Consider the following 69,372-nt stretch of genomic DNA (forward strand, 5'->3'; position numbering starts at 1 on the left):
TTTTTACACATAATCCAAAAATAAATTACATCATTACATTCATCATCACACACAAATTTCAATATTCTACACCTAATTTTACCTAATTTTCAACATTCAAATATTCAACATTCAATATTCAAATATTCAATATTAATTTTCAACACTCCCCCTTGTTATGATGATCATAATGATTGTCTTCATTACGTGTTTTTATACTGCCTCGTTAAAAACCTTACTAGGAAAAATCTATCGGGATAAAAACCATAGTAAGTGAAAAAGAGTGCAGTCACGTAAACTCCCCCTCATGTTGACACAAAAAATTTTTCACATATTTCGTAGATTGCGCATCCCAATATTATATATGTGCTTTCTGAATATTGTCGTAGGAAGTGCCTTTGTGAAGAGATTTGATGAGTTTTTACTTGATTGAATGTGACGAACATCAATATATTTATTCTTCTCAAGCTCCTTGGTGAATGCGAAGAACTTAGGAGAAATATGTTTAGTTCTGTCGCTTTTTATGTATCCTTCTTTCATTTGAGCAACACATGCAGCATTATCTTCATATAGTATCACAGGTTTCTCGTCGAATGATAATCCGCATGAGATTTGTATATGTTGGGTCATTGATTTTAACCACACACATTCACGGCTTGCTTCATGTAGTGCGATAATCTCGGCATGATTTGATGAAGTTGTTACGAGCGTTTGTTTCTGTGAACGCCAAGAAATTGCAGTGCCTCCACGAGTAAATACATATCCAGTTTGGGAACGTGCCTTCTGTGGATCAGATAAGTATCCAGCATCGGCATAACCAATTATAATTGGATTAGCATCTTTTGAATACAAAAGTCCCAAGTCTGTCGTTCCTCGTAGATAACGGAATATATGTTTAATTCCGTTCCAGTGTCTCTTTGTTGGAGATGTGCTAAATTTTGCCAATAAATTTACGGCAAAATATATATCAGGCCTTGTACAATTTGTAAGATACATAAGGGCACCAATAGCACTTAAATATGGTACTTCTGGACCAAGAATATCTTCATCATCTTCACATAGACGGAATAGATCCTTTTCTATGTTTAATGATCTAACAATCATTGGAGTACTTAAAGGATTTTATTTATCCATATTAAAACGTTTAAGGATCTTTTCTGTATAATTTTTCTGGTGAACAAATATTCCACATTCTTCTTGTTCTAGTTGTAAACCCAGACAATACTTGGTTTTTCCAATATTCTTCATTTCAAATTCTTCCTTCAAGTATGAAACAACTTTTTGAATTTCCTTATTCGTTCCAATGATGTTTAAATCATCAACATATACAGCAATAATTACGCATCCGGATGTTGTTTTCTTAATGAAAACACAAGGGCATATGGAATTATTTACATATCCCTTTTTCATCAAGTGATCACTTAGCTGATTATACCACATTCGACCGGATTGCTTTAACCCATATAATGATCTTTGTAATTTCACAGAATAACATTCTATGGGTTTTGAACTTTGTGCTTCAGGCATCTTAAATCCTTCATGGATTTTAATATATATATATTACTATCAAGTGATCCATATACGTAAGCTGTAACAACATCCATAAGACGCATTTCAAAATTTTCAGATACTGCCAGGCTAATCAAATACCGAAACGTAATTCCATCCATCACGAGAGAATACGTTTCTTCATAATCAATTCCAGGCATTTGAGAAAAACCTTGTGCAACAAGTCGAGCTTTATATCTTACGATTTCATTTTTCTCATTTCGCTTTCGAATAAAAACTCATTTGTATCCAACAGGTTTTACACCTTCAGGTGTAAGGACTATAGGTCCAAAAACATTACGTTTATTTAGCGAATCTAATTCAACTTGGATGGCATCTTTCCATTTTATCCAATCCTGCCGATTTTTACATTCACCAAAAGATTTTGGTTCATGATCTTCATTATCATTTATGATGTCGATTGACACATTATAAGAAAATATATCATCAATTTCTTCTATATCTTTTCGGTTCCATATTTTTCTAGATTAATATAATTGATAGAGATTTCATGATTCTCGTCAGTTTGTGGTTCTGACAGAATATTTTCATCATCATGTGTTTCTTCAGGAACAACATTCTCTATTTTGTGATCATCATGTGTTTCTTCAGGAACATCATTCTCTATTTTGTGATCATTGTGTTTCTCTATGAATTTTTTTTTTCGAGGATTTTTATCCTTGGAACCGACTGGCTTCCACGCTTCAGGCTTTTTACGACATCATGACTTTGTTCAATTTGTTTCTTTGGAATTTCAATTCGAGCAGGAGCATTTACAGCATGTATATATGATTTAGTTACCCTTTTTGCATCTGTAAATGCATCTGTTATTTGATTTGCTATTCTTTGTAAGTGCACAATTTGATGTACATCTTTTTCACATTGTTGTGTTCTTGGATCCAGATGTAACAATGATGATGCATACCATGTAATTTTTTTTTCGGTATGTTTCTTGTCTCCCTCTAACATTGGGAAGATTTCCTCATTAAAATGACAATCAGCAAAACGTGCTGTGAACACGTTGCCTGTCTGAGGTTCAAGATATCGAATGATTGATGGACTATCATAACCGATATAAATTCCAATCTTTCTTTGAGGTCCCATTTTCTTTCGTTGTGGTGGTGCAACAGGCACATACACCATACAGCCAAAAATTCTCAGATGAGAAATGTATGGTTCTTTATAGAGCTTGCAAAGGTGCTCGGGGCTCGACAAATACGAGACTAATGTCCTGGAGTGCCGCATCTGAAACAAGAACTTTCAAATCTTTTCGAGTGATTTTCATTAACACTCATGTTCTCTTGATGCCTTTTCAGTGGGTGATTCGTGACGCCCTTTTGAGATGAGTTATAAAAATAACTATCTCGATTGTTTTCAAAACCACAGCCTCGACCACGACCATGACCAATTCCACGTCCACGTCCACGACCACGACCACGACCACGACCACGACCTCGACCTCGACCAAAACCTTGTCTTTGAATTTGATTTTGGTTTACAGGTTTAAATTCATTTTTACTTACAGCATTTACTTATGGAAAAGCTGTTGATCCAGTGGGTCGGGACTGATGATTTTTCATTAATAGCTCATTGTTCTTTTCCGCCATAAGAAGACAGGCGATGAGTTCAGAATATCTCGCAAATCCACGCACTCTATATTGTTGCTGTAGAGTTATATTTGATGCGTGAAACGTGGAAAATGTTTTTTCAAGCATTTCTGATTCTGTAACCTCATGTTCACAAAATTTTAATTGCGAGATTATTCGATACATAGCCGAATTGTAATCACTTACTTTCTTAAAATCTTGGAATCTCAACATATTTCATTCATCACGGGCGGTCGAAAGTATAACTTCCCTTATATGTTCAAATCTTTCTTTTAATCCTTTCCACAGAGCCATGTGATCTTTTTCGATGAGATATTCATATTTCAAACCTTCATTAAGATGTCGGCGCAAAAATATTATAGCTTTTGTTTTTTCTTGTGATGAAGATATACAATTTTCTTTAATAGTCTCGCTTAGACCCAATGACTCAAGATGCATTTCTACATCGAGAGTCCATGTCATATAATTTTTCCCCGTAATGTCGAGTGCAATGAATTCGAGCTTTGCCAAGTTAGCCATGGTGGTACTAAAAAGAATTATGATGCATTTTATTAGTTAATGAATATTGCAATACAAATTAATGGATAAACAACAAGTACAAGCATTCGTAAAAATAAAGAAAACACACGAGGAGGATATTCTCCGATAAATACAAGACTCGTGAGTATGATAANTATTATAATGAGGTGTCATAAGATATTTTGTTTAAAAACCTTATAGACTTTTATACTTGTCGTATCCCTTATCGGGAGTATGGGATGTCGTCTTAACATCCTCCCAGGATATATAACAAGTTTTTGAAAAATTTATTTTATTATAACATTATATTATATATTAAGTATATACACAATAAATAAATAAACAATAAAATAAATATTATTACTTTTGTTACCTTTTTCTTCTGTTTTGGAGCTTGGAAAAATATGGAGGACTTTTAGAGCTTCGTGCTGATAACGTGTTGTGAAAAAGTAAAAATTTACGGTAAAAAGTAAAAATCTCAAACTCTCAAAATTATCACACTACACACTTTATAATATTTTTCTCTCAACTCAATTGTGATTTTCTTCACAAATGAGAGATCTATTTATAGAAATTTTTTTACAAATAATCCAAAAATAAATTACATCATTACATTCATCATCACACACAAATTTCAAGATTTAACACCTAATTTTAACTAATTTTCAACATTCAAATATTCAACATTCAATATTCAAATATTCAATATTAATTTTCAACAGTTTTCTCATTATTTAGGCAATGAAAATATGTACACTTTTTTGTTTTTTATTTTTTTAATTTCAAGAAACACTTTTATTTTTATTTTTATTTCAACAATTTAAATAACACTTTAATCATTCGATAATTATAAAAAATATTATACACACACGCACGGGTGTGCATAGTAACTAGTTGTAAGAAAATTCGAAGGTGGAATTAAACCCAACAAATATCACTCTATAATTTTTCTCCCCTAAATATTACTCAATTGTCTCTGCCAAAAAAATAGAAGTTTAGAGCATTAATTGCTTTACCATTTTAGCCTATGTCTAACTAATATTAGCCAACGATCTAGTGATGCAGAGACATAATCTTCTTTTAGAGTAGGTTTTTTGTGAGACGGTCTCGCGAATCTTTATCTGTGAGACGGGTCAGTCCTACCAATATTCACAATAAAAAATAATATTATTAGAATAAAAATTAATAATTTTTCATGGATAACCTAAATAAGAGGTCTGTCTCACAAACTACGGTCTGTGAGACCGTCTCACACAAGTTTTTACCGTTACATAGGTCGGTTTTTTGTAATACGTTAAAACAAAAATCTAATGATGGAATCCTAAACACGACATAAAAAGTTCAAACTAAAACTATGTTAATCCAGTCATAGAATTTAATGAAAACGAGAATTGTTTTTTTGATATATATATAAAATAAATTTAGAAATAATTTGGCATGTAACAGAAACATGGAATAAAATGAGAAAAAAAAAATTAAGGAAAAGGGCAATTAACAAGAAATAATTTAGTATTAAAAGTAATAAAATTGGCTGTCCTGTATTATTGTGGAAACGTGTGCCCCACTAGATGTTCGTTCCTCTAACGAAATGTTCAGTTTACCAAGATCTGGTTCCCATCTTCAACACACTAACCAAAATTCGTATACTCAAAATGGGTCGTTAGACAAAGAATGGAAGAGTCCAATTTCTTATCTTTTGTAATTTTCTTGATTTTTTAAGTTCAGGTGTGAACTGAGACTTCAATCGACTGTATCTATTGGGAGGGTGAAGCAATTGTATGAGATCTGAGCAGATACAGTTTCGGGTGACTTTCTGCTTTTATTTTCTTGATATTTTGATAAAGCAAGGTTCTTGGTGTAAAATTTGCGAATCCCATGATTTTCCAAGAATTTTGAGCTTTTTTTTATCCTGGAAAATTCATCTTTCTGGCTTTGGGGCGTCGCATATTGAATGCTTGTTTGTTTATAAAGAACTGTCATTTGTTTGTTTTTTTGGTTATTTGGATTGCTTATCAAGGTGTTTGTGCTCTTGCATGTATAATCTTGACCCTTGGGAGAGATGAAATCTTGGAAATAAATTGGTTTCTTTGTGTACAGAAAAGACAGATTGAGGAATAATAAGTGAAGATGGGCAAGACAAATGGTTGGTTTTTGTCGGTGAAAAAGGCCCTCAGCTCAGATAGTGAGGAAAAGAAAGCTAAGGTGCGCAAAGCAGATTGGATTCAATGTATTGTGATAAAACTTTGATGATTGGTTGTTTTCATTAACTTCTGTTGTGCTTTCTGGATTTAGAGTGCAAATAAGTCAAAGCGAAAATGGTTCGGGAAAGAAAAGCCATTGGCATCTAGTTTTCCGATCCCCGAGACTGTTGAAGCATCTCATCCTCACCCTCTTCCGCCATTGGAAGATGAGAAGCCAACAAAGGCAGAGAATGAGTCAAACAATGCTTATACTGTCTCGGTTGATACAAATGTTGAAGATGTAGCAGCTGAAGAGGTTGTCCAGCCCCAAACAGTGACAAGGTTTGCAGGAAAATCCGAGGAGGAAGTGGCAGCTATCAAAGTTCAGACCGCATTCCGTGGTTATCTGGTATGGTAGCTTATGGGATATTGATGTGATACAAATATTTTCTAGAGAATAGTAAGTGAAGTTGAAGCCTTAAACATAAGGATCAAAAGTGGGTGGTGCCGGCAAGAAGGCTGAAACTGTTTCATTTTTATATAGAACTTGAGATTAATTTATCCCAAACCTGAAATACGAGCATTTAATATTTTTGTAGTTATATATATGTATATAAATTTTGTTAGTACATTTTAACGTGGCAAATTACTCAGCGATACTGACTTCATGTATTCAAGCATTCGCATGAATCATTTCATCATAGTCCTAGACGATTATTCTGATTGGCAAATAATATAATTGTGCAATCATCATTTATATTTCATTTCATTTTTTATTTTATCTTATCTTGAATTGTTGTTCATCAGAGTGTAACAAAGTTTGCTATGAAATTTTATTGGTCTTTTTATTTTTCAGGCGAGGAGGGCATTAAGAGCTCTAAGAGGGCTTGTAAGACTGAAATCACTTGTTGACGGACCGATTGTGAAACGCCAAACCGCAAACACTCTAAAATGCATGCAAAGTTTATCTCGTGTGCAATCTCAGATTCAAGCAAGGCGGCTCAGAATGTTAGAGGAGAATCGAGCACTTCAGAGACAGCTCTTACAGAAACGTGCTAAGGAACTGGATAGCTTGAGAGTGAGTTCTCTTACTAATGCTAGCATTTTCTTTATAAACAAGTCCGACACTGGTAATCTCAGGAAAAAACAAGTGTAGGAACTTGTACCTGCTACTGTAGCTTCTTTTTATGATTGGTATAATAGTTACAATCATGTGTTATTTCAAAATTTGCAAGTCGATGCAATTATTGGGAGGTGTCGTTGGGAAGTACGATTGTCCTGCTGTCAAACGTGGCACAATGTTCAAAACTTAGTATCTGGACTGCTGTATGCTGTAAAATACTTGAGGAGCACTATTATTAATCAACACACACTTCTCGGTCCTACAATAAGAATGAAGTTAAAGTTAGCTTTCTGTTATGGATTAATGTTTAGCAAGTTAACTCGTTGGTTATGGTTTTAATTCTTCTTTCTTGGGTCATGTTCGTAAATTGTTGGTTGTTTTCATCTAAACATACAATGCATAAGGTTATAAATTGAAAACAATGGGTCACTGCAAAATCCTGTACATTGAGTAGCTTTATTTATCCATCATTTGATTATCAACAGTTTTTAATTCGAGGCTTCATTTGTAGATGGGAGAGGAATGGGATGACAGTTTACAATCTAAAGAGCAAATCGAGGCGAGCTTGCTTCAGAAGTACGGAGCAACAATGAGGCGAGAAAGAGCACTAGCTTATTCATACTCTCATCAGGTAAAATTGAGTTGAGTCTTCGTTGGTATCCAGCGTTTACAAGAAAGCACAACAATGTACATACAAACTGTTTGAAAGTTTAAAATTATACCCTTCTCTTAATGTTTAATTGATCGTTTTCCATTATCTACATTTAAACTGAAAACAGCAAACTTGGAAGAAATCAGCGAGGTCTTCGAACTTACTTTTCATGGACCCAACTAATCCTCACTGGGGTTGGAGCTGGTTAGAACGATGGATGGCTGATCGGCCGTCGGAGACACAAACCTCGGTGGACAAAGATCTCAATACGGATAATATATCCATCAAAAGTGTTAATCTTGGAAGTGCTCCAGGAGGAGAAATTACGAAATCTTTTGCCCGTCATCAGCTAAATCCTGAAAATCCATCTTCACCATCCAACAAAAAAACACCTTCTAGCCGCCAGTCCCCTGCCACGCCCCCTTCCAAGACAATTAAGTCTTCAATATCTGCAAGAAAAGTAAAATCTGCAAGCCCAAAAGTGAGTGCAATAACTCAAGATGATGATTCAAGAAGTACTATAAGTGCACAATCTGAGCGAAACAGGAGGCATAGTATTGCTGGTTCAACGGTTAACGACGACGAGAGCTTGGCGAGTTCCATGTCGGTTCCGAGTTTCATGGCATCCACTAAGTCGGCAAAAGCTAAGTCGAAGCTCCCAAGCCCGTTAGGAATCAACAATGGCAACACACCTGAAAAGGGTTCAGCCGGAACCGCCATGAAACGGCTTTCTTATCCACCTTCGCCTGCCAGAACAGGGAGGCAGTCAGGGCCCTCGCAAATCGACACTAGCTCCATTGGTGGCAGTGATGTAGATGGAGTTATCAATTAATTCAACCACATCTTACGAGAATGCACCATTGAATAAAAGTAAGAGTAAAGAGGTCCATTTCACATGTGAAGTTCCATACAATTATTTATTTATTTCATTGCTTTGTGGGCTTGGTTTGGTGTTGATTTTATTCTTCAGTCTTGCTACACACATTTGTTACATATAAATTTTTTTTTTTTTATGAATCAAATCAGATTGAAGATCTATCTCACAAAATTAATCTGTGAGACTGTCTTACGTGACGTTTTACGTTAAAATTGATTCTTTCGGTTTATCAAATCTCGGGCCAGACATACGCAAACACAAATATCTATGTAACAACTACTCCATATTCATATTCGTCTTCCTTATTATTCATATTATCAAAATTATATTATTCTTAATTTATTCCTCGTTAATTATCATCATATTATAATTTATCTACTTCTATTTGTATAAATTAATAAGAGAATTTTTCGAAATTAAAGTTTTATATTAATAATTACAAAAACGTAAAGATTTTTAATAGATATGTAAAAATATTCTAGAAATTTTTTAAAAATAATTTTTAAAAGATTTTCCAAACAGCCGGAGCCGTCGACCCCGCTTTGTATAATTAATTGATTAATTAATGTTTCGATAATATATCCAATCACAGAAAGATCGTTCCTCCAGAGTTCGAAACCCTAATTTTTGTTTAAAGGGGGCCACACGGCAGCGTATCTGAACTCCGGGACAGGATATCACACAGCGTTGAACCTTTACTACTGAGTCGTCTTCAAGTAAAAATGGTGAGTTTGCCGTTGAAATTCTTTATTTCATCATAATTTACATCTAAAATTTGAGGAAAATCGATGTGATTGTGTCCATACATGCCATGCCGCCGCCCATTTTACTATTTTTTGGCTACTGAATCGATATATTTTTGTTTAAGGATTGTGAATGAAAGAACATGGTATTGAGAAGCATTCTGCGTTTTTCCGTTCTCCATTTCATGAATCAAGTGCTTGTTATGTTTTATTTTTCTAATTGCATACTTGATTTGTAGGTTTTTAGAAGTTACAAGTGGATACGTCTAAAAAATCCGTGTGCACCCATATTTGATGTAGAATCTTGGTTGGTTTTTGATTTGTGTTTGAGTGATGCATGCAACTTACTCCTATTGATGTTTGTTTGTTTGTAAATAAGACGTGTAAAAATGAGTATATGCATTATGAATCGATGATAATAAGTTATGCAATTATACTGACCATTTTCTATTGTCTGATACCATGGAATGAGGCTATTGATGCAATGCTTGTGGGAGTAAATTTTTTAATCTCTAAGAAATCTGGATGATGAGTAACTGCCTATTTATGATAGGATGAGAAAAGCCAGCCGTTAATAACGAAATCAGTCTCGGATTTTAATTTGGTTTCTCCATTTTAAATATGCAAGCACAGTCTTTCCACATCTTTACTTTCTTGAAATTTTAATTTCTTATTCTAATGAACTCCAGTTATCTTGTTTTCGCCTCACTCATTAGCATCAAAGTGGGCGAGTAATCCTCCATTAATTTGCTCATCATTCTTAGTCAGGATCACATCACTCTGTTTTACCTCCTGCATCATCAATGGCTTGACTTTATCACTTGTAAATACTAATAGATCGGTTATCTATAGCGATTACTTTTATTGGTGTTTGAAGTAATAATTACACACATTGTAAAAAATTGAAATCTGAAATTCGCAGCAGAGTTCACCCTTAATTGTAGGAATAGCCGTCGCTGCTACTGCTTATGCTGGTAGATATGGAATTCAAGCCTGGCAAGCATTCAAGGCAAGGCCGCCAACTGTTAGAATGCGAAAATTTTATGAAGGAGGTTTCCAGTCAAAAATGACTAGGAGGGAAGCCGCTCTTATTCTTGGAGTCAGGTAATTCAAAACCTTAATTGACATAGCGACTTAAATTTCATAAGTATGTTAAGTTTGGCAATTAACTATGACCCAATTAGATTTCTATTTTATATTCTTTTATGTTACTATATGCCTTATCTCAAGTTGGTTAATAATTGATGGGCTTTTTTTATTGTTGGTTTTAAAGCCTTTGATTCATCTTTGACCTTTTATTCGCACTGGGTTCAATGTAATATGAATATATCAACCACTGTCCAATATTAACACGATATTGTGTGATTTTTTTTCCATTTTTAACATCAGTTTAACTCGATTCAGGGAAAGCACTCCAGCGGATAAGGTTAAGGAAGCGCACAGACGGGTGATGGTAGCAAATCATCCCGATGCAGGTGGGAGCCATTATCTTGCTTCTAAAATTAACGAAGCTAAAGACGTTATTCTTGGAAAGAGCAGGAACAGCGATTCTGCTTTCTAAAATCAGCCAAGATTTTTTCCAATTTTTATGAGTTTTGAAAACGGGCATGAGCGACTAAAAAGCTAGTCACCCCCTATCGATGATCCAATAACATCTTCTCCAGCATGTAGTAGTGATACTTTACTTTCAAGGAGCATAGTGTACTGGATTTGTGTTATCGAAAACATGTGTACTGGTTTTGTGTTATCGAAAACATGTAAGAATCATATTGTTTTTTTAATTGGATTTCTTGAGGAGTAACTCCACATTAGTATTAGAAAATGGTTTTTACCACCCAAGTTGAGGGTCTCTATGAAGTATACAGGTAAGAATGTTCATTCACTGGTCGAAAAATGGGAGAAATTGCAATTTAAATAGATTGCAATGAAAATTGTTCAGTTATTAGAGCAGTACCCTACAATTGCCAAGCTAAACCTTCTTTTGATCATTTACTACTCCTACATTTCACCACTTTCTTTTTCTCAGTGACTTTGGCCAAACTTTGTTCTTGAGCTGGAGTATAATCGTTGGATGTATAATGATCAAAATTTCCTTCAAATTCTTCGTTTGTAAAGAGGGACATCTGGTCATAAATCTGCAATTAGCTCCAAAATTAGTATACGAGCACTTTAATAGAAGGATTATATAGTATCATAAACTATTGAAAATAAAGATTTGTTTCCTGCTAGTATCATAACTTACCGGACTTCAGTATCATTTATTAGCACTTCAACACATAATTTGTGCAATTGACACGCTATATAATGTAAGTAGTTATAGGAAGTTGAGTCTTTTACATACCTATTCTTACTAGTTATTAAGACGTAGATACACAAATACTACTCGCATATTCTTATTCCCTCTCGAGCATGAATTTTTTAGCAGCATTGAATCTGGAAATTTGAAATAATTTTTGTTTGAATGAGAGCTAGAATTCTAATGGGATTTGTTTGGTATGAACTTAATTATCATGTTTTATGATGTAGAAGCTTGAGGTTGTTAAGTTCTTTTTTAAATATTTTAATAAATGTGCGTGCACACACAAATTGAGATTGAGTTTGAAATTTTTGAATATAAGTCGAACAGTATTATGGTTGATTTGAAAAGTTCATGTGCCATTTAAATTCCTTTGCTCCTTCAAGTAAAGATGATTTAGTCTGTTACTTAGTGAGGAACTGAGGATTGGTAAATATAAAAACAAAAACCAAGAAACATGCTACAAACCTTGCAGAAACCATAATGAGATGAAGGATCCATCAAATCTTCAACATGACAACTGGGTAAAGTATCCATTAAATGATCTGTCATGCTTGCTGCTTTGCTCGAGTCAATGTTATCTCCCCAAGGATTTGATGATGATTCTGAGCAATCGGTCATCAGATTTTGCTGGAAATTAGTTTTACTTGTAATGGAATTCTTCATCTTTGTTTCTGATCCTGATTCGCTGGATGAGGCTTGCACATTAAATGAAGCAGCAGCTGCAGAAAGCTTAACCCCGGTAAGTAGAAATCTACTGTGCTTCTTTGTATGTTCATTGGCACTGTGTATTAAACTATCACACTCTTTGCAAAGCAATGCTCTGTCTTCTTGACAGAAGAATAGTGCTCTCTTTTCCTGTGAAAACCAATCAAGAAAATATGGGAAGATATTAACTAGCTTGTTTACTTTTGTGATATTTACATTTTACTCTCTAAAATTTGTCATTTAAGTATATTTGTCGTCCATGTTAATGGTTTATAGATTTGGTCCTCAACTTATAAAAGAAACTATATCTAGTTTTTTCATGGGTACTGTCTATTGTCATATGCTTCACATGTGCCACCTTATTTTCCCTGAAATTGAACCTTTGAGTTTTATTTTTGCCCCAAAACCATAACTGGACTGCTGTTGCCCAAGAACAGAGATATTCTCCCAAATTATTTCCAATTTCCTTAGTTTGTTTGTTGAACCAATACATACGTGATAGTAAGCAAATTCATGGGGCATATATTTCTGATTTGGGAGAATATCCTCTTTTTCTCTGGCAAATGTTTAGTGTGGGAATGATTCTCGATGAAAAATCATGCTATCAGATTAGTTGTGTTTTCAAAAGTCAAGAGACTGAAACAATTATTTGCTAAGCATGCTAACCAAAACCAGTTAATGGTAAACGTTAGAGTCTAACCATGTAATTATCGTTTATTTTCTCCAATGTTGAAACTTTTAGATGAAATGATGGACATTATTAAGTATGAAACATGTGCACGTTTGTTACCTGGCATATGTCACATAATGGCGAGTCTTGAAACTGAGAATGGAGAAGAGAGAACCGAGGGTGTTTTTCGGCTAGTTTATTGGCTCTGTGGACTCGAATATCACAGTTTTGACACATGGCAGCCTCATCTGCGGGGCAAAAAGCAGAGGCTTCTTCTTTCCAGCAAACATCACATAGAATCTTCATTGTTTTCCACTCTGTTTTTTGGTTTGTGAAGAATATCTTGGGTACATTGTGGTGTATTGTAAAGAGATATAAAGAGATGGTTGGTCGAACTTTTATGGGGGCATATGGGTTGGAAAAGCACAGCTAAGAGATATTAACACCACTGTTAATTGAATACAAGAAAGAAAGTTCTTGAAAAAGCTCATGCAAATTGGGTATATTTCCTACTTGGGTGGGTGTAGGAGTGGACCTGTCCAGAAGATACGGTCAGCTTCTCTGTTAATAACTACGATTCCAACAAAATCTTGAGTGATACCATTTGTTATGACATCATATAGAGTTTGCCACTTGAGTTCAATAAATAATTTTGATTTGGCCGACCATCCTAGATGTTTCCGTAGATATCAGGACCTTGTTTTCGATCAAAACGTGAGATGGGTTTTTAGCCGTATCATCAACATTTATAGGGTTAAAGACGGGCAAATGAATCAGCATCGATAGCAAATTATATTCATCTTCCATCCTGTGATAGTTTTGTAGGAAATAGATCAAGTGGGGTGATGTAGAATGTAGGGGGGAAGGCTACATATTTGATATTAAAGACAAAAGCCTTTCATTCTTAGTGTAGGTTTGTTTGGAAGTGGAATGGGATGGGAGGAGTGGCTGTACAGGATTGGATTTGGATGCCCTTCTTTTTTGTTCATTTATTGCATTGACTAACGTACATGCACCCTGTACATTGTATGTATGGGACTCGCAAATACTTTACTAGCTTGGTCGTGCCGGTGAAATTTAATTTGAGGTTCGCGATTCAATTAATTTATTTATAAGAACTTTAATTTAGAAAGCTATGCATGAAATCACTCTGTTATTAGTTCAGATATGAGTTTTTTTTTTTAATATTATCCGAGAATCTTTGATTGAGTGATAATTTCAAAATTTATTGTATTTATGTTTTCTTTTTCTAAAAATTTCTTCGACCCCTCCCCCAAAAAAAGACACTTGTAGTTTCAATTTTTACACATTAACAAGCCCAATGGTTTAAAGAGCCCAAATCAAGCATGGTCTTGTTTTTAAATACTTATAAAATGAATTAGCAGTGTATAGAAATAGAACATGAAGTATCATTTGATAAGTTTTGTTCATGATAGGATATCATATATCAAACTACTGTACCATACCATTAGTAGAAATTCGGCAATGTACTTCAGACATTATCCTAAGTAATATACATCTAATTATCTAAGTAGATGCACGTGAAGTAAAAATGTATTTTTTACTTTGCCTAAAACCCGAAGTCGTAAGCCATAAGAAACCAAAGTGTTGGACCGGTCCAACAAGTCAAAACTGGTTCAAAATTGGACATATTTTAAAGTAAAAAATGTTTTTTACTTCATCGATTTTGTAAATTATTGAATTGAAAGATTACATATTATTTCACATATAACATTGATCGACGAAGTAAATCCATCTTTTACCTCATCAGTTTCATAAATTATCGAAGCAAATAAATACATATTACTTCACAAGTAACATAGATTGCCGAAGTAAAATATATTTTTTTACTTCGTCCGTGATGTCAATTAACGATACAATTTATATCTATGACTTCATAGTTTAACTCAATTGTAGAAGTAGTGTAGTTGTACGACTTCGCAGTTTTGTTATTATGATGAAGTAAAATGTTGCATTTACTTCGAATTTTTTGTCAAATAGCAAAATAATTAATTGTATGTAACTTCAACAATGTTTATTTTACGAATTATATTTATTTTATTACTTCAAAACTTATTGTAATATAGAAGGAGTAGATAATATTTTACTTCAACTAAAATTTAAGTTAATGATATAATTGTTGATTACCACTTCATTTTAAATAAATTAGTTAATTAAAAAAGTATTTTTCACTTCACCAAAATGAACAAATATACAAATGAATTGTATTTATTAAATCATTCAACCAAGACATGATATAAGTACTAGTCATCCAAAAACATTCATAACAAAATATAGTATAGGTACATCCAAAATCAATCATATCAAATCAGTGAAATTTATCAACTACTAATTTATCTAAAGAATTTTTTGGCACCTGCAAATTTAACTTAAGTTTATCCGCAAGAACAACCCACAAAATTATCATGACGTACATTACCAACTAAGCATCTATGTAAGAGTAGACGAACTCGCTCCATTCACTTCTTACTTCATTATAACGAGTTTGATTGTAATATTGATTCTCCAAATTGAAATGTTTGCTTCCAAACCGATATATACAACAGCAATAAACCATTAAGCGTTAATTTCCAAACCCGTATATCAGCATATATAAATGCACACACAACATATGAGAGGACAAAATCCAAATCCATAAATCACTTAAACAAATAACTTTGGCTCGAATTCGAAAAGTTCGAACATGTTTGAGTTCGATAAATTTGAATACAAATCAAATATTTATCGAGCTGCCTCAGAAAATATGTGAACCAACTCGATTCGATTATATCCCAATATCGTCGCACTTTATACTAAAAAATCTCTTTAAAACATATAAACAAGAAGAAATTAAATAGTTCTCCCCCTAAGTTTGTATTAATTTCGAAGATTAGTTCAAGCTATCGTAATGATTCATATTTTATAATATGAAAACTATCAACATAAATATTATTAAGATATAAACAATTAGACACACGATTTTAATAATCGTTAACCTAATTGAAGGGAAAAAATGTTTCTGAATTTAAATTGATATATTCCTTGAGATTTAAATTATTTCCCTAATATTATTTTCCCTTATTGATTTAACTGAGTGTAATATTTAATGTGTTTTTGCCTTTATATGATAATGAGATAATTATTAAAATATATTTTAAATATGATATTTATTAGAATGATTTAATGAGATATGATATCAATGTTTAAAAAGAGTTTATTTCTAATAAAACTCTTACTTCCCTTGTATAATAGGTTTCCTTGTGGAGATAAAGTCTCATCCATAAATAAGAGGTCAAGGACATTGGTGAGAGGCGGCTTCAATATCGATAATACATACATACACATAGTGGAGATTTTCAGACCAAAAAAATTCTCGAAGCTGTTGCTGTTGAAGAGTGGTGATCGCGTGTTGTCTTGAATGTTGGGAACATTTGCAGACAACATCCGTAAAGAAGTTGGCTGAAGATCGTTTTTGTGGATTCTCTTTTGGCAACATTTTTTTGCTTTCTTGTTTAAATTTTTATTCTGGTTATTTGTTTTTTAGAACGTTTATTTTCTCAAAGTGTTGAAGAAATTAATTTTTGTCATAATCACTAGTGATAGGTTTTTGTAAACAAATTGGTTTTCTAGTGATTAATTTTTGTCATAAAGTACCGTACAAGTATTTATACTTGTGCATATCTAATATTGTCTATATATTTATATAAAACAAATTTGTGTTACAAACTTTAATATTCTGCCGCATGTTGTCCGAGATGCTGTAACATCTGGCACAACACTTAATTATGATAAAACACAAATTTATAATTTATACTACTAATTGATTTATTTACCCATAACGAACAACATAACTCTTACACTAATTTCGGGTATGAAGAATTGAAATTGCGTTCTTGATTTCTACAATAATTCAGTCAATCACGACAATATTTTTCTTGCTGAGAGGACAACTTGTTGCGTAAGCTACCTTCGCCACGTAAAACGAACCAATAAAATCATAATTCCACACGCGTGGCCAATAAGAGATCAATAACTGCCACGTAACTCAGATAAAGCCAATTTTCATTTTGCTTTGCTTCCGAGTTTAAATGGGTAAATCGACAATTTGCAGTTTGCACCATACAAGCTTTACACTATTCGAATCAAAATGTAATGTTTTTAATTTTAAATTATAAAACACATGAGACCTTTTTATATTCATGACTGATTGAAAAATATTTGAAAAAACAAAATTAACCCAACAATCTTATTACATTAAAATATATATACTTGTTTATTTTTACACATATTAAAGAAAATCAATGAAAAAACAAAATTTAAAAACAATTTTTTTATTTTATCATTATTTAATTCAATTAAAAAATGGTCGCATGTTCTTAAGACTAAGAGGTGCAAGAAAAATACTACTAAATATAGAAACTGAACTTCATATTTGAGAAAACTGAAAAATAAAAAGAAATTTATATAATTACCGTCGAAAAAGTATATATTTTTGTAGAAAAGATACACAAATTTTTGAAATGAGAGATGAGTTTATTATAATTAGATATTGAACCTCTATCTTAGGTCAAATTTGGGACATTTGTCTCCCGAACTTCACCAAATTCATATTATTATTTTATAAAAAAACCAAAATTAATTTAAATAGTAATTTGTCGGTGTAATGGTGCAAAGTGAAACATAAAGTATTTCAAGGGCTAAACGCGAATTCCCGTGTTTTTTTTTTCCATAAAGCAGCGTGACAGCTGAGGGAAAGGGGGAATCCGAGAAACCGCAACAAGTTCCCACTCCGGAGGAATCGAGAAATGTTGAGTATTTTGAGGAAATCCATGGCCAACAACGGAGGATACAGCTCCACCCACCGGCACGACGCCGTCGAGGACCTCACCGCCTGGGAGCTCGTCATCCCTTCTCTCTCGGACGACGAAGACATCTACTCCTTCGACAGCGATGACGCCATCAGCGATTGCGATGACTCCATCGGAGGCGAGAGTGAGGAGGATCACAAGGGAGAGGAAGACCTGCGTGATGTCTCACATGTGGACGACGTCATCTCCATGCAGTCGCTTTCAGTCTCACCTCAGCCCGTGGTGTGTTTTCCTGTTGAAGACGTGATAGGTATTCATGTGTATGATGATGATGATGATGATGATGCTGGTGATGAGGAGGAGGATGGTTGTATGGATGATGATGATGACGACGACGTGGATGACGAGTTGATTCCATGGAAACTGAAGGACAGATTTGGGAAGCAGAGGATAAGGAAGATGGGGAAGCGAGGTGGGCCAAAAGTCAGCAAATCGAAGAGGCTGCCATATTTCCACAACAGGCCTGGATGTTTGTATGGAAAGCATGGCCTCGGTGTGCAGCACTACTACATTTAATTGGGTGGAAAATCTGTATGTTAGATTTGGATTAGTGCTGATTGTGATTGGATATTGTTACTGCTTAATCTGTTTCCTCTATTAGTGGCTAACGTGCTTATGTATCTGAATATGGATATTTGACAATCTAATTCAGTGAAGATTTCTAATTCAGATATCTTCGACTTTTAAAGTGTGTAGATATGTTGTTAAGCAATAAATTTCATCATTCTTATGATTGGATTCAAATATGGATACGTTTTTACAAAGTTTTTTGTTCAGAGTTCTTGATACATCAAGTTGTTTGCTTGTTTTGTTTGGTTTGTTGAATGTATGGATATGTGAATGGAGATATCTGATTCTTGATGTGAATCGGCATGGCTATTTGGATCTTGACATGCCTTGGTTTTGATGCTGACTGGTGTACTAAGATCTCAGACAGGTTCCTACTTCTTTTTAATAAACTTTGAGAATCGGTTTCTCTAGGCAATGATTTTGGAATCACTAATAAATTTGAGAAACTTTTGCATCTAAAATCTTTATCTTTTGGCTTTTGTATCTCCTCTGATTTATGGGCTGATGATTTTCGTGTTATTTTTTTTGGGGATTTAATGTCGAATACGTTGGCAACTCGCAGAAGTTCTGTTTATCGATTTGCTTGATGCTTGGGCTATCATAGAATTATTTCAGGTTGTACATTTAACATTTCCTAGCTAATTACAGATCAGAAGCCATCTTTAATTTTCCATTTAGTTGATTATATATAGGTTCAAAATGTGTAAAGATCACCCATCTGATGAAAAATCAAATATTGGATGCTTCTTCTTCATACTCGGTTGAACAGATATAAGATAGAAGTTTTGTGCATGTAGATAACTAGGGTATAGGTATCCACAGCCCAAAAGTTTGTTTTATGGTCATGATTCCCTGAGATCTCCACCGCCCTCTCCGGTAATCGTATTCCCGGGGAAAACATCGGTTTATTAAGGTGGAATCTTCACTTATCGGCAGAGAGAGAGAGAGAGCAATTTTCAGTCGATGGTGAAGGGGTGTGGCTTGATGAAGACTCCTCCAAATCAAAAGTGAAGGATAAGACATGAGTTAATCTTGAGAAATGCCTCAAGTAGAGAAGAAACTTGGCAACCGTTGTTCGTGTGGACAACATTTATAGTTCTTTTGTGCCTTTTCCCTTCGAGGGGGGCTTCAAATTTATTGGTGAAGTCAAGGAGCATATACATTTTGTGCATGGATCTGCTCGTTGCTTATTGTCGGCACCATCATCTTCGTGTGATTGTTGGAGTTTATTGGCTGGAAAAATCGTTTGTCCTAATTTTCATACATAAATGATGTAAGTTACTCATGGAGTTCTTCTTTGGACCTGGCATAGACCAATTTCGCAGTGCATATGTGTTATAAATTGTTTGGTCTAATTATTATGACCTGAGTTGTTATTGCCACTAAATACGTTAAAATAAAAATCATACTATAATTGTAAATTCAAAATATATTGTATGAAGAAACTAAATAAGTTCTTACTGGAGAAATAGTACAGATTACAAATCGATCTTCTTCTTCTTCTGTTTTTTTAGGAGAGCAAAGATTAACATCTTGATTCAACAAGCAAACAAACATTGCATAAACATTGTAATTTATCTGTAAATCGACTTCTTACAAATTTGTTCTTCCAATAATATAATCCAATACAATCTCACCTCTATTTACAGGGTTGGTGTGAGACAATAGAGTAAATTAACTACAATAGATATGCTGCTGCTAGTGTGAGTAACTAGTACTTAACAGCCGCAACACTTGAGACCATTGAATCCACCCCACAAATATTGCGGCCACGACAGATTTTATAATACCCATTCTCGCCCCAATTTTCTCCCCAAGAATTCTTGATGATCCAATATTGTTTTTCCTTCATTCGAATGGGGGCGTAGCCAGATGAACCATAACCAACCAACAGAACACCATGATCCAATTGCTTTGAACATATGTATGGGCATGAAACTCCCCTCATGTATGTTTGCATGTATACCGCATTGAGAGCCACTGCATTAAAAGACCAAGGAGCAGTTGATGTCACATAATTCTATTTGAAATGCAATTCTATGGAGCCTATATAGTAAAATCAGGCGATATTTCGAACTTCTCTTTGTAGTTTAGTTATTCATGGGTTTTACATGTAGGCATTTAAATTTTGTCAGTGATTTTTGATGAGATGGTTGGTCGAAATACCAAGTGCTGAAATTGGAATTAGGGAATTCATTTAGATGGCTAATTGGTTTTTAATCTCCTGCTAGATGTAGCAATCTTGATTTTTTTTACTTCAAACAAAAATTTACCATGCTTGATTTTGACATGCCCCCGGTTCGATTCAAATGCAAAATCTAAGCGTTGGAAAATCTGGTTCTATCAATTTACTATTTGGTTGGTCACGTAATAGCAATCATGACTGGATTTCATATTGCGACTTGAACAAGAAAATGATGTAAAGGAGAGCAGATACATACCAGCGAGAGGACCATGCTTGACAAGATTGGCTGCGATCTGGTCTTCATCAAGGGACACTACACTAAAGTTAGCAACCTTTGCGGCAATCTTAGTCTTGTCAAATTTACAAGCTCCACGGTCCGTGCCGGTGTACGGGTAGTCTTTTTCAGGCATGAGTCCACCAGCTTTAAGCGTGTATTCAAAAGCGCTATTCATCAATCCACCATTGCAGCCTGAATCACACGAATCCTTGTCTTCGGGATCACACTAAAGAAAGTACACAACATTTGAAGGTCAGATATATATATATATTTTCCTTGAATATCAAAGAAAGTTGATTTTTTTAAAAAAAATAATTGAAAAAAGGAAGGTTGTTCGTTTTTGTCGCTCTGCCTTTGGAGGTACGGGTAAAATTGAAATATACAAACCTCATGGTCGCAATCCACAAGCTGTTGCTCACTAAGGCTCTCGAGTTTTCCAGTTGCAAGAAAATGGGCACCCTCTACTGCTCCGGTTGTGCTAAAAGACCAGCACGATCCACAAGAACCCTATCCAATCAATCACGCAGAAGTTATCAAATTAAGATAAATTCGAAACAATGTCTTTAAATCAATAACCCTCGTCCAAAAAAACTCGGCCACTGAACTAATTTGTTGAATGTCTTTGGAACAATCGAGCATGTGAAAAAAGCAAAAAAATGCAGAGTTTCCGCCTCAAATTATTCCAAAAAAGACAACAGTTCGACAGATCAGTCATTTCTATATATTAGGTCGCACCTGTTAGAATATGCCTCATCGCTGTAAAAAAAATCAAACAGAAAATGAAGCCAGTGGCTTCTTCTTATTCTTGATTATCTATTGTAGAGAAAACAGCTGAAGAAACTTAGCCGGTTTAAAATAATAATAAGACGATGCATGTGATCCTGCAAAACAGTTAAGTACTTAAGTCTGACGTTACGCTTAAATCAACCAATTATATGATGAATCGAGTCGTTCATTGAATCAACGTGCCCTGGTTTGATACTTTGCATATTGCAAAAACTAAATCGAACCGCCCAGATGATGATTAGGCCTGTTGTTGTCGGGTATGAAACGATTAAATATTGAGTCGAATCGACTCTAAATCAAACAGAATAAACGTAAAAATTATCCAAATAAAAAACTTTGAAAAAAAGAAACTAAATCTACGCGCACCTGATTCTTCACCGGCGAAACAGCACCATGATCTCTCCAATCAAAGTCCGTCGGCAGATCATTCGTCGGTAAAATATCCGCCTTGTGAGCGTCAGAAGGTAATCGTAACCTCCTGTTCACACCAAGAAACTGACTGCGGAACTCGCGCGACGTGAGATCAGAAAATTGCGTGACGCCATGAACGGCGGAAGGATCCAGCTTCTGATGTCTCCTGGCTCGGTGCAGATTATCCCTGAAAACCGAGAACCTGTAATCGTGCTCCTCCTGCGTACGATACGCTTTGTTAAACCTCCTCTTGAAGATCGCAAAGTGATGATCCGCATTCAGCAAGGAGTTTTCGTCCAATACGCCGTCCTCTCCGCCGTCCACCACCTGACGGATCAAGAGATCTTCGGCCGCTCCGACGCCATCGGTGATGCCATATTCAGCAAGGGCGGACCGAAACGACGTCGCGATGAGGAGGAAAGAGAGGAAAAAGGAAGCAAAATTTCCAGCCATAGCGCTTTAAGAGTTCATTTCTTTACCCTTTGTATATGGCGTATTTATAGGGAGGGAAAGGGGAAGTGGGGGGGCTGAAATAGGACACGTGCCGGAATATTATTGGTACATGGAATGGTTGTTGTAACTTTACTTCTTTAGTTTGTTAAAGCAAACAAATTTAAATAATTAGGTCATGCGAGTGATTACACTTTCTATGGATAATATCGGACTTTTGAATTAGTTTCATGAATTATTAATATTTTTTATTTAATAAATCAAATGTAAAATATTACTATTTTTTATTTAATAAATCAAATGTAAAATAATATAATAATGAATATCTTCCTATAATGTTTTATAATATAGTATAGATGTGAAGCATTATTATTGTAAAGAAAAAGTTGAGAATCACGATTTATCCCATTGTATATTTATTACTTGAAGAAATGATTAATTTTATATTAGCGAACGAAATATATACGAGGTATGTGTAAAATAATGATTATTATATATATTAATCATGATCACGGTAATTAATCGATGGAATTGATTTACAGAATTTTGTTATATTTTTAATTATTATTTGGATATGAATAATCCATTTATATTAAATATGTGATTTGTAGAGATACTATGTAAAATTTTGAATTTTTAAAATAGATTAGATATTATAGTTATGAGTAAATTATATGAAAAATATTTCTTATCTAAATTAATAGTGATACGAAGAAAGCACACACTTCGAGTTTGTGCCGACTCCTAAGGCAAACAACTTGTATAAGGTATTTTCGTGAAAAAGTAATTGGTGTCACAATAATATATTCTCATAAAAATTAATTATTATCACAAAATTGAACCACTAAAAACATTAACTTTTTATATATATAGTGTATATATTTTACGTTTGAAGAATTAAATAAAAATTTATATATTGATTTTGGGCTATATAAACTAGGGTGAGTAAAAGCATATTTCGAAATATAAAATAGTGTTACACATTCGGGGCATATGAAAGAATTATATTTAAAACATGGGGTGTTCAATAATGAGCTTAAAAATAAGATTAGATTTCTTGTGAGATGGTCTAATGAATTTTTATCTGTGAGACGAGTCAACCTTACCGATATTCTCAATAAAAAATAATACTTTTAGCATGAAAAGTAATTTTTTTTCATGGATGACCCAAATAAGAGATTCGTCTCACAAAATACGACCCGTGAGACCGTTTCACACAAGTTTTTGCTTAAAAATAAAACAATATAATAAGAATATACGATTTAGTTTGGACAAGTATTTTAAAAATATTTTTATTATTTTATAAGTAAAAAAATTTTACGTTTTGAATTTTTTTTAAAAAAATCTTCTCAAAGTATGATTTTCAAAGGACAATTGAGATGTGTGTTTTTTTAAGTGCTCAGAATTTAAAAAACAAGTGTTAAATGAGAATTGAAAGTTTATTATATAATAGTTGTCCAAACACTTTCTTGATATTTTTAACGATAAAACTGTTTTTTATTTAATAGTTCCAAACACATATTTATTATAAAAAAACTTTTAAAAAATTTTATAAATATTTTGTTAAAACACTTTTACAAAAATGTTTTATAATTACTCGTATGTACAAAACAAAAAAAAGTATCAACCGCTAAATTAAATAAGGGTATTCTTGTTGAACTTTGTTGAATGATTTGTTTTTTTTTTTAACATTACGAACCGGTAAATTTAGTTTCAAGAATAAAATTTTCCGGGATACAAATCATGTATTTTATCGATCATATTTAATTTTTAAGTAAGCATCATGTGAAACAACCATATATATTTGTATTCATGAAACGAATCAGTTCTTGTAATTTTTTTAGCTTTATCCCGGCATACTAGCTATATATTCCCACCTTGTAAGAAATCCAATAAATAATCATGATTTTTTTATAAGTACAGATTGTAAGTAATTCCTTTTTTATAAGAAAATCCTACGTATATATCAATATAGCATATGAAAATATTAGTACATGATAAATTATGAGCACGCTAGGAATCAACTAAGGGGTTGGTTTATGGTTTGCAAACACAAATTACAAAATTCTCTCAACAAAGTTAACAATGCAAGTAAAAAATAGTAGTAATGCGATTGTTCTACGAAAATTCTACGCATACAATACGGAGGCTGGAACGTTTATTTCTACAAGAAGTTGATCGAATTTTAAGCTTCGGATTTTCTTAAATCTTATGATTTTGAACATGGAGAGGTTAACTCCATATGAAGCATAATCTAGTTCGCGAGATGCGTTGTCTGTATGGACATGAGACCTTAAAATTTCCGCTTAAAATAGTGTTCAACGTCGGCCTTTTCGCCCAGGAAAAAAAAAGATAGATGTCCAACAGAAAGCAGCCTTTCCAATGAAAGATTGCATCTTTTTCTTCGAAATTTTGTCGCAACTCGAGAACCAAATTCCACGCTTCCCAAGGTCAGAAGCCCATTAAATGACTTCCCTTAATCGCCAAACATAGTCAAACGAAAAAAAATTCTTCACTCTTCGTCACACTAATTAATATCAATCTATCTACAATTTGTTTGAAAGTGGAAAACTAATATTCTTCAAAAACAAAAAAAAATACAGAAACTTTTTATTAATTCTTCGTACTCGTACCACCCGAATGCAGTTCACTTGAAGAAGAGCGGTGCTTGTGTTTCGGGTTTGCGCACAAGAAGAAGAAGAAGAAGATGGGTAGTCATGTGCCGAGAACAGGGATTCGTTGTTTGATTTCGGTGCTGATTGCTGCGGTTCTGAATGCAGCGGTGCCGTGCAACGGAGGCGATACAAGCAGTTTCGTGAGAAAAGTTGAGAAAAGTGGCGATATGCCGCTTGATAGCGATGTATTCGCGGTGCCTCCTGGCTATAACTCGCCTCAACAGGTTTCTGCGCACCCTGCTCACCTTTTTCTTGTTCTGCCTTTCCTATTTATCTGGTTTTTAGTGTTCCCATTTATTATTTTTATTTTGTTTCTTGGATCTAGGAATTATAGCGAAAAACATTGCGGTAAAGTTTTTACTTTATTAATTATTACTGCTTCACGAGAAAAAAAGTCTTGATTTTTATTCATAATTTAAGACTCTGTTGGTGTTGTTTTGTGGTAATATATATCAAGCATTCCCAGCTTGTTCATGTTTAATAGCAGAAAATAAATCACAATATTAAAAATTTTCAACTGCTAGATCATGAATTTCTGATACTTTATGGTAAAATCTTGATTTATAAAAATGCTTGCGAGGTGGACAAGTTTTCTTGTCACAATTGCTACTGGTATCGAATCCACCCACGAGCTTTTCGAAGCAGCTCGGATGTATGATTGAACGTGTGTATGACCTTATTTTGTTATTATTATAAGGTGCATATAACACAAGGAGATCATGAGGGTAAAGCAGTGATTATATCGTGGGTTACGGTGGATGAATCAGGTTCAAACACTGTTCATTATTGGGCTGAAAACAGAAAGCATAAGAAAAAAGCAAAGGGAATTGCAACAAGTTACAAGTTCTATAATTATACTTCAGGATACATCCATCATTGTGTCGTTAAGAATTTGAAGGTAAATTTTGTTTCGTACTCTCGTAAGCAATGTTCTCTAATTAGATTCAAAATTGTGGCAGAATTTGACATGAAGTTTTTACTTTCGATGGTTTTATGGCAGCATAACACCAAATATTACTATGTGGTTGGTATCGGGCACACATCACGAATGTTTTGGTTCACAACTCCTCCCAAAGTTGGCCCTGATGTTCCTTACACTTTTGGTCTGATAGGTATTGATGTTTTTTCAAGTCTTATTAGCAGAAAGATTCTTTACTTTTGCTGGAAAAAAAAAAAGCCAAGAGTTTTTCATTTGAGATAGGTGACTGCAGCAATCGCCTCCCTCCAAATACAAAGTCAGCATGAACATTTTGATCATGGCAATGCTCCGTATTTTGTTAGTTTATTCAACCTTTTACCTTGTTTTCGGTCTTGAATTAATTTTTTAAAGAAAATCTTGAAATGCACTCAAAGTTCTTGTTGACCAATTGAAATTGCATTTGTTTGGCTTCACTATTTGAATTATGTAGGTTATAATATAATCACTGGCTATAATTTTAAAACTTGGCCCTATGATTACACTACCTAAAATTACTTAAACTAGTCAACAATCACTGGCTTAAGCTATTGCACTATTTGAATTATGTAGGTTATAATATAATCACTGGCTATAATTTTAAAACTTGGCCCTATGATTACACTACCTAAAATTACTTAAACTAGTCAACAATCATAGTAATGAGGAAAACACTAGATGTGATCAAAATGTAAGTTTGCAAGTTGAAAAGACTGGTGTTTTGTGTTTGATTAAATGTTGATTTTAATGCACACAACTCAAATATATCAATTGAGCGTTTTGTTTGTTGTAGGCGACCTCGGCCAGACTTACGACTCCAACTTGACACTTACTCATTATGAGCAAAATCCAGCTAAGGGACAAACCGTGTTGTTTGTTGGAGACCTCTCTTATGCAGATGACTATCCTTATCATGACAACGTGAGATGGGATACATGGGGAAGATTTGTTGAAAGAAGTGTTGCCTATCAACCTTGGATTTGGACAGCCGGAAATCATGAACTTGACTTTGATCCGGAAATTGTGAGTACCATGAAAATTGGTTGTTTGATGAATGATATGAACTCCTTTAGATGACTACTTGTTTTTGCACTTCAAGACTCATATTCTACATTCTATTTTCAGAGTGTGTGTGTGTGTAGGTGGGTGAAGAACATGAGATGAAGTGGGATTTGTAACAGATTTATTTGATTTCCATTGTAAAATCGATGAAAGACGGTGGTTTTCTATTGCAGGGTGAAACAGAACCATTCAAACCTTATACCCATCGTTACCACGTTCCTCACAAAGCATCATATAGTACATCTCCATTTTGGTACTCTATCAAGAGAGCTTCAGCACATATCATAGTTTTGTCTTCATATTCAGCATATGGTAAGGAATTGTCATTCAGAGACCCAACGATGATGAACCTAGGCAGTATCCCCCATCAAATTTTTGGGTTCACCCCTAGCTCATCATCATTAAATATCATTCTCTCTCTCCATGATGGTCGTTCGCTTTACACGATTAGACCAAAAAACATTTAGAATTGTGTAAAATATACTATTTCTTTTTTAGGCAAATACACTCCTCAGTACATGTGGCTCGAGGCCGAGCTACCAAAAGTTAACAGAAGTGAAACACCGTGGCTGATTGTTCTTACACACTCTCCATGGTACAACAGCTACAACTATCACTTTATGGAAGGAGAAACGATGAGAGTTATGTATGAACCATGGTTTGTTCAATACAAAGCTGATGTCGTTTTTGCGGGTCATGTTCATGCATATGAACGCTCTGTACGTATACTCACCCTGTACTCTTGTCTTTCTCTATATACAAATGTTGATCATGCTAGTGAGTCTGCCGAGTTCCGAGTTCTACAATGTGCCATATATACAGAATCTTATAATTTGTCCTGTGATTTTATAAGAACTGGAAGAATTTTCAGCAAATAAGAGTGTTTGTAGCATGAGCTCTATCTATTATTTCTTCCTAATTTTATCATTGTTTTCATGACAGGAACGTGTGTCGAATATTGCATACGACATCGTGAATGGTTTATGTACCCCAGTGAATGACCAGTCTGCCCCTGTATACATAACCATTGGTGATGGAGGGAATATTGAAGGCCTAGCCAATAAGTAAGAAGACTATATCAATACGTACACCCTCTCAGGTTTAATCATACATGATTTGCAGAAGAATTTTCAATTACAGATGATATATTTGTCATTCTATTTTCAGCATGACTGAACCACAGCCTAAGTACTCGGCATTTAGAGAAGCAAGCTTTGGCCACGCGATATTTGATATAAAGAACAGAACCCATGCCCATTTCAGTTGGCATCGGAATCAGGATGGATATGCAGTACAAGCCGACGCCATGTGGTTTTACAACAGGTACTGGCGTAGGATTGATGATTCTACGAGCACCATGAAATCTTGATAGTTTTTGGGTTTTATGTAATATTTGCTTGATGAGGAACCTGTCGTGCATTCTTAGCGATGAGGATTGTGTGATGATACACATACAAGGCAAAAAAAAAGTTAAAGAAATTACCATATTTAAGCTTCTTATATTTTCCTAAATTGTCCCTCAATAAATCACCATAGTTTTCGATTTTTTTAAAAAAGTTTAAATTGTCTAATTAATAATATATCATCAGTTCTAATATAAAATTAATAAAATAAATTGATTGATATTATATATGTTTATATTATATTATTGAGGGAAAAAACAAGTTCTAAAAAGTGTGACAATGACGAATTGTTCACGTTCAACCTTCACGTTTTACAAATTTAAGCAGGTTTAATATGAAATTAAACGTGACAAAATGTTTGTAGTTTTTATTATAATTTTATTTATATAAAGTCAATTAATATTATTTATGATATTCTATAAAAGTAAATAAAAATTCATTAACTTCACAACAGTCCATTATTTAAAAAAATTATTAAAAATATTTAAAAATATAGAATGAATATACCCCTAGGTAAACATGAACCTGATGGGCAAAAAAAGAAACTAGCCCAATTACATACATGCACACCACATGACATTTGTATAATTGTTTTCGCATGTATACAACTATAAAGTATTGAGTAAGTCTCTTGTGAGACAGTCTCACGAATCTTTATCTGTGAGACGAGTCAATCATACCGATATTCACAATAAAAAGTAATATTTTTTCATGGATGATCAAAATAAAAGATTCGTCTTACAAAATACGACCAGTGAGATCGTCTCACACAAGTTTTTGCCTAAAGTATTTCGAAGATAACAATCAATACATGTTCAAATTTCCGAAAAATCAGGACGAGAATTAAATGAGAGTCGACTACAAATATATATAAACAATACGGCCTTCGGAATTTTTTTTTTAAAAAAACTACTATTTCTAACGTGAGGGCATGTAGTTTATTATTTGTGATGGTAGTTGGCGTTATGAGTAGTCATAGCTCAATAACATGTTGGAGTAGGTCTCATGTGAGACCGTCTCACGGATCTTAATCCATGAGACGGGTCAACCCTACCCATATTCACAATAAAAAGTAATACTCTTAGCATAAAAAGTAATACTTTTTCATAGATGACCTAAATAAGAGATCTGTCTCACAAATACGACCCGTGAGACCGTCTCACACAAAAGTTTTTGTCAACATGTTGGAGTTGAGTTGAAAACTGGAAATCTAGCCAAGAGATTATCTCGGTACGAATTTTAAAGCGCGCGGTGCAACCCCGGTCGAAGATCAAAGTCTGCAACCGAAGAACTGTCAAATCGCCAATTTTCTTCCCCGATTCTGCAATTGAATCTCCTCCATCATCAATCAAGCACACAATTCATAATCATAATCTCCATCAACTGATTGATGAAGAATAGTATTTGAGAACGAAGCTTCATTACAATGGCCGATCCAACGGTCACCAGAAACTCGCCGGAAGTGGTGGACCAGAGATCCGGAAACAATGAAAAGAGTAAAGAAAAAAGGATTTTGGATCCAGAATTGTTCAGTTGTTTGCTTCAACCATCTCCTCCTGACTCTGATCCCAATTACATCGGAATTCGCCGCTTACTCCTCCATCGAAAGGCTAAATCCGGCGTTTTCGGCCGCAAGGTATGCTTCTAATCTAGATTTTGTGTGTGTGTGTGTCTAAATAAGTATAAATACAAAAAAAATCGTGTATCTATTTGGAATTAGATGTTTTGATTGGATATCGTGAGAGATTGTCGTTGGAGCTGTGTTGACCAAAATGCGTTTCATTTTTCGCAAATTACAGCATAAATTGCTATCTTTAGCATATTGTTCCAATTAGATAAGAGTTTAAATTTGGACGTAGTTGTGTCTGATTCTTTTGAGTGTGGAAGAGAACAAGCGAAAAAGGTAAAAACTACGTTTCGAAAACATGCATACAGATCAGTTTGTTAAGATTCATAGTTGAATAAAGTGTATGCTGGAAACTGCTCCTCTAGGGGGCTAATAATTCAGGGTATTACCGATGCTCGGGGCTTCCTACTTGCTGTCTATCCAGCTTGATATTATAAACAGATCGTGTGAAAGCGCTCGTAATTTTCTAAATGGGATCAAGGCGATATTGTAATCTAGAATTCTAATAACCATGTTATAACTTACAGTATTGCTCATTGAGTGAATCTATTCTTTAAACTTATTTCAATGGAAGGAAATATAGAATAATTGAATATATTCATATTTTATATACAACTTTTTGTTTGTTGCTTTGTGCGTCTAAAAGTTATTTTTGTGAATAAATTCTTTACACCATGAGTAAATGCTGTAGTTGGTTGTTGTAGGACTGGAGATGTAATGGAAAAGGTTATGTCGCCTACCGTAATTTTATTAATAGGCCAAGAAATTGGGACAGCGTGCAGACACCAAGTCACCCGAGCACTCCAGGAGATAGGTATGAAAATCCGACTTGATTTAGGTACACACTAAGTTTTCACCGAATGCGTTTTAACTTGTGTTTGCTCGCCATTGTAAGTAACACGCAATGTCAGTATTTTTATGTTTGAACTTTTAGTTAAACGTTGTTAATAACTTTATGACCATGCTTCATTCTTCATGTATGGTTATTGTTTAAGTTTTTCTTCCATACGACTCTCACATCAGGTTAATTTACTGGTTGATGCATCAGCGGACGATGGATATCATCTCCCCCGTCTCTATCCCATGTGTTTGATGTGAGCAGCTGGAGTATTAGCAGGGTACGGGACATTCATCTATTGAGTCATTTCAGTCTTTCCTATGCGTATCTTCTGCACCAAAAATTTTAGTAAAATCAGTAATAGATCATTGGAAGTTAATTAGTCAACATGCAATTTTTTTAGTAATACAGTAATAGATCATTGGAAGTTCATCAGCCACCATGCTTCAGACGCTAAAAATCATGCCTGTGGCCAAGTATTAGACTAAATGAAGAGAAGTTAACTTAGTTGCTTATCAGTAGCCTCCTTTATTTGGTTCTATTTTATCAGCATTGTTATGTCAGTTTTACTGTCCATTATTTCCAGGATCTTCGAAGTTCTAGTCAAGCGTTGAGTCACAGCACAAGTTTTAGTTCTAATGCAAGTGATATAGAGCACCCAAGGAAAAAGGGTGAACCTGCATATTCATTTGTAGGGATGCACTGCATATTTGACCAATGCAAGGCCATGGGTAATAATTCTAAGAGAGCAAATATTCTATTTTCTAATGCTTATTTTCATAGCTGAAATGTCTTTAAGAACACAGTTTAAATTTCACAGTTACGGTCATAAAGTTCGGGCATATGAGTTCTGATCTGCTTGCTTATGGGGCATCAGATGGAAGCTTGACTGTATGCACTGTCTCGACGCCACCATCAGTTCTGCAGCAGTTAACAGGGCATACAAAAGATGTCACAGGTTGGATTAACTGGTACTGACTATATGATCTTGCTAGACTTCTGTGCTGTTTTTTTCCTTCTGGGTTTGTCACAAATGCTTCGGGTGCTTCTATTAAAATCACATACATTATATTTTACAATGTTAAACTTTAAGATAGAGGAAATAAAGAAAATCTGAAAATCAGCGTGCAATCAAATGTATTGTGCTAGGATACACGGATGTTGATCCTTTTACCTTGCTTCAACTGTTATAGAGAAAAGTGGCTGATTTATTTTATTTATCTATAAGTTAAATAAGAATTTGTGGTTTGAGTTGGCCTGGGCTAGATAAGTTGTATTGATACTTTTATCGTGGTGCAACTATGGTAGGCTGATTCTTGCCAGCTGAGTTAAGTTATTTACATATGATATTCTATCAACATTTCTACTTTAAGGTTGCCAAGTGTTCTCGCGTTATTTGGATCTAAAGTGTATACCTTGTTCAGATTTTGATTTCTCGGCAAACAATCAGTATATTACTTCTTCGTCAATTGATAAAACGGTACGAGTATGGGATACGTCGAAAGGGCTTTGCATGAGGGTGATTTATGGAATTTCTTCACAGCTTTGTATTCGCTTTCATCCTGTAAGTACACGATAATATTATCTATTTCAATGTTTTCACTACTAGCAGATTCAAAATATCCAACAATTATTACTATTTAATTCGTGCAGGTGAACAATAATTTCCTCTCTGTTGGCAACTCAAATAAAGAGATCACGGTAATGTTTTGTGTTAGTTTCACTATGTTTTTTCTTGTCTGTTTTTAGATTTCACATCCATGGTTGCAAAATTTTGGAAAAAGTTTAGGCCTCACAATGTTGGGAAGTAAAGTAGCACTTTTTGTTGCATTTTATTCCACCGGATAATTATATTTTTTGTATTACCACATTCTGGCATTCTAGGTGTTCAACTTTAGCACTGGCAGAATGATCAATAAATCAAATTTTGACAGTGAGGTTACCGCTATGGATCATGACCACACGGGTCAACTTATCTTCTGTGGTGATGCTCTGGTACGGTGATACACCATCAGCTAGGGTAATTTTATACTGCAGATAACCTTTTTTAATCTTCTTTTTTAAGACACGCCCCTCTTCAACTGACTCTACAGGGATGTGTTTACACGGTTACAATGAATTCGCGTACTGGTGTTCTATCCCGGTCTCACCGCTATCGAAGCAGTGGCAAGCAAAAGTCCCCAGTCACTACCGTTCAGTACCGAACGTTTTCTTTGCTCGCAAATGGTCCAGTATTACTGACTTTTTCTCGAGATGGAAGTTTATCTTTCTTCAGGTTAAAATATTTTCCAGATTTCACAATGTAATTTTAGAATCTCGTTTTTGCTTGAACAATTTTTTGTTTCTGCAGTGTGTCTTTGGAGATACAGGGATATTTGACCCTCCGCTGCGCGCTGAAATTGTCAGCTCGTTTGCATAGTATTCGCGCCTCTTTCTGCCCTTTGCTTTCCCTCGAAAAAGGAGAATATATAGGTACAAATGCATACATGCTTACACTTGATGTTACATTATCTTGACATAATTAAGTGTAATTGACGATTAATACCGAATTAACCTTTCTGATTCCTGAGATTGATCTGTACAACATTGTAGTTGCTGGAAGTGAGGATACTAATGTCTACTTCTACGATTTAACTCGACCAAGGCACGCATGTGTTAACAAATTACAGGTTTTTTTTACCATATTCTAGATTTTACGGTTTTTAAACCAACACGCATACACACATACATATATATTGATGATTAATTCAAAATTTCAGGGTCATGGTTACCCAGCTATAGGCGTTGCTTGGAATCACGGGGATAATTTATTAGCTTCTTCTGATTTTGGCGGCACTGTGATTGTATGGAAGAGAGCTAAGACAAGTTAAAAGGAAGTAATCGATTCTTTTTCTTTTGTAATCACGTCAATGTTGGCTAATATTTAAAAAATTATGTAGCAGAAAATCTCCTACCTCTATAGTCGAAAGTGGAATTAATGAAAGATTACGATATAGGGATGCAAATGAACCAAATCGTTTGCGAGGTATTCGGAGCTCGGTTCGATAAAAAAACCCGTTTGAGTTTGTTTGTTAATCATATCAAACCAAGCTCCGATAAATTAATCAAACCAAGTTAAAGCTTAAGGATATTCGGCTCGTGGGCTCACAAACATGTTCGATAATAGGCTCGCGAGCTCGAGTTCAAGCTCGGCTTGTTTAGGTGGCTCGTAAGCTCGAGCTCGACTCGTTTAGGTGGCTCGTAAGCTCGAACTTGGCTCATTTGTTGAGTTGACAAATAAAAATATTAGTACTAATGTCAATGGAAGGAATTGAAGTATTAAAAGAGTGAAATTATTGCAATGTTATTTATATGGTGATATCAGTATGTGATGAATATTTATTATCTGGATTTTGGGATGTTCAACAATATACTGAGTTTATGTTTTTTGTAGTTGTTATTTTTGTCGTTTTGGTTATTTATGAATGAATTTATATTTTATATCTTATTTAAAATTAGATCATAGATATATTTAATTTTTAACAAGCTCGAATCAAGTTCAAACTCAAGCTCAATTCTATGCTTTACAAGTTCACAAACGAGTTGAGCTCAAGCCAGGCTTGTTAAACATGATAAACGAGCTATTAATGAATCAAGCTCGAGCTCGGCTTGATTAACATGATATACGAGCTTTTAACGAGTCGAGCTCGAGCTTAGTAATTTTAAGACAAACCGAGCTCAAGCATTATAATAGAAGTTCGAAGTCGAGCTCGAGCATCAAATAATCTTAAACCAGTCAAGTTCAAGCTTGATACTGTTTGATTTGGTTTGGTTTGGATTGGTTTCATTCTTAATCACGGATAACAAATTATATCATGAGCATTAAAATTTAACTCGAATGAAGATGACAAATTAAGTTGTTCGTATAATTTATAAGAACTGTTTCTTTTTGTTTCTGGAATTTAGTGCTATGTCATTGCGAATAATCACCGTTGGTAACAGTTTGTGTGATTCCATTTTGACCCTTTTTTTGGTTCTCCCCTCTTGATTTGGTACTAAAATATGAAGAAGGCAGGCGAAGAGACAGTGTACTATAATGGATGGGGCTAAACTGGTAGGATTTTTTAAATAATTGCACAGAAATTTCTTATGAGTTGCCAATCGATCCATTGGATCTACCGTCAAACATCTTTTCACTTGCATTTTCGCGTATTCAATTCGTTTCATGAACGGTGCTTGTCTTATCGGAAGCCGTCGATTATGAGAACAATCGAATTATTTTTAAAATGTTGATTTTGACACTTGAGACAGCCTCCGGTCATTTTATCAAAATACGTGGGTACGCCTCAGAACTATGCGCACCGATTTCTGTGTGAGTTCATATACCCACTCTTGAAAATTTGCTCTATAGAAAAATAAATAACAAGAATTCACGAAAATAAAACAAAGGGAACGAGAGATCAATACCTGATATAAAATTCGATATTTGCAAACCCTAAATTCTGAAACTGGGAAGATAAACATGAAAAAAAAACCCTAAATATCCATAAATATACACGCGCTGTTCATTGCCGGTATAAACAACTAATACATAGAAACAACAAATCACCAAGCATACTACACAACACAGACCCTTCATCTATGACTTCATTGGAGTTGAAAGTTGAATTAAAAAGAGAAATAAGACGAAAATGGGAGGTGTGGGATTATATCGACATAACATAATTACACACAACCAAACACATCATCAAATGAGAACAAGGTTTAACAGTCTTTCTAACAAGATAGAGACACATTGTCATTGCTGACTTGGTGTTTGTTTGCGTCCTATGGGAACATACAGGTTCATATATTATCACCTCCGGCGGCGTTTTGTATCTACCTGGAAAACCCAAATCGACATATATTTGAAAATGCAGAAAACCTAAATGCAATTATCAATACAAGATTCGAGGATCTAAGCATGTGTTGCTGCGTGTGAGCAGATGTCTGTCAGGTAATAAGTAATATAAATATCATCAACTTCAAAGATTAAAATATTTCACGCCTACATAATCTAAATGATCTTGCAATTAACATGGAATGCTTTTTAACTTGAAATCATCCCAAAATGTATTTTACTGGCAAGACGAGGTAGTGTCATCTATAACTGCAACAACAGATAATCCTCATCTGTTTCAGTCTAGGTCGTACCCTTAAGTTTATTGCTGAGATTGATCAAGGTCATGAATACTGTTATTTAACTGAATTTTTTAACAAGAGTTACAAGGGGATCAAAGATTGCAGCAGTGACTGAATTACCTTTGCATCAGCATGTCTAGTAGAAACATGAGAGTTGTGTAATTTCTTCTGATCCTCGGATGAACAGTTATGACAGAAAAAGTGGTCAAGTCTTTTGGCTTCATCAGGCGTCATGTCTATACAAATTGGATGGAACCTGAACAAGATCAAGAATGCTTATTTCACTTCCATGTATGAAGGTTTTTGGTTCAAGAATCCACTACGCACAATGTTCAGTGTAGGTTTAGAAGCATTAACAGAATGCCAGCATCCATATTGACGCTGCAAGATTTACAATCAATTGATAGAACCTCTCAACCCACACACTAAATTCGAAACAAGTTTTGGTACCCGCCGAATAGGTTTTTATTGTTATAGTCCATGGAATTAAATACCTAATGTCAAGACCCAATTCTTTCCCCACAAAAATATGGTAACATTTTACGTTCTCCATTTGGTTGGCAACTAAGATAGCCCTAACTAAACCGGGTTGTAGCATGCTCTTAAAGTAAAAAAAATTACGCATTTCCATTTCAGCCAATTCCTAATTTAACACCTCCGGCATGAGACCACGGAGAAATATTCGAGCCTTCTTATGGGGCAAAACAATAAATCTTAAAAGAAACACTAGTTTAATCCATTACCTGATAGGATCCCAAGAATTGCTTAGGATCATCACATGGCCTCAATAATTTTACACCTCTATAATCCTACATATAGTCTGCAAATTTTTAAAACCAGCTTTTCGTCCCGTGCAATCCGATACCCAAGTTCAGAAGTCATAAACAGGAATCACAATAGTAAGCAACATAAATTATATTTGTTACTTAATCGGGTGCGTCCTGTTTCTACATATATGAGGGATGGATCTTCCTTGTGGACAAGGATGCAGAGGTAGCATTCTAGAATGTATTACATCAATACAATTTGTTGTGTGCTTTCAAGTTACATCCTCACCATAAAGTAGCACTATTTATGTTTTACTCATGTTAAAAACTGTTGGATTCCTCATGGAGCTGCCAAGGATTTATTTGTGCGGGTAGTATATTTAAACAGTCAAGCATATGTATTCTTTCATTTTTTTTTTTTTACATTATGAAATGGGATGTTACACAACATATGTGTCTGTGAATTAGGAAAGGCATACTTATCAGGAACAAGCCGGAATAATTGTCGCTCAACCACAATTTATTAAAAAGCTGAGAATAAAGTGACAAAACAACTTCAAAATGAACAAACTAGAGTGACATCCGGACGATCATAGGAAAAGTACCACAAAAAAAATGGATAATCAAAAAGTGCAATGCCAACCAAAATTTGAATGCCCGAGAAAGTCATTTAGAAAGTGAATTCTTAAAAAAAAGAGACAAAACCTGAATAATTGGAAATAAAGTAAACGACCTTACACAACAGAGAGCTTCATCAAAACAGGTGTAAGACAGTCTTACCTATGAAGTTCGAGAACGATCAACTTGAATTTTTCGTGCCTAAACTAAGACCGAGGAAAAACATTACCGAAACCCATGGTACACACAAGTTTCTACCGGTCCATATACAACAAACACGTTACATGTGTGTCTCGATTTGGAAACATTTAAATACGAATACAACCTGCCATACAGTTATGGAGAAGACTCAACCTGTAAACCAAATTCCAGGAGAGGAACCAGCATAGCAGAACAATATACCAGTTTTATATGAACTGCTGCATATCCAAAATAGGGTAACCTTACAGAAATGCATACAATATAGTTTTTAGCTCGACAAAATAGAACAGAAGCTAAAACTAGTAGAATTTGACACTAAAATCTTAAGGAAGATCCACAGAATATTGTTGTATTACGAATCTCTCCACAGCATGAAGCAGATCAGATATTATAACACAAGTGCATGCCAAATAACCAACATAAATCGATTTTGGGGTGTATGTGGACTCACCAATCACTGCATTCTTCACACTGAACCATAAGATCGTCGGGATTGTAAGGCATCTCACATTTACAGTAGCTGCAGCCATTTAACGACATGGAAATTAAATAAAATAATGCAAAAACCTTAGCCACGGATCAATAACTAAAACTAAATTACTAGAAACCAAAATGCTACCTTATTTAGTGCAAAGAGGAAAGCAAATATTGCAGTCCACCAACATAAGACACAAACTGAAGTTCCATCATTTATTTGTCACATGCGAAACAAAAAAGAATTGGCTAGCCACAGACAAGGAGTAATAGTTAAGCTTCATACATGCCAACAACCATCTTGCATTTCAGCTGAGGCAAAACTTAACAGCATTCCAGTACCTAATCAACGTCTTTCTATTAAAAAGATCGTAACCCAGTATTCCCCGAAAGGCGAAATCAACGTTTTTACTCACGGTACAATTGAACTTAGCAACACAAAGCCACAATTTTAGACACAGGTAAAGATTGGAGGTGCTGAAGCATCCTAATTGCTCGAGTGAAGTATATTCAGTTACTCAATTCAATTAAAATCAATCAGTCCACTTTATAAATTTATCTCTTCCCAGTTGGTTTCTGTTCCATCAAAGAGTTTTCACACCAGAAAATGGTTAAAAGCAGCCAAAAAAAGGGACACTTTCAGACCCAATAAGAATCTTTATTAAAATAAGGTGATGACTAAAGCATGGATTTAGAATCAAGCCAGAAATATTATAGCTTCTCAACAAAAATATATATATTTCATTTAAAGCAGGTATATTTCAAAATGTCTAAAACTTCCCCTAGTGTTGTATTAGGTGATGACATAAATTTTAAAAACAACTACTTAATTGTTCCAATGTCAATTCTAAGAAACTAGTGATATTGATTGATTCACATATCCTTCAAAGTCCAAATTTACATAAAATTCATCAGGAACCCCTTGAATACAACAGTTCGACTCAGGCAAAACAGGATGTACTCCAAGAATAAACCTACACTGCAACTCTGTCGGGATTGAAGGCACCAGTGGAAGAATTGTACTCGAAACGGCTGAAGAAATCATCATTCCCAACGGCATCAAGCTTAGTGTAGCTCTTGAAGCTGTGCACCGTGCACTTCCCCTCAACAGTATCGACGCTCTGATAATCAAAGTGATCAGACAAGAACACCTCTTTTAAGCTGTGAAATTGCCGCCGGCCTCCGATAGACTCCTCCGGCCGGTAATACCACCTCACATAGATCCTCACATTCGCGCCGCGGCTGTCCGCCTCGATCCTCTCCACACGCGCGACGTACGACGGCTTTGACGAGTCCGAAGGCCTCATTAAAACACAGTCTCCAGCTAGACAAACAAACAAATAACCGTACAGGTCAGTAACACCAAATTCGAACTCACAAATTTAGGTAGAAAAACAACAGAGCTAACAACTTGCGATTCGAGAAACAAATCGAACTGATCGATTAACGAACAGCTCTAATTTGAAATTGAACGAAACAGACACATAAGCAGCTCAGCTAAGACCAAATTCAGATAAGAATTTGAGGAGTATTATAAAACTAACGGCGAATAGTTTTCCCGATGTGCTTTACAGTGATGGAATCGAGAATACGGCGCGCAGATTTGGGTTTAGCCATGTCCGATGCGGCGGAGAAGTGGCGGAGGAGAGAGTGTGTACATGTAAAGAAGATTGCCCGAGGGAGAAAAGACAGAGCTTTTAATTCTATTTTAATGTAATTGAGAAATGTTTTAATGCTTCGCTCGTTAGATTTAATTCAACGGTGGCGATTGATTTATGGGTTTCCGTTGATTTCCGGTAAGGGTAAATTTGAAATTTGAAAGAAGTTTGGAGGTGAAATTGGGACAAAACTAAAATTGTACGGAGCATGCCTGATTGGATATATTATGATACAATGGATTAATTTCAACCTGCCTTTTTTTTCCTTCTCTTATCATGTTTACCCTATTTTAAATTATTATTTTTTATATAAAAAAATAAATTTTATATTTGACAAAAACTTGTGTGAGGCAGTCTCACCGATCGTATTTTGTGAGACAGATCTCTTATTTGGGTAATCATTGAAAAATTATTACTTTTTACGTTAAGATTATTATTTTTTATTGTGAATATCGATAGAGTTGACCCGTCTCACAGATAAAAACATACTCTTTATATTTTATTTATCTAGCAACATATATGTTTTTTTTGTGAAGCAAATACCCGCCAACATGTTCTATCTTAGAAAATTAGACTATTTTAACGTCGTTTACTTGTCATATCAAATTGTGTAAATAAAATATCTTGAATGATGAGTCCACTCGGATGTAGACTGTGTTTCCAATCATTAAAAAATGATTCTTGATTTTTATTTTCAAAAATCAATTTTGTGTGTTTTTTAAATTCAAAATATGCGTTAACTACTGTTTAATTTAATTGAAATTAATGTAATGTTTATAAGAATTTATTGTAAATATTTCCAACCTTCTAGCAAATGTAATGTTTGGAAATTGTACGTAGAGCCTGAGAAGCACTTACATAAGCTCTTGCAAAACTAGTAGGATGTTGATTCTATTTTTATAAGAATAATTCTGATAAAAAGTTAGTATTTGAATAGTTTGTTTATCAAACAATAATCACTTCTGACTTATAGTTTTTCATTAATGTTTTCAAAAACTATTCACTCTAATTTTCCTTAATTTTCTCAGAAATCTATAAATTCAATAGGTTTTTTTGTTCTTGAAATAAGTTGTTTGTTGCCAACACTCCATTAATAATTACCAAGATTTTTTCAGTAAACCAATTAAAGTAAATCAACAATTATGACAAATGAAATTCGTGTTTACAATCGTTTGATCTTTTATTCTTTTATGTAGACATTCAAACAATTATACTATAATTTTTGGTACATATTACATACAGTGGTGATACATACACCAAAACAAAGATGTGTGCTTATGGAACACAAATGGATGATGCAAGATTATTGGTTCTAAACAATTTTTGCATCAAACCATTTTTTTTTGCAATCCGTCGTTTGAACAAGTGATTTAACGGCCATTGAGTGCAGCAAATTGGGCAAACATTGCAGTTCCGGAATGTTCCTCGATGACTTGAACTTCAGCAGAGCTTTTTCCACCCTCCAGTGTAGAAATTGGCTTATTATCCGAGGCAGGAACAGCTGGAGGAGTAGGCATGACGATAGGAGGAGAAGGCGGGCTCGAAAACACCCTATTTTCTTCGCCATTGTTACCCTGTGACCAGTTTTCTTGCAGCTGCAAAGCGTACTCCAGATTCCACAGCACATCCCCCATAGTAGGCCTGTCGACCCCGTATTCGGCCAAACATTTCTCGGCTGCCTCAGCAAGTTTATTCATTGACTCGGGATTGATATGACCCACCAATGTTGGATCGATGATCTTCTCTAATAGCCCTTTTCTCTTCCACTGCATTGCCCACTCTGCCAAGTTCACTTGCTCTCTTGGTAAGGCAGGGTCGATGGCGGGACGTGTGCACAAAGCTTCCAAAAGGACGACACCGAATGAGTACACATCTGATTTATCCGTAAGTTGCTGCTTCCGGAAGTACTCAGGGTCCAAGTACCCGAAGCTACCCTTCACCGCCGTGCTGACGTGTGTTTGCTCAGTGTTCACGTCCTTGGACAGCCCGAAATCAGCCATCTTGGCGATGAAGTTGTCGTCTAACAAAATATTGGTAGTTTTCACATCGCGGTGAATGATCCCTTGTGCGGCACCAGTGTGAAGGTAATGTAGCCCCCTAGCTGCCCCAATACAGATTTCGAGCCTCTGTTTCCACGATATAGGGGGCAAGTTCTTACCGTACAGGTGGTCTCTGAATGGTCCATTCGACATGAACTCGTACACGAGAATCATCTCCGAGTTTTCGTCACAATAACCAATCAACGAGACCAGATGACGATGCCTTAGTTTCGAAAGCATCTGAATCTCAGTCTGGAACTCGTTGAGCCCTTGCTCCGATTGTGGGTTGCCTCGTTTCACGGCTACTTTTGTGCGATCGTCGATCACTCCAAGATAAACGTTCCCGAATCCTCCAACGCCTATAATTGCGCTGGGATCCCAATTCTTGGTGGCTTCTTGCAACTCATAGAATGAGAAGTACCTGCCTAAACCAGTAGTAGACGAAAAGAACTGGCTTTTTCGAGACCCTAAAGAAGTCTTGCTGCTCGACATAAAGCTTGTATCCCCTGCATGAACTGGTAGCAACCAAGAGGAGAAACTGTTCCTTTTCTGCCAATCTTGAGGTCTTTTTTGCCATTTCACAGCCATTGCACCCAATCCAACGAACGCACCAAACATCATGGCAAATCCAACGGCTGCCACCGTGCCTTTAACTTGGCTATTACCATCTGCCTTCTCCCCATTGACACCAAATTCTCCATCAAGACTTCCAACAGAATTGTTCATCTTCAAGATCTCTAGGCCATTGAGAAGGGCGTTTTTGGTACCGGCGTTTTCCCCCATCGGGCCTACTTGAACTGTCAATGGGTCGAAACCCGTGACCATGGATGAGTTCAAGACAAAATCGACATAATAGGCTGCTGTTAATCCGCCTGCTTCGGTGGATAAATCGAGCCCCGTGATAATCGGCTTACCGTTGATATACACATTAAAGTATAGGTCATTTGGAGATTTGCTCACTATGTCTGCAAAGTGTAATCGAACGAGATATTGGAACGAAGTATCAACGCTCATTTTCCATGTGATGTTGAAATTAGGAACCTGGATATGAAATTTTTGTTAGATGCAAGAAAACTAATGTAATGTTTAGTACTGGTTTCTAAAATTTATTCTTCATTCCCAAATGAATAATTTTCTCAAAAATGAATTTTTACCAATTTTAAATTTCTCAACATCATCGTTAAACTCATATCTGATTCAACTTTTCTGCACCTGCCATAAATTATTTTACCATATTTGATAATCGAATATATTGAATTTTACTAAAATATGTTATTTCTTGAAAGGTGGATTGAAATATTTTTCTAACTATTTAAAGAGAAAAATTTGTTCTCGCAAGAAAATCAGCTTCACTCACCTGAACATTGGCGTCGGCCATTTGGGTCGCGGTGGCGTAAACCACAGGCGGCGCAATCAGCGGTGACTCACCATCAGGATACGTTATCACGCTCGGGTCCACAGATACGTCGCTCCCCACGACTTTCGGCTCCAGGTACGGCTCATCCGAGTCCCACGTTCTTCCTAATGTGTCGTTTTGAGCAGTGATCATGGGGCCGCCGACATTGAGTCGATACACCGTTTGATATGCGTTTTTCATAAGCCCCGAGTAATCGCCCTTTGGAGATATGGCGGTGGCCACATCGCCGAGCAAAATATCCGGCGCTGAAATGAACTCTATGGCGTTGATGTAAGCCAAGCCGCCTTGAGATGGCTCGAAGGTTAGAGAGAACCGTTCCGTGGTTACGTTGACGAGGAATTCTCTGAATTCCCACATTTGATTTTCGGGGAGCTTGAATTCGTGGATCAGTACGAGGTTGTTGCTGGTTTTTACTTGGAATTTTGCGTTTTGCAGGTCCTTTTCGTTGTTCGGGACGGGAGCGAAGTGGAGCCGGACCCAATGCCAGCCGGGCCGTGAGACATGGAAAGTGTAGGTAGCTTCGGTCTCGAAAACTTTGGCGGAGAGGTAAATCGGTGATGGGGCAGCGGGAAAAGCTGTGGCGGGTGCGGAAACTTGGACATCGAGGCCATTGTAGGATAAGTAGTTGCTGGTTTCTTGATCCCCGAGGAAAACGCGTTTCCCGGGAAGGGTTGTGGCGGCGGAGCTGCCGCAGTCGAGGAGGTAATTATCCGGTGGGGTGAACGAGTCTGATTTTGCAGGGGCGTTGATTCTTGCAGCGTGAGTTGAGACGAAACCGTTTGACACGAAGGTTGAAAGAACCAGGAGGATTGCCACGGCGGAAGACAGTGGCGGGTGGCGGAGATAGACGATACACCGCCGTGGATATGTGTTTTCCATATCTGCAGCTGCCCTCCTGGGAGGATGAAATTTTCTAACGGATGACTATGGAAGAATGTGGGAGAAAGATATAGGCATTGTGTTGATTCTGAATCTTTTTTTGTTATTATTTTTTTAATGTCTTTTTTTTTTTTGAAGAAATTAATGTTCAATTCGAACTCATTTTGTGATATCCAATGTTGTCGGATGATTGTGGGGTGGAGGGAGGCTTAGTTTGAGCTTTTTGGTGCCTATTTTTGGTAACAAATATTGGAAGGTTGGAGGAATGACTAGTCAAGGATCACCTCTTCATTCTCCTCTCATCCTTTCATGGATTCTTTAGTTCAAATTATATCAAATTAAACATGTCATTGATCATATACATTTTTAGATCCATCAAAATAAATTCACTTGTAAAAATATATGGATCCGCATTTTTTAATCCATATAAACTTTACACGACTATTAATAGAACGTCGTCATAACGTGAATTATCTCATTATATATCGACAATATCTAATGTTATTTCAATACTGGTGAAATAAGAATTATAAAACATCAAAATTACTGTATTAAAATCAAACTTGGACTACTTAGATCAAAATACAAAATAAGTCCACTTACACGACCAATATTGCCACACATATTCGTGACATTATATATGTGATGCTCATTAATTAGATTTAACAAGATTGCTTTTGTTACTTTGTGCATGTCTAGTCGGTATTTGGGTTATCTTGGTCGATCTAAGGCCCATGTAGGATATTACTCTTATTTAGAGGGTCAAGTCCAATTTTTTAAATTGGGCCTTATAATAGGCTTAGTCTGAAGTAGGCCCAAATCTCAATAATTCAAAACAGGACCTTTACGTGCACAGCAAGCTGAATCATCCGGTCACCTCAGGAGACAAAGTTTGTTTACCTTAACAGGAAGAAAGAAGAGAGCGGCTATGGCAAGTGAGAGCGACGACGGAGGCCGCCGTAAATCGGCGATAGCGGATTACCGGAAAAAGCTTCTTCATCATAAAGAACTCGAAGGCCGCGTTCGATCCGGTTTTTCTCTCTTAAAACCTAATTTGCTACGTTTTTTAGTAATTTAACATCATTTCGTTCGGGTAGAGCTGATTTTTTATTGATTTATTTGGTATTGTGCTATTATGAAATTGTTGAGAGGCGTTTGTTTAATATATATATTTTTATTTAAAAGAGTCTTCCTTCAATCTAATGTTGTGGTGTTATGGTTTATTTTCAATAACATGAATCTAGCTACATTCAGTTCAGTGCGTTTGAGGGTTTTTATTTTGAAATCGTGAATTTACTGGTTTGAGGTTTAAGATTTTACGTTTTATACTTGTTATGGAATCTGGTTATATGTTGCTGCTGAGCTAGATTGAGGTTTCTCACTCATTAGTCATGAAACTTAGATATAATTGGGTCTGTAATAGTAGTTCATTTGTGTAATCTCTACCTGCATTGAGATTTTTTTTACTAGTGTGGCCAACTACTTCCTTGGATTTCCAGGAGCAAGCTTTGTAATTACTAGATTAAAATGTCATATTCACTTGTTGATGAGACTGGTTGGCTTTGGGTGGTAGGAGTGTTGATCCCATCTGTATATATTCGGTGCTTCATACAGATCGAGTTTCATAGCTCTCAATTTATGAGAGTAGTACTTCATTACTTATGATAGATCAGACGACTAGCTTTGCAAGTTTTTGCTTTATCTTATTAAGTGTTTTTTATTGAAGATTGTTTACAAAAAACAGTGACAAAATGACTGTTGTCATTACTGTAGTACGGGAGAATTTGAGATCGACAAAGAAGGAATATGCTAAAACAGAAGATGATTTGAAGTCACTCCAGAGTGTCGGGCAGATCATAGGCGAAGTTCTGAGGCCTTTGGACAATGAACGCTGTATGGGGTCTCTTTCTTTTATTCTAATTTTTGGAAATGGTTGTCGCTTTTGAATTTTATTGTGACAGCACAATACAGTTCCATCTTTTTGACGTTTTCACCCATTTGTTGGTACTTTGATAATAATTACAAATGGTTCTTATATCACAGTTTGCTCCTGACTTTAACCGATTCTTTTCATTTATCAGGATTTTTTGGGCTTTTTTTCGTTATTTTCTTATTTGGACTGCTCATAGACATTGTTTGTTATCCGTTCAGTGATTGTGAAAGCCAGCAGCGGACCAAGGTATGTGGTGGGCTGCCGCAATAAGGTTGATAAAGAGAAACTTACAGCAGGCACAAGGGTTGTTCTTGATATGACCACACTCACAATCATGCGAGCGCTTCCTCGTGAGGTACATGGATGTGCTATATACAAGTTCTTGGTTTTGGCTGGCTGCTGGCTATGTTTCAGGTTGATTAGTCAACTCAACTTTGTGTGACTCAGGTTGATCCAGTTGTATATAATATGCTTCATGAAGATCCTGGAAATGTGAGTTATTCTGCTGTGGGTGGTCTTTCAGATCAAATCCGAGAACTAAGAGAATCTATAGAATTACCTTTAATGAACCCTGAACTATTCCTAAGGGTTGGCATTAAACCTCCCAAGGTAACTATTTGTTGTCACACTGTGGATGAGTTTCATGTTTATTTGGTTTTTGAGTTCGCCAATCACATAGATATTTTCAGGGTGTACTTCTGTATGGACCTCCTGGAACTGGAAAGACATTGTTGGCCAGAGCGATTGCTAGCAACATAGATGCTAATTTCTTAAAGGTGAGAACATAGTGTTCTTTCATACAATCATACTTTGCTTATCTTCAACCTTTTGTTATCTTGGAAATTTGAAATCATAAAGTTGTACTTATTCAGGTTGTATCAAGTGCAATAATTGACAAGTATATTGGTGAGAGTGCAAGATTGATTAGGGAAATGTTTGGTTATGCCCGTGAACATCAGGTGAAGATTTGATTCAGTTCCGACTTTTGGCTTTTATTTAGGAGTTTGATTAACCAAATTTGATCCACGTAAAAGATGATCACTTCCTTCATATGTAGCCATGCATTATTTTTATGGATGAGATTGATGCCATTGGTGGGCGTCGTTTCAGTGAAGGGACAAGTGCTGACCGTGAGATTCAAAGGACGCTTATGGAATTGCTGAACCAGCTTGATGGGTTTGATCAGCTTGGAAAGGTTTAGTTTGATATTGACCTTAGAAGCAAGTTTATTCGGTTTCATTTCATTGCTACTTGAGAAAACCAAAGGTAACCATTGACATTCTTGAATGACATGTGCAGGTTAAAATGATAATGGCGACCAACAGACCTGATGTTCTGGACCCTGCACTTCTTCGTCCTGGCCGATTGGATAGGAAATTGAAATACCATTGCCCAATGAGCAGTCGAGAATGGAAATTCTTAAGATCCATGCAGCTGGGATAGCAAAACATGGAGAAATAGATTATGAGGCTGTTGTGAAACTTGCTGAGGTAAGCTAAGGATGTGCTGATATAATCTTTTTTTCTATTTTTTCTGAATATTTTCAACATACGCTATATTATTGACCTGTTGCTCCAGGGTTTCAATGGAGCTGATCTTCGTAACATTTGCACTGAAGCTGGGATGTCAGCAATTCGTGCAGAGCGCGATTATGTCATCCATGAAGATTTCATGAAGGTAAAAACACCTCAATTTGAATTATGAAAATAAATTGTACGCAATTATATATCTTTTTAATTTACTAAAAATCTCTCGTGCAAGTGGAATTCATCATTTCTATACCTATTTAAGCTTTTTGTGACGGCTTTTTGGTTTTTCCTAAAATATCCCATCCTCCCATTTTACATTAGTTTACGATTTTTATTTATTTCAACTTTTTCTCAACTATAGCTTCTCTTGTTTTTTATCCCCTGAAGTTTGGGTTCCGAAAGATGAAAAACTTCCCGTAGTAGTATGTGTTGGTCACTATTTTGCATTCATAAGTTCTGCATTCATTCGTACAGTGTGTTTATTACTATGCTTCTATGTTTCAGGCTGTGAGGAAACTGAATGAAGCTAAGAAGCTTGAATCAAGTGCACACTATAACACTGATTTTGGTAAAGAGTAGGAGCACGAAGGAGACTCTTTAAGTGGTATCATCGTTCCAGCTGTGCTCTATACCAACTGCTTTGCGGAATATCTTCGCTGAAATGACTTGCAACCAGATACTTGATCTTTAAAATGAATGGTTTCCTTGGATCTATGTACCGCCCATTAAATTTACCTGATGCATCTTCATTCATTCTTATTTACAGTGAATTGTTTTAAGCTACCAAAATGCTTTTGGAAGGTACTGTGAGATAATTTCATCTTGAGAATTATCGTGTTCTGAGAAACCTTAATGGTCAGAGAATCAACAAGTAGCTAATATTTTCTAATTCCGCATCGGTAGAAGAACATTCAATGTTAGGCTTCTTAGATTTCCAAGAGACTAAGGAATTACCAAGGAATACACAGAAGCCTGTAGTAGACCTCCGTTAGTCAGGACAAGAGCCCTAATCTACGTCTGGAAACGCTTTAAGTTGGAGTGGAGTTGAATAAGCAAAAAACAGCCCTTGACCTGGAGTCCGCGTGAGGTAGCGGAGGAGGTGAGGAGTTTGTGAATGAGCAACAAATTGACTTAATATGTGTACAACAAACGTAATATCTGGACGTGAAATTGTGACATGTAAGAGCCTACCAATTTCTGTATTGTGAAGCATCTGCAAGAATTTCACCATCAGTGCTATTGAGTTGTATTTTTGGGTCCATGAGAATTCGAACTGATTTACAAGCAAGAAAACCAGTGTCCTCGAGCAACTGCAAGGTGTCACAACGTTGAGACATAACTATGCCATCAGTAGAATGATCAATCTCAAGACTAAGAAAGTATTTCAAAACATCTAAATCCTGTAAATGAAGAGCACATTTCATATCTGCAGCATCTTGATAAAAGGAGCCAACAAGTATAATATCATCAACGTAAACAAGTAATGCGATAAAATGTGACCTAGAATCCTTTAGTGAATAAGGAATGATCGGACTTAGGTTGAGCCAACCCAAGCTCAAGAGATAAGATGAGAACATGGAGTACCATAGTCCATAGATAGACTTTTGTAATTTACAAACTAATTTTCCATGACCAGTAGAGGAGATGCTGGAACACTTGTAACCAAGAGGGAGGTCCATGTAGACGTCTTCAAACTAATCGGCATGTGAAATGTATTATTGACATCCAGTTGGACCAAGTTCATTTTTTGAATGGCAACTAAGGATAAAAGAACCTTCACAATGACAAGCTTTGCAACCGGTGAAAACGTTTCAACGAAATCAACACCTTCTTGTTGGTTATACCCTTAAGCCACTAAACACGCCTTGTGCCATTCAATTTCACCCTTCGAATTATATTTGAGTTTGTAAACCCATTTGCAACCAATGGAGTGCTTACCATGAGGAAGCGAAACCACAGTCCAAGTATTATTAGCCTCCATAGCATTCAGTTTAGTTTGCATCCCAATACGCCATTATTGATGATTAACAGATTGATGGTAAAATTGTGCTCGGGATGGGAAGAAAACACTTAGCACCAAATGTTTACACGAGAGTGATAAGGAAGCATAAGAGATGTGGTCGGACAAAGGATATAAAGTATGAGGTTCTGGAAACTCAGGGGGTGATGAGTTCAAAATCAAATTACAGAGGAACTTACGTGTATAAAGCGGTGACCTTGTGTTTCGAAAAGAACGACAAACTGGGGCATCACAAGAAGGTAAGGGGTCAAGTGTTCGTGTAGTCGGTGCAGGAGAGGGAATGTCAAGTGCCACTACGGTGTGCAGATTTCTATCAGTTTAGTGCATTTTTATACACACTCTCACCCTTACGCGCAAATCCCTCCTCGTTTTGGCAATAATTCATGTAAAGTCTTTGATTTTACTATTACACAGTGGATGTTTTTTTGGCTATCACCTGATTTGGAGTACCATAAGAGAGTTTCAAGTCATTGCACACAAGTAGATCACATGGTTCCTGTAAAGTTGGCGCTAGGAATTAACCACCATAAATAATGTTTCAATCACATATTCAATGTGATATATTTTTAGGAACTTTCTTGGCCCATTTCCAGGTTTTGAGTAGGCCTGTAGACAACTAAATGCAGCTCAATATGTATGGTAACCATGCATTTCAAGCGTAAACAAGAAGTTTCGTATTACAACAGAACAAATAAGTCACTCTGAAACTAATATTCCCCCTCTTCCAATATTATCACATAATGAATTGAAACCTCATTGAGTATTCCCAATCTTTACAGTATATTTCTGCAGTAGCTATTCTATGATGGTCTTCTCAGATTAAGTGATGACCCCTACCTGGTCTCTCCTCCATGTGCATGACCCAATAACGATACAATGGAGGGAAATCAAACGGATAGATCGAGGCTACAAAAACACAGCAACCCAGAGATATGACAACTGGAATATAAAATCTTCATGATAAAACAAGACATCAAAGTAGCAGTTGATCAGAGAGGCGGACCTAAGATTCCTGTTGTTGAAGGCGAGACAGGATGAAGGTCAACGGAAAGGATTTCTAAGGGCAAACTACCAATTTAAACAACTAGAAATGAGATTATAAAAAAAATTGGGTAGAGAGGCGATTCCCAACTTTGTCCGCCTCTAGTAGTGATACACGCATGCTAGAATCTTAATATTTAGTTCCTTACAGAAATGATGATGGACACTTGCTCTCAACCCATGAAGAAGCTCAGTTCTTGATGGAATGATTTTCAGACATCGATCTTCCCCAGAAAAAACCCTTTTTTCGAGTGGATTGATTTTCAGACATGAACCGACCAACCTTAAAGTTGAATGAGAAAGGTCGCCTCAGAAAAGGCTTTCCTTGTGAGCTCTTCATGCTCGAACTTGAGCTCATCTTGGGACCCCTTCCTTCAACTCCACTATTTCTATGGTGGTCAAATACAAAATTACTGTTGAGTTCACTATCAACAACACGTTTTTTCAAACGCTTTCTAGCCTTTGAATCTAGTTCAGCTTTCAATGCCTTTTCAGACATCTTCATGACACGTTTCTCCCCAAAAATACATACTGGGCAATCTGGGTCGTATTTGTTGATTTCAGGAGTCATATTCTCCAGGCATTCAGAATGGTAAACATGTCCACAAGTTAATACAGAAACAACAGCTAGTTCGTTGGAGGATATATGGCTGCTCCACCGAAATGAAGATCTGTCGGTTAAAAGTTTTGAACAAACACCACAAGTTTGGAGGTCCAAAGAAGGTGATCCTGAATGCCCAACAGAACAAGTATTTTTGTCTCGACTGAATCCTGAGGTTTCACTATCAAAAGACCACCTTTCTTTCCGATTAGTCAGGAGCTCAGAGAAGCCAGGGATTGACCAACAGTCAGATGACCCGCCATTAGAACCCCGGTTCGAATCATTACCCCAAGTAGGGGGAATAAAAGAAGATGCCTCTTCTGAAATTGAGAATGCCGATGATTTGTATTCTGGGATCCGGCTATCAGATACTTGATGTAATAGCAGGCGTCCAGGAGAGCGGCGATGCCATCTGGAAGGAGTCGAGTTTGGAGGAACAATGTGACTTTGGGAAGACAAAGGAGATGTAGAAAGAGATGAGACGGAAGGTGCTGCAGGAGAAAGATTTATAGGTGATGGACATGAAATAGATGGGGATTCTGTTGGCTCCTTCACCTGAACAGGTAACAGGGGGGACAATAGAAACCAAGTCAAGCTTCAAAAAAGGAATTCCATGCCACATATGCATGTTTGCATGTATCAACTTCTAAAAATCAAAATAACTAACTTCATCAATACTCCCCACATACCTCCACTAAACCGCATGAGATAGCTTGATCTGCAAAAACCATGAAAAATATCAAAATATATAATAAAAGTAAATGGAAATCCCATGTTATACTACAATGATGAACTGGAGAAGAGCAACATGAAACTGAACGCCCAATATTTTTCTACTCTCATGCTACCAAAATGGAGGAGCTAATGTTCAATAGAGAAAACGGATAATACTTGAGCTAAAATTTACAACATAATCATCAAAACCCACAAAATTTGAGAGAAACAGAGAATTCTGATGGCAGATTTTTCACTAAAGCGAGTAAAATAAGGCAATCTAAAGACAAATATCTTCATCATGGACTTGTATTTCTCAAAAAGAGTGTCATCTAAGAAACTCTAATTCATTGATCAATAAAATACCTGTGCATAAAGGGGGCACCAAGTGAGAACGGATCAAGCACTCTAATCTCAAATCCTATGCAAATCAGTCTCTTTACTCTCTTAAACAAAATGTCATCCTAAAATATTTAACTTCAAGTTCTACATCGACATATTAAAATTTTCGAACCTCCAGATACAACATACATCCTAATATGCTGTGTGACAATTTCTCCAACTTTTCAATGTGTGCATGTATACTACAAGCCATCAGAAGTATGGGAAATACAAACTATTCACATTATGATCGACATGAGTGAGGTTCACCAGGAATTTAGTTTAAAGTCCCCTTGATGATCAGCGCCCATGTTAGATAGTAGAAACTTTCATTCCCAGCCTGATTTTAGAAAATCCCCACACAAATCCAACACTAACGAAATCAGGAAATGTTAATGTCATTCCTAAATTGTTGTTATTATTTGCATACCTGAGAGATTAATACTTTCATCTTGCAGCATAAGGTAATTTACAAAGCAACTACACTGCTGAATAGAATGCTGAAAATTGCAACATAAGAGACCCACGACATTACTTACCAGAAGATGGAAGCCTTAGAACCCCAGTATTTCCTCCAGAAACTGCAGGATTTTGCCAAGCAGGTGATCGAAAACTATCCGACAGACTGCCCTCATCAGAAGCAAATGCAGTTTCGACAGGTGTACCAGATTTCACATCCATTCGACTGTTTCCACCATCTCCACAGTGTAACCAATTTGCAGGCGCCTCTTCCCCAGCCACCCGCCGACGATTATCACGTCGAAGACTCCAGGATGGTGAATAGCGAGCATGCCTCTGCATAGTTTCACTAGAAGGTCCATTCGTTATAGTTCTACTCTTAGCTGCAACACAACAAACTGCCCCCATTCTTCTTCAGTCACACGCCAAAAACTCAATAAGTTATTGTTAACGGGCCTTTCACATCAATCACCTCACAAAAAGAACACACGGTACACAAACAAAACTTAAGTTACCTGCAATTGTAGAGTTACAGTAAAGCATCATCCATCTAGTGATTCAACAAGAAATCCCTCAATTCATATATGTTAACAACAAAATTTAAAATTTATCAATTCTTCTGTTTTCTAAATCATTGGACAGCAATTATCACTCTACAAGCCTACAATATTAAAGGTTTCAATTCATCAATCAAATAGAGTATTAAAAACTGAATGTCATCTAGTATCAGCAATTACCTTCACCGTCTGACTACTACACAATCTACATTCAGATTTCAGCAGGAAGTACATTATTTAACAATTATCTGTAAATAATCCCCACAAAAAATTTTATTAGCACAAGAAAGCAAGTACCCACAAACAACGTTTGATGTCATCTAAATCAGAATCATCGCACTACTTCCTGTCGCATAAATCAATTTTGCAAACTGCCCTCACCTACTCGTATTAAGGTATTCCAGAGTACCAGATCACCTATCAATACGAACACATGCACAGTCTCATGAATATCAAATAGAACAGCTACGCAACTCTTTTGCAGCTAAAATTATTCACAACATTCACACAAAAGAACAAGAGTATTCACGGTCTAAGTCTAATAAATACCTTAACCAATAGACTTTAGACACTCGTAGCAAACAAAATTGGACACTCAATTCACAAGTGCCTTTATATTTGGCGGAGAAAACAGGTTAAAAAAAACCTAAAAATACGAACAGTCCGACAACACAGAGGTCAACATAGATCCAAAATTCGTGCCTAAACAGCTGAAAGTCACAGTCCATACACTTGGCATCAATCTAAACATCTCTGATCCAAAAAAAATTGCACTATCACCTGATAATCACATATTTTCACGAAATAAAACACGAAGCAATCCATCTAATTACAATAACAGCAATTACACATCGAATATCCAGATTAAAACAAACAAACAAACAAACGCAGCTTACCGATGATCGGTCGAAGTTGCTCCACCGCTTCCAAACCCTAGATAAACAGCAGAGAGAGTTTATGCGTAACGTGTTAAAACATATATGTAGTCTATGTTTAAAATTTTATATAATTGAAATATATACATACAAAGTGTACGTATAGAGAGAGAGAGAGAGTGAAAAAGGACCTGATTCTGTCTTCAACAGCGGTGATGTGCTATTAGTTTTTTTTCAGAGAGAGGGAGATGACGGTTTATTTGACGACGTTGGTTGTTTGATAAGCCACCGTATACATTTTCCACGGCGGTGGCCTCAGATTCTAACGGCGTCATTAAGAAACGTTATCATTGCAACGGTGTCGTTTAGTCAAACTAATAAATAAATTAATGATTGATATATTTTAAAAAATTGCTTCCCTTGATTTAATTATTTGGCTTTTCATTTTGTATTTAGTTAAACTAATAAATAAATCAATGATTAATATATTTTTAAAAAATTCTTCCCTTGATTTAATTATTTGTCTTTTCGTTTTGTATTTATATATAATTTCGTATGATTGATTTTTTTTAAAATGATAAAATAAATTTGATTTATTTTTTTAATAATCGGATTGGTTGCGACGCTAACATGGAAGCAAATGTTAATGACATTGTCTCCGAGCCCAACCATTCAAGAACAATTCATCATAAAATTATAATTCAATTCAAATTTACAAAAATAACTTTTAATTTCAAATAATAATGTTTATATTATATGCACATGCAAAACATGTGCACTGCACTAATATACATAAATACAACTATATATCAATGTATCATTTACAATAAATGAATCCAAGATAAACAAAATCGCACATGATCAAATTTTCCGAAGCCGAAGATTATATATAATTTTTGTGAAAATAAACTGCATTCTTTCAAGTACGCGATGAGTTGCTTATGTTGTGTGTATTAGCTTGTAAAACACGTATACCACACCAAATAAAAACAACAACGAAGACTTTTATGATATTCAAACTCGAGATTTTGGTCCCAAAATTCATATCTCACTCCACCAACTCAGTTACTTCGGATCCCGGAGGACCACAGGAAAACAATTTAATCTTTGATTTCACGTGTTATGCGCATCAGTTGCACTAATGTCTAAATTTAGCGCATAGAGTGAGTGGACTGTTGGGTCATCTGGAGCTGTGTATGGTGGGCGCCTTGTGTAACTGGAATTCGTATGGGATACGCGGCGTTCGTACTACGGCTCCCATGCATTTGGTCAAATTAATTAATGTATGATCTAGTTTACTCGATAATTTTAGTGGATGAAAATATGTCAAAGTCTCGGGCTGAGGGTCACGTCGGTGTGATAGCACAATGAACCATTATAGCAATTCCTATGTATTCGTACTCGTTCTACAAAAATGATTAACTCAAATTTTTGTAAAAGTGTATTGTAAGTCTATTATAAACTCATTTTAAATATCGAATTTTTGATGTGGGACAAGAGATATTATAAATTATTTTTAATTTAAATGTAATTTTCGCATTTAATTCTGGTCTTGCTACTGATCGGATTTATAATTTGGTCTGGATTTTTTTTATTAAAAAAACATTTGTCTATGTTTTATTTAATAGTTTTATATATGGACCAAGATTAGATTACCTTATTTATTATATGTATAAAACATAAAAAAAAAAAATATTGTGATTATTAAATTAAATATAAAATTGGTAGTCCACGATTTATGACCATTAGCCCATTTTGACCCACACATATTTGAAAATTGAATTCAATTTATGAGATATATGTGTATATATGTGTGTGTGTTTGTGCCCGCGTGTGTGAGAGAGATGCTAAATGGAGGAGACGATAGTTGAAAGGAGACATATTGAAAACAATACTTTTACTTTTAAAACTAATAATTTGTACGTATATTGGTCTAAGTGGAATAAGTCTGGTCTTTTTTAGGAAGAGATCTCGAGTTCAAGATCCGTTGTAAACGTCCACATCCCTAATTATAAAATAATAATAATTTTATGTCTCTTTTCTCTCTAATTAATTTCATCTTTATTATTTTAAACAAATTTGTGTTTGCCTTTAATTATTTCACTTCAAAATATGGTTCATTCGATCCCAACATGTCTGGATGCTTGTCTAGATCTTAGTACGTTGATATTGTGTGTAATGGAAGATATGTTTCACATGTTTTTTGTTTCAAAAAGACCCTCTTCTTCAAATCACAAAATCGCATGATCTCTAAAATAATCAAAAAATATTTTAAAAAACTAAACAATAAAAAGCAGCTCGTGAGTTATTTGGAGGTCAGCTCGGTAAAAAGATTATTTGAGATCGTTCTTTCAGTTTATCGAGCCAAGCTCGAGTTTGATCTCGATCTTGACAATTTTTATCAAGCTGAGACGATTAATTTTTGTCTCACTTTGCTATTTTAGTGAAATTCAAGATATTAAAATGCAATAAAATGATAAGCATACTTCTTAAATTCTCATTTCTTAGTTGGTTTTTTGGCTAAAAATGTTCGATGAACTCTAAAACGAGCTTTTTTAATGAGCTCGAAAATGAGCTTTTTTAACGAGCTCGAAAACAAGCGTTTTCGAGCTTGAGTCATGCTCGTTAAACTTGATAAACGAGCTATTGACAAAACAATCACGAGCTGTTCGCGATCTTAGTAATTTTCAAACGAGCCAAATTCCAGTATAATGATAAAAACTTGAATCGAGCTTGAACCTATATATCTCCTAAATGAGCCGAGCTCGAGCCCAATATTGTTTGTCTCGGCTCTTCTTAGCTCAGCTCGTTTACATCCCTGTGTATTATTATATTTTCAAACATGTTTTAATTAATTTCAAATAAAGTATGAAACAACGTATATAAGGTAAATTCAATGCTACACTTCTCCCCGTATATTTCCAACCATTGGATTGCGGTGGTTTCAACCTATTTTGACATTACCCCAATCAAATACTTCTTCCATATCATATATCTAGGGTGAATTTTCATTTTCGTTCATCTCAAATATATAATCCAATTTTTATATCTAGTGTTATTTTCTATCTATTTTTTACAAATCTACCACTATTTAATTTGATTTTTTAATAATTAATTTGTTGATTTAATTTCTTAAATATTCAAACTGGAGTAAAATGAGAAATTTTTCCAATACATTTTAATAAATTTTAAAATCTGTGTGAAAACACACGGAAGTCTAAATATATAAGAAGGAATTGAAAGAGTATATAACAACCATTTCCTACATAGAGAGAAGTTCTTCCGACGTAGGATAGACGAAACTTATATATGATTATGATTCGTTATTTGAAATTCTTTATTTCATTTCAATAAGCAACACTAACCTAATTCATATAGAGTATATATCTTATGAGACATTTTTACTGATCCATATTTGAGCCGATCTGATCCATATCCAAAGTAAAAAATAATATTTTTTTTACATAAAAAGTAATATTTTTTCACGAATTGGTTGGATAGAAAAATTCGTCTCACAAAATTTATCTATAAGAAAATCTTACAGAAGCTTTTTGCGATTTATATAAAATAGCTTTAAATAAAAATGAGTCGCAAACCATAATTAACATACGATCGAAAACTCAGCATATTAATATGCATACAAAATATTACATTACTATATGTAAAAACGANATAAATAATAATAATATTAGAAAAAGTAATTAATAATATATATAATTATAATGTATAATAAATGTATACAAACATATATATATAGTAATAGATAATGGGTTAGTGGGTAGCCACTCAGGACAAAGTGATTATTTTTTTTATAATAAATCAATTAAGTTTTTAAATTCCTTTATAAATATGTGAATTTGAAACTTTGTAATTTTTTTTTTGGGTTTCGTCCCCATGGGATAATTTTCTATTCCATTAGTGAGAGGTGGCAAGATCTATCTGATTTTGGTTGGGAAGATTATTTTAACTTTAGAAGAGCATAAAATTTTAAATAAATTATACATAAGTTTTAGAGTAGGTCTTTTATAAGACGGTCTCACGAATCTTTATTCGTGAGACGGATCAATCATGTCCATATTTAAAATAAAAATTAATATATTTGACATAAAAAGTAATATTTTTTTGTGGGTGACCCATATAAAATATCCGTTTAATAAAATTGATATGTGAAACCGTCTCAAAGGCGTTTTTGGGAAGTTTTAATTACTTTTTCAATTAAGAAACTATAGGAAGTTGAATCCACACTCTCCTATCTCTGTCCACCTTGCTCGTAACTGGTCATTGTTTTAGCCTAGGCCCGTGTTATTTGTGTTCGCCATCATTTTACGAAAATATTCAACTCAAGTTGTGATACGAGTCTATTTTAAACCGTTATAAATCAATATAAATATTTATTTTTACCCTACGGGAAAGAAGAAATAGAAAAACCAAGTTTGCTTACGTAAAGTAAATCTAGCTACTGCTGTCATTGTACCTCATCATCAGTTGTACTCACTTTCTTCGACTCCTCTGACTTACACAATCGCCCTGCATGCAAAATATTACTTAATTTTATCATCAAAAAAACAACTTAATTTTGTTAAAACCTGCCCAGCAATGGGTCTCATAGCCCACCAGAAGATCGAAATTTGAAACTANATATATATATATATATATATATATATATATATATATATATATATATATATGGTTGAAGTTTCAAACTTGTGTGAGTCGAAATGTATTATATATAAAGGCAAGAACCAACTATATATAATATATCGATCATGCAATCGTAATTCCTGGTGAATGAATGATAATGATTTGTCGAATAGAATTTAACTACAAAGCTTAAAATTGTATGATATGGATCGAGTTGAAAGATTGAGTACGTACCTGCTAATGAAGTCGAAAAGAGAGCCGCGGATAAGAGGAGGAGGAGAAGGCTGATTTTCTTGATAAGAATGATTCCCATTTTCTTCTTCATGATCAAAGAAGCAAGAACGTCTTCTTTTGATTTAAGAAGGGCCTTTGCTTAACTTTGTGGTAGTAGCTAACTCACTGCGAAAACAAAGAGATTGGATTCTTTCTATTATGTAGCACTAGAAAAGCTTATGTTGTTTGCAAATAAAAAACGATATTTTTCAACGTGACCACGATCATTTTAGCTCTAGGGAGAGGTTTATATATTGGCCTAAAAAATGGACGATTAATAAGAAATTATGAAAATATAATATATTAAGAATATTAGTCCAAAGTTTAAGCAGTTACAGATTTTTAACATTTTTGAATATGTACCTTAAGTGACTAATTGAGTTATCATATGATAGAAACATGCTATTTGATCTGAACGATATAAAAAATTTGAATTTTTCGTTAACTACGGGCTATAAATGTTAGGAAAGTCAGACAAGATTGGAACGAGCATATAGGTACAAGTATGTGTAACAACAAATTAAATGTTTAGATCATTGATATCTCATTGATGGGTCCACTATCTCTGGTCCATCTCTAGTCCAAATGGAAGACAGGCCCATCAAGAGCTCATGTATTTTCCTATAAATACCAGTTTTGAATGTTTAATTCATTCATTCACTATATTATTTTTCTGCAGCACCCTTAGCTGCTCTCACCTCATATCCTCAGTCTCTGATTTGAGCATCGGAGGGGATATGCCGGGACACCTTCCCGGCCCCCTTCTAACGGTCTTCTTCGTGATTTCAGGCTCAGAGCAAATTCGAAGCCTACGTCTGGACTAGTGACACTTGCTGGAATCAGACCCTGAATTTTCCGTGAGTATCAATCATGTATTCAATATTTGGTTTGTTTTGACAATATATACTTACACTCTACGTCACTTAAATATATAATAACTTGTATTTAAATTATAAAACATAAGGAATATATGGGAAATGTTAATTTATACTCTATTCTTTAGAATATTTGAATTTAAATTTTCGAAATGTAAAGGTGATGAGCCAAGCTTTATTGTTGTTGGGGCATGCACTAAGTCTAAGTAGTTAGTGGATTAATTCATTAATTAATGAAACACTAACTATAGAGAAATGTTGGTGATCATCATCAAATAATATCAAGACGTGTATATGCATGCAATTTTTGATGAGACATTATTCGAAACACCCAAAAAGTTTGTCGCTAATTAGCATAGACACCATGGACTTTCATTAATGGAATTAAGATCAAATTTGGAACCATTTTTTTTATAAAATGAAAATCGTGATTTTAGTATTTTATGTTGTCCGATTTAAGTATTTTTAATTTTGTATTTTTTTTTTCAAATTGTACTCATTTTTGAAATTAAGTGTTGATATGTCACTACACACATCATCGTCATTTCGAAATCACGTAGGTGTGTCATAGTTGTCACGTCAGTGTCATGTCCAAGAACAAATGTAACAGACTAAAAATGAAATTTAACAAAATAAAATACCGACAAATATACATTACTGATATTGCATTTTTTTTCTTGAAAAAGTTCAGAAAATAGTATAATCAAAGAATATCTTATGTATATTTCAAAAATTAATGAATTTATGTTGGTTTCTGGAGCAAAGGGATCCGATAAAACCCAAAGAATTAGCGTACATGAAATTGTTGTTTGTATTACAAATTAATGATTGTAAGTACATTAATTAGGGCAAGTAGTTCTAATAGTCCTTTTGGATAAGTGTTCGGATTAGGTTTAAAAATGAAATAATTTGCTACGGTTGATTTTGTGTGGTGAATTAAAGTGACATTGAAGTTAGATAAACGAGATTTATTGTTTTTATTAAAGTTAAAATAAAATAAAGAATAGAGTAATAAATATTGCAATGAAATTTATAGAAAGAATATTTAATACTTTATTTATTTATTATCACTATTATAAATTAACTAATTAATTGAAATCCTCGTCATCGCCCACTGATTAATGGAATCGGCAGTGCGTCAAGTTCAAATCCTTCGGGCCATGATGCGCAACCAGAGTCAACAAAATTAAAATAGCAAACTTTATGCGGTGTATATATATATACTAGTTACTCTGCATATGAGATACATATGTATACAGTCTTTTTTATCATTATTGATAGACTAAAGTGAAATTTGACAAATTATGGAGGGACTAAATTGATATTTGAATTGTTGAAATAAAAAAATAAAAATAAAAATAAAAGTGTGTGTTGAAATTAAAAACAAAAAACAAAAGTGTAATATTAGTATCATATAAGGGTAAAGTTTGAAAATGATGACATGAAATTGAAAATTGATATATTGGTCCAAAATTTGCTAACGTAGCGTCAAATATTGTTGGCATATCTTATATCACGTCAGTAATCCGATGAAAAAAGACTAAAATTGAAAAAATAGTACAAGTTAGTGGAATAAAATCGATTGTTGACCTATTATATGACAGAAATTAAAAAAGTACAAATTACAGAACTAAAAATAAAGCTTTCTCTCATATTATATATAACGCACGTCGTTCCTATCTGGAGGGAAAAAAATCGTTTTTTACTCCGCCTTATTTTTTTCAGACCCCATAATTTTTTTAAAAACTTATTATATAGTTGTGTAAATTGACCTAATATAAATTTATTATTCCTAGATCATTTTTCATTCCTATCACAAAAATTTATTTTTCCCCTGCCAAGTATAAACTTTTTTATAACTCATGGGCATCTTGATAAATTTATTTATAAAATTTATTATTTCTAGGACACTTGATAGTTTTATTTTCTGATATAAATTTATTTTTCCTGAGACCAATATAAACAAAAGTAATATTTTTTATTCCATAAACTTATTGCATCGTAGTGTAATCGAACTAATATAAAAAAATATTCTTTGATTCATAAGGGAGTTTTAGTGAATTAATTGAAGAAAATAGATGAATATTTCTCAAATGCTCACATTACTTATATGTTTTTGTTGGTTATCCTTGGTCATTCGGTTACAGTAGTAAGTGCAAAACGAAATTTATCAAAGTTAAAGTTCATTAAAACTTTTCTCTCCAATCAACTATATCATATGATAATATTTAATGAATTAGTTATGCTATCAATTGATAAATAAATTACTGAATAATTTGTTTATTATTTTACCTCTAAAAATATAAGATGAGTTGTTTTTTAGTTATCATTTTATACATGTTTGACTTTATTACTCGATTTAATATATATATTAGTTTTAATATTGTCAGTAAGATGGTGATTTAATTCAAAAAAAAATTGTTATGCGGCTAAAAAATATGAATAAACAATGTGATTATTGATCTCTTTTTATTAATGTTAGACTCAAGCCTAAAAATTGTTAGAATCGATTCTGATGTAACGCAACGATAATTATTAGAATATTGTACAATACATAATTAATCGTTGAGCATTCTTTCTTGATACGCTGGTTTGCTTGCCTTTCGGATCAAGTCTTTTTTATTATAGCTAGAGATGCACCAAAATAAGATTTCGTATAGGCTCATTAATTATGCACTAATTTGATCAATAATTAATCGAAGATTTATGCTTTACATAATTATGTTTCGATTATCATTAAAAAAATAAGGTTAAGTTGAATCAAAAAGGACAATATTTTAAAGATATCGTATGATGTGAATGATATGACATTGATTTGTGGGAAAAAAAACCCCAATATTAATTAGTACTGCATGTTTGTGTCTCTGTTATTTTAATTTTTTATATTTATATTATCAAATTTCGATTTTGGTATGTTGTATTTGTTTTTTTATAATTCTAGTTTTTTTTTAAACATGACGCTAATGCGACACATATGCGGCGCACATATGTGACTTCAACGTGAAGCTACTGTGTGCAGCATCACTTCAACACTTCCGATAAGAAAATAAAATATTCAAATATTGAAATATACGTGATTAAGATTAAAATTTGATAACGTAGATGACCAAAATCATGAAAAACAAACATATAGGACCAAACTACAATTTTCTCTTAAATTATTACGCACCCTCGTTTTGTCCAAGATTTGGCTCAAATTCTATAAACAATTACAATCATACATCATTATGTTATCTATGAATATTAATTTATAATTCTTATATTATATATCAATCATCATCTCATCTCACGAACCAACAATGTCTTATAGTAGATATAATAGTCATAATTGATTCAATCTTTTTATGTATAGTCAAGCACGAATTCCACATATTTGGATCGACATAAAAAGTTTTGTGAGTAGTCAAATTTTTGAGACAAATATCTTATTTAATCTCTTTTTAAAAAAATATGATTTTTTTATAACAAAAATAATATTTATTAATATAAATACGAACATAATTGAATTATATGATTATTAACCAACTATTTGTACGAGATATCATAGCCAGACGTATTTATGTACGGATATTATGAGATTTCCTATTCTCGACATATTGGTCCGGAGACCTAGAAAATATGATATTATATATGCATATAATAAAAGTGTAATTTCATTCACCATCCTTAATTTATATACAATTTATATGCAATATTACATTGGATGCAATGTCAATTGGTCATAAATAAAATATGATGCAATTCCCACCCCACTTATAATCAATATCATATAATTTTAAATGCAATCTGTATAATGAAAATATAATTTAATACTTTGGTTATTCATATAAAAACTTGTGATTTCATCTCTTTTAATTTCAGTCCATGTATCTTACAAGAGTAGGTGAGACGGTCTCACGAATTTTTATCTGTAAGACGGGTCAACTTTATCAATATTCACAATAATAAGTAATAATATTAGCATAAAAAGTAATACTTTTTCATGGATGATCCAAATAAGATATTCGACCCACAAAATTGAACTGTGAGACCGTCTCACAAGAGTTTTGTGATCTTACAAATATACTCCATATTTATATATATATAAATATATTACTACACATTCTCGAATATCTTCATACACGATTATCCATTTATTTAATAGTAGGTTTCTTGTGAGACAGATTCGTGAGACGGGTCATTTATGTCCATGTGTACAATAAAAAATAATATTTTTGACATAAAAAATAATATTTTTTAATGGATGACCCAAATAAAATATATGTATCACAAAATTGACATGTGAGACTGTCTACAAAAGTTTTGAATTTATTTAATTGGGTAAATAATCTCCTTCATTCCCTCCTCTATTCCGGTTGGATATCGGATTCTCCGCCAGGGTCGGATTACTTATGAAAATTTTCATCTTTACTTATGAAAATTTTCATCTTTACTTATTAATTATCTCCATACATCTCTTTATTTTCTCCTCAGTTGGTCTCGAACTTTTCCCTATTTTGTCTCAAATCTTATTTGTGTTTTTCTTATAGTTTTTTTTNCAACAGTAATTTGTGGGTATAAAAAATGAGTTGGTCTCATGTGAGACCGTCTCGCGGATCATAATCTGTGAGACGGGTCAACCCTATCCATACTCTCAGTATAAAAAGTAATACTCTCAGTATAAAAAGTAATACTCTCAGTATAAAAAGTAATATTTTTTCATGGATGACCCAAATAAGAGATCCGTCTCACAAATGCGACCCGTGAGACCGTCTCACACAAGTTTTTGCCATAAAAAATTTTGCCGATTATAAAGCATGAGTGCGCTCTAAATTTTAGTATCAAAACGTAACAAATTAACTAACAAATATTAAAAGTAGGATAAATAATATTTTTGGAAACATATTTATTATACCGTAAGTGATTACTAGGGTTTTTTTTAAAAATAATTTAATTTTAAAAAAAAAATTCAAAAATAATGTAAAAAAAACATTTTCAAAACTACTGCAATCCGCGCTTACGGAGCGCGGACGCTGCTCACGTGTAGCAGCGTCCGCACTTCGTAAGCACGGACTCTGGTCCACGTACATGACGGAATATTTTAGCGACGGAATATAATACAAACCGTCGCGAACCGTCGCGAATTCGAAATACCTACCGCATAATTGTATCAACAACGTGCACATGTACGCCGCGGATAATCTTGAACTTTCAACGGCTTGCAACTTTGCATCGTGCAATATACGCTGCGAAAAGCCATTTTTGTTGTAGTGAAAACAGAGAAAAAAACAAACAAGAAATTCATCAAGACTGGGATATCTCAATTGAATGTTGTTCATTTTCCTCAACATCATTATGCGGTAGAATGTCATGTACAAGATGCTGCGGACCAACATTAAGCAAATTTGTAAAACTGTGTATGTTCGACCAAGACGGAGTTTTAAAATCCTGCTGACCAAACAAACCAAAGTCAGTCATCCCTGTATCACTGAAAAAACTAGGTTGAATAGTAGAGGTTCCTGAAAAAACTTATTTTTTGATGAAATTATTGTCTGTTTTTTCCTCTATCTTCACTACAACAAAAATAACTTTTCGCAGCGCGCAAATTCTCTTTTCGCATCGTATATTGCACGCTGCAAAGTTGCAAGCCGTTGAAAGTTCAAGTTTATCAACGGCGTACATGTGCACGCTGTTGATACGATTATGCGTTGTGTGTGAAAAGTAGGTATTTCAGCATTTAGCACGGTTGTTTAACAGTCGCTAATTGTAAACTGTCGCTGATTCATTTTAGCGACGGTCGACGGCTTTTATATATATTCCGTCGCTAAAATATTTCGTCGCTTACGTGGATCAGCGTCGTGCTTACGTGGAGCAGCGTTCGCGCTCCGTAAGCGCGGATTGCAATAGTTTTGAAAATATTTTTTTTTTACATTATTTTTGAAATTTTTTTTAAAATTAAATTATTTTAAAAAAAAACCCTTACGATAATGATCCTTCATTTATTGAACAAAAAGAATATAAATCTAAAATATTTACAAATTATTTATTATTATTATTTTTTTTAGATACTTGGAAAGAAAAGTTTTACATAAATCACAAACTCGTGATCTTGTCTCAAATTAAAACTCCAGATATCATCAACAGATTTGTGACGTAATTAATATACACATATCATCGATTCATCTTTTGCAAATACTTTTTCTTTCTTTTTTACCCCATATTTAATTACCTAAACCGAGTTTATTCGTTAGAAAAAAAGGTTCTTTAAGCACTTATCTCTTGATTAAGGTTGCATTTAGTATGACGAATATTCAACTCACGCTCAGACTCTCAGTCTGCACACCAAATATTGCAATATTAACCACGTTACATAATTATATTTGTCTTCTATTTCTTATAACTCATATTATACGTCTATATCTTACGATTATCACATGTCAATTACGTACTTAATTTACAAAACTCAAATCTGAAACTTTATTTAAAGAGCAGAATTGAATTCTCAGAGGAACATGCATCCGTTTGAAATTGGTAAAAGCAACAAAAGTTGCTATTCTTGGGCCATATTGAATCAAAAAGTTGGTTGGACAATAAAATTCATTCAAAAGCTAAACAATCAGCCCAATTTGGTTGAAGCCCATTTAGAGAATAAAGCTGCTACATAATTGTGGAACACTACAAAGGTTCGTGCTACAAAAAATGTTAACTAGTTAGATGAACCTTATTACATTTGGTAATCTAACATATCATGAATATATGCATATAGCATATGTAGAATTCACTTTAACTTTTAGTGGAAATCGAAAATTTCGTCCTTCATGTTTTACTCTTTATGATTTTGGTCATTTATGTTATCGAATTTTAGTTTTTGTTTTGTTTTTTTTTTTTTGGAATTTTAGTCATGGTGTTGACGTGAAGCTGATGTGTTCAATGTCACGTAAGCCCTTTCACATAAAACGGACTGAAATTGCAAATTAATGACCAAAATTGTCAAAAAAAAAAAATTATGATAATTTAGTGTACCAAAATTGTAAAACTTCATATATGGATGGCAGAAAAAGCAATTTTCCCTGAATCTTATAACTAATTATAAGATTGATTTTTTTTTCTCCCTCTCATTTAAATATCAAATATTTTTCGATATTTTATTATTCCTTGTTTTTGTAGCCCGCAAAACCCTAGTTCAATTATAGGAGAGAATCTTACCACTAAAATTCCTATGCTACGATCAAGTACGATGTATCATAAACACGTTGAAACAAATTATTATGATCACAAACTCTAACACCACCTGTATATCATGTTCAAGTCGAATGCATGAACCATGTATAACTCTTTTATTATGCATAAATCCCACGACGTTGTCTTTATAAACGATCGAGTGAAAATGTTAATTGAGTTTACATTATTCGCGTGACTCTAGATTTTTCATCATGTTTGATGAATTTAAATACTTGGTTTTAATTTTTTTTTTATTTTTACATCAACTTTGTTAAGATTGAGATTTTGACTTAACTCAACCACAAAGCTAGCTCAAAAGAAGATGATTGTTCAAGTCTATATAAGCAACTCCCACGAATTTTATTCAACCGATGTGAGACGACTAACACATCTTTTTCACGTCTAGGATTGAACATCTAGAACGTGAAGTATACAAGACAACGGGTGATCCAACTATGAGCACTCCAACACATAAAGGTGGAACTTGGGCTCTGATATCATGTTAAAATTGAGACTTTGATATAACTCAACCTCAAAAACTAGTTCAAGAGGAAAAAATTATCCGAGTCCTTATATAAAATTCTTTAAAATTTTATTCAATCGATATTCGCCCACATGGTATTATGTACGTAATGTCGTTAATTAAGAATGCCTGCGCTGACTTTCTCTTTTAATTATTAAGATATCATCATGAAAAAGGAACTATATTCCCCTCTTTACTCTCTCTCTATATATATATACTCTGATATAAAAAAAAAAGACTAAAATCGATTTTAAAACATAGAAATTAATAGACTGACACCATAAATTTACTAAAACACAACGAAAAATATAATTTTCACATTCAAATTCTAATAAAATAAAAAGTGAATAAAGGTTGAAAGTGTTTTAAAGAGTGTAGATACACTTTTTTGATATGCCAATGAGCATATTGCGTATCGATATTGGCTTGTTTTGTTTTAGTAATGAGATATCCCATGAGCTTGGGAATTATTTATCATGCTTAATAAATTAAGATGTTGGGCATAAATTTCATTAATAATCTACACTATGATGATGATGATGATGATGTAGATTATTAATGAAATTTATACTATATAATAATAATAATAATAATATAGATTATTAATGAAATTTATACACTATTTTATGTATATTAATAATAATCATACTTTAGATTATTAATGAAATTTATAACTGTTAAAAGTAAAAATTTACGGTAAAAAGTAAAAATCTCAAACTCACAAAATATATTAAACTACACACTTTATAAAATTTTGTCTACTCAATTTTGTTTTCTTCATAAATTGAGAGACATATTTATAGAATTTCTCTGGAAATAATCCAAAAATAAATACAACATTACACACATCATCACACACTAATTTTCAATATTTACAACTCTTATCCTTACACACATATTATAATCAAAATGTTCAATTATCGAGTTATCATAGTAAATTCAACATTTAAAGTTGTTTACGATGCACGATATATTAATAAAATATCAAATTAATTAAAAAAATTGTACAAGCATGCGACGCTTGCAAAGAGACGCTGGTATATTATTAAACTCGAGCATCTCATACTAATTAACTTTAGTATATCAACGTGACACCAATATTTCTTTACAGTTTTACTTTCATAATATTTGTTAGGTAACTTTGATGATGTGAGTTTATTAGCAATTTTCATATACTTCTTTATCTTTTTTCTAGATTTTTTCTCAAACTTATCTCTAATTTATCTAAGAGCTAAAATTATCTCGATAAATATTATCTAATCATTAATTTATAAAAATCATATCCTAATAAAATAATACATGTTTTTACAATAACATTTAGATTGGTTTGCATCGAATAATTTAAATTAAAAAAAATATGAACCACGAAAATATTTAATAATTGACTGGTTCTTGTAATTATATTGTAGGCCATCAAATGTACGACAAAATGGGCAAGGATCCACTTTCGTATTCCCCACTTTTAACCAACTAAACTTTTTTCCCAATCGCTATTGTGGTTTCTATTTTTGGTTGTGTAATTGCTTTC

The 69,372-nt window shown here is 34.3% G+C and overlaps 10 protein-coding genes, 1 long non-coding RNA gene and 1 pseudogene across 20 annotated transcripts; 7 read left to right on the top strand and 5 right to left on the bottom strand.

Moving 5' to 3' along the window:
* The first annotated feature begins 5,189 nt into the window (after positions 1-5,189).
* LOC140984173 (protein IQ-DOMAIN 2-like) lies at positions 5,190-8,630 on the top strand. Its single transcript, XM_073451412.1, has 6 exons — positions 5,190-5,458; positions 5,751-5,855; positions 5,946-6,242; positions 6,690-6,911; positions 7,468-7,587; positions 7,736-8,630. Exons 2-6 carry the CDS (start codon positions 5,781-5,783, stop codon positions 8,438-8,440), a joined length of 1,419 nt encoding a protein of 472 aa, XP_073307513.1. The 5' UTR covers positions 5,190-5,458; positions 5,751-5,780; the 3' UTR covers positions 8,441-8,630.
* Positions 8,631-8,988: 358 nt separating this feature from the next.
* LOC140984175 (mitochondrial import inner membrane translocase subunit TIM14-3-like) lies at positions 8,989-11,186 on the top strand. 3 transcript variants are annotated; one of them, XR_012176575.1, is made up of 4 exons: positions 9,056-9,210; positions 10,151-10,332; positions 10,633-10,958; positions 10,991-11,186. XR_012176575.1 is itself a non-coding variant. In XM_073451416.1 (3 exons), exons 1-3 carry the CDS (start codon positions 9,208-9,210, stop codon positions 10,787-10,789), a joined length of 339 nt encoding a protein of 112 aa, XP_073307517.1. In that variant the 5' UTR covers positions 8,989-9,207; the 3' UTR covers positions 10,790-11,029. The 3 variants fall into 3 exon arrangements, 2 of the variants coding, with proteins under 2 accessions (XP_073307517.1, XP_073307516.1); XM_073451416.1 differs by having other exon boundaries at positions 8,989-9,210; positions 10,154-10,332; positions 10,633-11,029; XM_073451415.1 differs by having other exon boundaries at positions 10,633-11,029.
* Positions 11,123-13,822, bottom strand: LOC140984174 (B-box zinc finger protein 21-like). Its single transcript, XM_073451413.1, has 3 exons — positions 13,023-13,822; positions 11,993-12,382; positions 11,123-11,363 (listed from the first exon to the last, which is right to left on the bottom strand). Exons 1-3 carry the CDS (start codon positions 13,206-13,208, stop codon positions 11,214-11,216), a joined length of 726 nt encoding a protein of 241 aa, XP_073307514.1. The 5' UTR covers positions 13,209-13,822; the 3' UTR covers positions 11,123-11,213.
* LOC140984176 (uncharacterized) lies at positions 12,145-14,020 on the top strand. Its single transcript, XR_012176576.1, has 2 exons — positions 12,145-12,266; positions 13,816-14,020. It is a non-coding gene; the product is annotated as an uncharacterized lncRNA (long non-coding RNA).
* Positions 14,021-17,647: 3,627 nt separating this feature from the next.
* LOC140984113 (uncharacterized) lies at positions 17,648-18,663 on the top strand. The gene has a single exon (XM_073451312.1). It carries the CDS (start codon positions 17,708-17,710, stop codon positions 18,284-18,286), a length of 579 nt encoding a protein of 192 aa, XP_073307413.1. The 5' UTR covers positions 17,648-17,707; the 3' UTR covers positions 18,287-18,663.
* A 1,214-nt stretch (positions 18,664-19,877) lies between these two features.
* LOC140985205 (cysteine protease RD19A-like) lies at positions 19,878-22,462 on the bottom strand. Its single transcript, XM_073452983.1, has 4 exons — positions 21,955-22,462; positions 21,190-21,309; positions 20,782-21,028; positions 19,878-20,320 (listed from the first exon to the last, which is right to left on the bottom strand). The coding sequence occupies exons 1-4, from the start codon at positions 22,450-22,452 to the stop codon at positions 20,052-20,054; spliced, it is 1,134 nt and encodes a 377-aa protein (XP_073309084.1). The 5' UTR covers positions 22,453-22,462; the 3' UTR covers positions 19,878-20,051.
* A 2,328-nt stretch (positions 22,463-24,790) lies between these two features.
* On the top strand, positions 24,791-28,627 carry LOC140985286 (purple acid phosphatase-like). Its single transcript, XM_073453091.1, has 8 exons — positions 24,791-25,348; positions 25,822-26,022; positions 26,125-26,236; positions 26,873-27,102; positions 27,315-27,453; positions 27,640-27,860; positions 28,084-28,205; positions 28,309-28,627. Exons 1-8 carry the CDS (start codon positions 25,157-25,159, stop codon positions 28,508-28,510), a joined length of 1,419 nt encoding a protein of 472 aa, XP_073309192.1. The 5' UTR covers positions 24,791-25,156; the 3' UTR covers positions 28,511-28,627.
* Positions 28,628-29,734: 1,107 nt separating this feature from the next.
* On the top strand, positions 29,735-34,017 carry LOC140985394 (uncharacterized). The gene is made up of 12 exons (XM_073453249.1): positions 29,735-30,180; positions 30,876-30,985; positions 31,220-31,289; positions 31,596-31,740; positions 31,830-31,967; positions 32,434-32,573; positions 32,663-32,710; positions 32,894-33,004; positions 33,103-33,284; positions 33,360-33,481; positions 33,602-33,678; positions 33,769-34,017. Exons 1-12 carry the CDS (start codon positions 29,971-29,973, stop codon positions 33,877-33,879), a joined length of 1,464 nt encoding a protein of 487 aa, XP_073309350.1. The 5' UTR covers positions 29,735-29,970; the 3' UTR covers positions 33,880-34,017.
* Positions 34,018-35,505: 1,488 nt separating this feature from the next.
* Positions 35,506-39,959, bottom strand: LOC140984752 (chromatin remodeling protein SHL-like). The gene is made up of 5 exons (XM_073452362.1): positions 39,774-39,959; positions 39,208-39,553; positions 38,207-38,275; positions 36,290-36,425; positions 35,506-35,870 (listed from the first exon to the last, which is right to left on the bottom strand). The coding sequence occupies exons 1-5, from the start codon at positions 39,844-39,846 to the stop codon at positions 35,844-35,846; spliced, it is 651 nt and encodes a 216-aa protein (XP_073308463.1). The 5' UTR covers positions 39,847-39,959; the 3' UTR covers positions 35,506-35,843.
* Positions 39,960-41,048: 1,089 nt separating this feature from the next.
* On the bottom strand, positions 41,049-44,348 carry LOC140984820 (probable receptor-like protein kinase At2g21480). Its single transcript, XM_073452461.1, has 2 exons — positions 43,284-44,348; positions 41,049-42,967 (listed from the first exon to the last, which is right to left on the bottom strand). The coding sequence occupies exons 1-2, from the start codon at positions 44,220-44,222 to the stop codon at positions 41,258-41,260; spliced, it is 2,649 nt and encodes an 882-aa protein (XP_073308562.1). The 5' UTR covers positions 44,223-44,348; the 3' UTR covers positions 41,049-41,257.
* A 729-nt stretch (positions 44,349-45,077) lies between these two features.
* On the top strand, positions 45,078-48,513 carry LOC140984822 (26S proteasome regulatory subunit S10B homolog B-like; annotated as a pseudogene).
* Positions 48,514-50,325: 1,812 nt separating this feature from the next.
* LOC140984821 (uncharacterized) lies at positions 50,326-54,541 on the bottom strand. 8 transcript variants are annotated; one of them, XM_073452465.1, is made up of 6 exons: positions 54,354-54,525; positions 53,839-53,874; positions 53,638-53,705; positions 52,981-53,415; positions 52,036-52,064; positions 50,326-51,901 (listed from the first exon to the last, which is right to left on the bottom strand). In XM_073452465.1, exons 4-6 carry the CDS (start codon positions 53,306-53,308, stop codon positions 50,936-50,938), a joined length of 1,323 nt encoding a protein of 440 aa, XP_073308566.1. In that variant the 5' UTR covers positions 53,309-53,415; positions 53,638-53,705; positions 53,839-53,874; positions 54,354-54,525; the 3' UTR covers positions 50,326-50,935. The 8 variants fall into 8 exon arrangements, 7 of the variants coding, with proteins under 7 accessions (XP_073308566.1, XP_073308565.1, XP_073308569.1 ...); XR_012176658.1 differs by lacking the exons at positions 53,638-53,705; positions 53,839-53,874; positions 54,354-54,525 and adding an exon at positions 53,416-53,631 and having other exon boundaries at positions 50,326-50,610; positions 50,708-51,901; positions 52,981-53,298; XM_073452464.1 differs by lacking the exon at positions 53,839-53,874.
* Positions 54,542-69,372: the final 14,831 nt, after the last annotated feature.

This window comes from Primulina huaijiensis, chromosome 9 (assembly GCF_012295235.1).
Source record: "Primulina huaijiensis isolate GDHJ02 chromosome 9, ASM1229523v2, whole genome shotgun sequence".
NCBI classification, from domain to species: domain Eukaryota; kingdom Viridiplantae; phylum Streptophyta; class Magnoliopsida; order Lamiales; family Gesneriaceae; genus Primulina; species Primulina huaijiensis.

What these genes read in the sequence shown, in the direction of transcription:
- LOC140984173 (XM_073451412.1), top strand. Translation starts at nt 5,781, where the DNA reads ATGGGCAAGACAAATGGTTGGTTTTTGTCGGTGAAAAAGGCCCTCAGC. An exon ending in GTGAGGAAAAGAAAGCTAAG is followed by an intron (nt 5,856 to 5,945) that starts GTGCGCAAAGCA and finishes TTCTGGATTTAG; the next exon opens with AGTGCAAATAAGTCAAAGCG. An exon ending in AGGAACTGGATAGCTTGAGA is followed by an intron (nt 6,912 to 7,467) that starts GTGAGTTCTCTT and finishes CTTCATTTGTAG; the next exon opens with ATGGGAGAGGAATGGGATGA.
- LOC140984175 (XM_073451415.1), top strand. An exon ending in GCTCTTATTCTTGGAGTCAG is followed by an intron (nt 10,333 to 10,632) that starts GTAATTCAAAAC and finishes AACTCGATTCAG; the next exon opens with GGAAAGCACTCCAGCGGATA.
- LOC140984174 (XM_073451413.1), bottom strand. Translation starts at nt 13,208, where the DNA reads ATGAAGATTCTATGTGATGTTTGCTGGAAAGAAGAAGCCTCTGCTTTT. An exon ending in CATTATGTGACATATGCCAG is followed by an intron (nt 12,383 to 13,022) that starts GTAACAAACGTG and finishes TGGTTTTCACAG; the next exon opens with GAAAAGAGAGCACTATTCTT. An exon ending in CTCATTATGGTTTCTGCAAG is followed by an intron (nt 11,364 to 11,992) that starts GTTTGTAGCATG and finishes AGCTAATTGCAG; the next exon opens with ATTTATGACCAGATGTCCCT.
- LOC140984113 (XM_073451312.1), top strand. Translation starts at nt 17,708, where the DNA reads ATGTTGAGTATTTTGAGGAAATCCATGGCCAACAACGGAGGATACAGC.
- LOC140985205 (XM_073452983.1), bottom strand. Translation starts at nt 22,452, where the DNA reads ATGGCTGGAAATTTTGCTTCCTTTTTCCTCTCTTTCCTCCTCATCGCG. An exon ending in TTTCGCCGGTGAAGAATCAG is followed by an intron (nt 21,310 to 21,954) that starts GTGCGCGTAGAT and finishes TTGATTGGATAG; the next exon opens with GGTTCTTGTGGATCGTGCTG. An exon ending in CAAGCATGGTCCTCTCGCTG is followed by an intron (nt 20,321 to 20,781) that starts GTATGTATCTGC and finishes CTTTTAATGCAG; the next exon opens with TGGCTCTCAATGCGGTATAC.
- LOC140985286 (XM_073453091.1), top strand. Translation starts at nt 25,157, where the DNA reads ATGGGTAGTCATGTGCCGAGAACAGGGATTCGTTGTTTGATTTCGGTG. An exon ending in GTCTTCATATTCAGCATATG is followed by an intron (nt 27,454 to 27,639) that starts GTAAGGAATTGT and finishes TTTCTTTTTTAG; the next exon opens with GCAAATACACTCCTCAGTAC. An exon ending in ATTGAAGGCCTAGCCAATAA is followed by an intron (nt 28,206 to 28,308) that starts GTAAGAAGACTA and finishes TTCTATTTTCAG; the next exon opens with CATGACTGAACCACAGCCTA.
- LOC140985394 (XM_073453249.1), top strand. Translation starts at nt 29,971, where the DNA reads ATGGCCGATCCAACGGTCACCAGAAACTCGCCGGAAGTGGTGGACCAG. An exon ending in CCGAGCACTCCAGGAGATAG is followed by an intron (nt 30,986 to 31,219) that starts GTATGAAAATCC and finishes TTGATGCATCAG; the next exon opens with CGGACGATGGATATCATCTC. An exon ending in GGAAGTTTATCTTTCTTCAG is followed by an intron (nt 33,285 to 33,359) that starts GTTAAAATATTT and finishes TTGTTTCTGCAG; the next exon opens with TGTGTCTTTGGAGATACAGG.
- LOC140984752 (XM_073452362.1), bottom strand. Translation starts at nt 39,846, where the DNA reads ATGGCTAAACCCAAATCTGCGCGCCGTATTCTCGATTCCATCACTGTA. An exon ending in AATCCCGACAGAGTTGCAGT is followed by an intron (nt 38,276 to 39,207) that starts GTAGGTTTATTC and finishes AAATGGCTGCAG; the next exon opens with CTACTGTAAATGTGAGATGC. An exon ending in CTAGACATGCTGATGCAAAG is followed by an intron (nt 35,871 to 36,289) that starts GTAATTCAGTCA and finishes TGGGTTTTCCAG; the next exon opens with GTAGATACAAAACGCCGCCG.
- LOC140984820 (XM_073452461.1), bottom strand. Translation starts at nt 44,222, where the DNA reads ATGGAAAACACATATCCACGGCGGTGTATCGTCTATCTCCGCCACCCG. An exon ending in TGGCCGACGCCAATGTTCAG is followed by an intron (nt 42,968 to 43,283) that starts GTGAGTGAAGCT and finishes TTTCATATCCAG; the next exon opens with GTTCCTAATTTCAACATCAC.
- LOC140984821 (XM_073452462.1), bottom strand. Translation starts at nt 53,446, where the DNA reads ATGATGCTTTACTGTAACTCTACAATTGCAG. An exon ending in CTGTAACTCTACAATTGCAG is followed by an intron (nt 53,299 to 53,415) that starts GTAACTTAAGTT and finishes GAATGGGGGCAG; the next exon opens with TTTGTTGTGTTGCAGCTAAG. An exon ending in TCTCATGCGGTTTAGTGGAG is followed by an intron (nt 51,902 to 52,035) that starts GTATGTGGGGAG and finishes TTACCTGTTCAG; the next exon opens with GTGAAGGAGCCAACAGAATC.